Source organism: Mytilus californianus, unplaced genomic scaffold (assembly GCF_021869535.1).
Source record: "Mytilus californianus isolate M0D057914Y unplaced genomic scaffold, xbMytCali1.0.p SCAF_10, whole genome shotgun sequence".
Classification (NCBI taxonomy): Eukaryota; Metazoa; Mollusca; class Bivalvia; order Mytilida; family Mytilidae; genus Mytilus; species Mytilus californianus.
Window position 1 is genome coordinate 43,521,189 of NW_026262582.1, and position 72,089 is coordinate 43,593,277.

The following is a 72,089-nucleotide window of genomic DNA, read 5'->3' on the forward strand; positions in this document are numbered from 1 at the left end:
ATCTTCTAATACGTAATAACCCAAAATATTCGGTTGTAGAAATTTGATACACTTCTTTGAATATACTACCCTCACCATAAAAAAGTTAAAACAAAATGGATCCTTTTATGTTATATCAAAGTGTGATATTTTGACAATATATGTAGCAATTTTTTTTGTTTAACATATTCCTGAACTTAGGCAGCTGATTTAATGATTTGGAAACTTGTTAAACGACTAAGTACAAAAATACCGTTTCCTTTTTATTGCATATGAGTAGTGTTGTTTTCTCCTTTTCATAATTCACAACACCAGGACCATCTAGTCCATCTGATTCTGTTAGTAATGTTTTAATGACTTTCCCGTCATGTAGTATTATTGTCAAATTATTGGACACAGAACCTACAACAAACACGTTATTGTAATTGTCTACTGCCACATCGCGAGGATGTCTGATGGTTTTACTATTAAACATCCACACAAGTTTTCCGTTCATAAGACAACAATGTAATTTGTCATCTCTGGAGTCTGTGTAGAATATCCTGTATCTGCTAGTAGTGAGGTTAACTACATTAATAGGTGTTGTTCTAAATGTTCCCAGTTGTCTCCAGCATAGATCATGGACTTATACTCTGTCTACCTACTACATAAAGTCCTCCATTCTCTAGAGATACCCCCAAAGCATTTTTTATAAAACAGATTTTCTTCTCGACTTGGAAAGTATTGGTATTCATTATTTCGGGGAATCTTGCAGTACCGTAAGTCACAACAAAACGATAATAATCCACCATTGCAATTCAATACGGAAAATCAGAGACTGGGATATCACGCGTATGTTCCCCTGCATCGCTATACTCGATTAAATATCTCCTTGCGTAATTCGCTTATAATAAATAACTATTAGACAGCATGACGCAGTCTGTAACACACGTACTTAAATTCCATCCTTTAGTTGAAATCTTAAATGTTTTGATTAACTGCAGCTGTATGTTGGCTATGTTTCTTTGGGCTTGTACAGTGATCCCTATCTGCGCTTGATCGATTTTTGAGTCCCTGAAATTTAGCTAAGCGGTATTTTCTGAGACCTTAATTTGGCCAAAATCTTGAACTTCTTTTGACAGATTTGCAATTAGACTATTGAGATCTACTTTTAGTTCATAATCTTTAGAAGCCTTGGTGGCATCCTTTATGCTTTCCGTGTCTCTAACGACCATCTCATTACCCTGATACTTTCCAAAAAACACCTGTTTGTCAGAAGAAAATTGTTTGATATGCAATGTTTGTTCCCTTAGTTCGATAAGCTTTCCTTCTATCGATTTTAGCTTCTGAAGGATTTCCGTTGCAAAGTTAGGTTACACAGGACTTGGACTTTTTTATCTGAATGATTTCTTGATAAAAACTTAGGTACACAATATGGATGGAATTAAACAGATTTACACAATTGAAATCAAAATTAGTGTTTTTCAAAATGCTATATATCCAACCATTTTTTTCCGATAATGTATCTGGTTCAAGTTTTTGAAAATTTTTATTGTTTTGTCAAAGGGTGAAAGTTAATATTTTGTCAAAATTTTATGAAAATTAAACGAGCCGAATTAATTTTATTCAAGGTGTTTGGTACCACCTTAAAAGTAGACGGAATGACAAGATCACTATTCAACACTTTGTATGATAGAAACACTTTGTATCATAAATATATCAAAAGACATCACTCTGATGTTCATTAAGCCTGCCAGATCTTTATACTTTATATCAACAATACTAAGATATTAGGTAAGGCAATACCCTTCAATAACTTAAGCTAAACTATGTGTCATACAAAAATATCAATATGGGAACATATTGTTATTGGCTTTGAACTAATTGTCAGTAACTGCGAGTACTCTCAAATCTGTACGTACTGTCTTATTTTTTTGTTGCGATGTACAAGACCGTTCACGGCCACTTTGTGTTTTTGTTAGATGTATTTCTGTTTGTATCCATCTGATGAGTTCAGCTTTTTCGAAATAATTTCTATACTTTGTTCTTATGTTGTACTGTTACACCATTGTCCATCGCTATGGGGAGAAAATATTTATGAATCTTAAAAAATGTGTTTAGCTTTTTCTATGGGGAATACAATGTGATGAAAATAATGAATTTTGACATCTCTTATCATATTTGGATCCACATATTTTGAAAATCAAACGTTTCAGATTGTTTTGTGCTCATTGGAGTCGATTCATAATCAGGACGACCCACTGATTGATCACGTGACATCTTTTTTATTTCACATCACAATGTCCAAATAGGTGTGGAGGCTCGATGGCCAAGTGGTGTTAGTAGTCGAACTACTGTATCACTAGACTGTCAACACTGAGTTTGTGAGATAGAATCATGCACGCTCGACTAAATCGTCTTTATTGACTAGGATTTTCAGTTTTCCTACCGAAGGTTGGTGGTTCTCTCCGTGAACTCTGGCGTTTTCCACCAAAAACAATTGACTGCAACGACATAGGACAATAGTGATGATAAAGGTGTTTACACTAATCAATAAATCAATCAAGTACATGAATTACCACAAGCCTTTTTTCTATTATTTTTATCCATTCTTATATTTTCATATATAATAAGTCTCAACGTATTAAACAAGCAACGCAAGTCATTTGTTTTAAAAGCTGAACATACAGCCAAATTAAACAGGTAATCTAGGTGCAAAAGGGCAGCTTGAGGTGTCAACCGCCAATTCAAAGTCCCTATCTATTAAATTATAATCCTGGTACCTTTGATAACTATTTACACCACTGGGTCGATGCCACTGCTGGTACACGTTTCGTCCCCAGGGTATCACCAGCCCAGTAGTCAGCACTTTGCTGTTGACATGAATATCAATTATATGGTCATGTTTTGTATATTATATTTGTTGGTAAGTTTTAAGTGAACAATGACATTAAAAGCAATATGTTTTGTCAGGGAAGGGTTTCTTTATATACGTTTTAAATTGAAGTTGTTGAATTGGTGGTCTTACACCTAGAGACTAACAACAGTCTTATTTCAAGCATTTGATAGAATTCACAAGTCATATTCATCAATTATATTTTATCTGTATTATCACCTGAAGAATAAAAGTACATAAATTAGTCTGTCTTCATTTAAACTATATTATATTCAACTAAAGTATTTAACTGGTTTGAAAGTAATTGAAATGTTTCCGAAAGGTAATTGATGATGACATCATACTTTTTGCTGCAATCCATAAAAAAATAAGGATTACATGTTATCAGAAATGTTGTAGCAATATCTGCTTACCATGCTGGAACATGGCCGAGTGGTCTAAGTAGTTACTACTGTAATCACTAGCCAGTCAACACTGAGGTTGTGAGTTCGAACCCCGCTCGTACGGGTGCACTCGACTCCAATCTTAATTGGCTATGATTGTCAGTTTTCCTATCGAAGGTCGGTGGTTTTCTCCGGGCACTCCGGCTTCCTCCACCAATAAAAACTGGCCGCCACGAAATAGCCCAAAAGCGGTGCTTAAAAGTGGCGCTAAAACACCAAAAATCTAATTAAATCTTACTGGAACACCTGAGATAACCCCCAGGTTTTGGTGTGGTGTATGTTGCTGAGTCTTAAGTTTGTTGTGTTTTGTTTTATGTACTATTGGTTGTGTTTGTGTTTGTGTTTTTGGTCTTCTTCTTTCTTAGCCACATTTGGCGTTGTCAGTTTATTTTCGACTTAGGTATTTTTCGCCTCTGTCGATTTCTTAAAAAATTGTATTCAATTACAATCAATTACTACAACATTCATCACAGTATAAGAATCCATGACAAAGGAGACGATTTCGCTTTGACCTAAGCAGTTTAACATCATCCGCGTTATTTTCTAGGTCTAATTCGTCGGAAATGAAAAAGTCAGAAATATCGCAGTTATTTTTCATTTATTCTATTGATTGAAATCGTTTATTTTCGTCATAAATTACTTTTAACCTAATAACGTCGTACAACTCAGAAAACAAACGCAACAAAATAAAAATAAAAAAAACAAACCTTATAGTATTTCTGCAAGAGTAGTCAATCCAGGTGCTCTGCTTTCGCCTAGGAAATTTAGCTGTCTCTTCGTGCATAAACACTATACGGTCATGGTCGTTTGAGGTTCGTTGTTTTATTGTTATTTTTGTTCTGTATCTTGTATATGGACATTAGAAAAACAATTGATATCATGGCAACTATAGGGGATTTAGATTATTTAGATTGTGTTGATGAATGGATGGTATCAGATGAAAGTATGGTGTTTCTTTGTTTAACCACATTCAACACACCTTGAAAATAGGAATCACAAAATTCATGTAGGATTTAACTGTTTCTGAAACATTTTTTCCATTTAACTGCATTGATCAAGTTCATGCTACGCCTTAAAACATTTTCAGGTACGTTTTTTTCTGCGCTGGGATCACATCCACAATCACACGCACTTGCCTCGAACACGTTACAACCAGACAACAGAATCGGTAAGGGATGGATTTAGGAGCGTTGAATATATGCTATTTCATAATAAATGTGGACACCTTTTTTGACATTGAATGGCTAGTATAACTTCATTGTATTTTATATAGTATCTATATTCTTATTTGTACCTTAATCTATATTAATGTTTTATGTCATCATCACTTTGTTTGACTATTAAAGTTTAATTTTGTTTCAGAAGCTAAAAAGAAACAGAATGCATAATTCAGAGGATTTTCTCCCACAGCAGGACCATTTATATTATTTAAGAGTATTAAAGCTTAATTCGAGGTCTTGATCTAATGACTTATTTCTTCATTAATTGTTTGATTGATTGTTTAGCGTCTTGCAACAAATATTCTATGCATCATCAGGATGACAGGATGAATCCAAAACATTGGTTTTGTAAAAGTTAAAGAAACTGCCAATGAACAATGAGGGAATGTTTCAAATGGACAGAAATCTGTTCATATCAACATAATTATTATAGATTATTTCTAAACAAATGACTTAACTATAAATTCGTAAATAAATCCAAAAATTGCATGTTTAATAATGTTAAACAAAAATGTAGCATTGACAAAAAATCATTTGCTAGGAACATTTTACAATTTCCAACATCATATAGGAGACAAAAGAGCAACATAAATATCAGGCTGATAATTTATTACGCCAAAAGCATGTTTCATCTACCTAGGACTCAATACTCAAATATAGAATATATATCACTGTATCAAAATATATTTCAACAACAATCATGAGTAGTGATATTCATGTGTCAATAATTCCTATATACGAAACCTGGCGTTCCTACATTCCGTTGTCGTCAGCATTGTCGTCAACATTTGAGATTTAGTCTGTGGTTAATTTTCTTAAAATTCAATCACTTTATAAATTTTAAAAGCTTTATGGGATTTTATGTTATTTGAATAGAAGCTTTTTCCATGATCAAGTGTTAACATTTAGATCTTAATGTTGAAAATAAATATTTTTCAAGATAACATTTAGACACAGTCTAAGTACGCGGCCACGTCCACTTGTAATTGTAATTGTAGTATTTGTATTTTTATCCATCTGATGAGTTAAGCCTCTTTCAACTGATTTTTATAGTTCGTTCTTATGTTGTACTGTTACACAAAATAAAGGCAACAGTAGTATACCGCTGTTCGAAATTCATCAATCGATTGAGAAAAAAAAACAAATCCGGGTTACAAACTAAAACTGAGGGAAACACATCAAATATAAGAGGAGAACTACGACACAACAGAAACACAACATTAAAATGTAACACACACAGAAAGATACTATAATATAACAATGGCCATTTTCCTGACTTGGTACAGGACATTTTAAGGAAAAAATGGTGGGTTGAACCTGGTTTTGTGGCTAGCCAAACCTCCCGCTTTTATGTCAATGTTAAATATATCATTGATCTGAGCGTCACCAATACACCACTGTCCCATGTTAGGGGGAGGGTTGGGATCCCGCTAACATGTTTAACCCCACCACATTCTGTATGTATGTGCCTTTCCAAAGTCAGGAGCCTGTAATTCAGTGGTTGTCGTTTGTTTATATGTTACATATTTGTTTTTCGTTCTTTTTTCGTACAGAAATTAGGCCGTTAGTTTTCTCGTTTGAATTGTTTTACATTGTCAATTCGGGGCCTTTTATAGCTGACTGTACGGTATGGGCTTTGCTCATTGATGAAGGGCGTACAGTGACCTATAGTTGTTAATTTCTGTGTCATTTGGTCTCGTGTGGAGAGTTGTCTCATTGGCAATCATACCACATCTTCTTTTTTATAAATACCATTGTTTTAGACATCAAAATGTATGTCAAACCTTCGTAAAATTTATAAATCTAAGAAAAAGGCTTTTTCATGATCTAGAGATAGCAACTGAAGCAAAAAGGTTTTGTTTTTCTCCGAGTTATGAACTTTGACCTTTCCTTGTTATCTTCTGCATATTTTCTATACAAAATATTAACAGTTTAATATAAGTAAATGAAGTAATCCCTTTCTTAAAAAGTGCGTACGAATTTAAAAGTAATTTCAATCAAAATTTGATTAAATGGAAGTACACATGTCAGAATGTTCTCCAACTAAAACTCCCCTCACGTAATATGAATACCGGTTATAAAATCAAATGAATCACAATATGTACAATTTTTATTAAAGAACTTAAAACGATGCGCCAAACACTAAACGGTAACTGAAAGCAAGTTCGAACTATGTGTTGCTTCAGACATTATTTTTTAACGAATTTTTACACACAAAATTAGTTGTTTGGAATATTGTTCTACCAATAAAATCCCAGACACTGCTTGTACACATGTATATAACACTATCCTAACCACATACTATTTCTGCATCAAAACAAGATGGATCGTTTGATATCAACATATCCGATATATCTTAATTAAACATGATATATCGTATCGAATTTTCTTCAACGTACGAACCTTTTGCTATTTGAAGTAAAACGTTTTAATCCAATCGGTACAAAGCAGCCGTTCCTCCTTTATTGCATATAAGTAATGTTCTTTTCTCATTGTTATAGTACAACGCCTGTGGCCTATCCAGTCCATCCGATTCTGTCAGTAATGTCTTACTCTCTTTTCCGTCATGTTGTATTATTGTTAGATTATATGAAGTAGAACTTACGACGTAGACGTTATCGCTATTGTCTACTGTCGCATTGAAAGGATACATGATGTTTGTACTTTCAAACTGCCACAACTCATCCCCATTCATAAGGCAACAATGTACTTTGTTACTATTGCAGTCTGTGTAGAATATCATGTGTTTGCTGGAAGTGAGGTTAATTACTCTATTAGATGCTATTTTCAATGTTTCCAGTTGTCTCCCTGATAGATCCAGGACTTGTATTGTAGCGATTCCACTCACTACATAAAGTCTCCCATTCTGGTGAGATACTCCCCAACAACTTTTTGGAAAACTGATTTTCTTTTCGACTTGGAAGGTATCATTATTCATTATTTCTAAGAAGCTTGCAGAACCGTACGTCACAACAATACGATAAGAATCTATCACTGCAATACTACACGGAAACTGTGAGACCGGAATATCATTAATATGTTCACCTTTGTTGCTGTACTCCATTAAAGATTTGCTTGCGCTGTTCACCATTAATAAATGACCATTAGACAACATGACGCAGCCTGTTATATTCATTTCGACATTTTTTTCTTTCATTGATATTCTAAATGTTTTAATTAACTGGAGCTGTATGTTGGATATGTTTCCTGATGTAGGGATTGTGATACTTATTTGAGCTTGTTCGATTTTGGTGTCTCTGAAATCTAGATTAGGGATATTTTCTGTGACCTTGATTTGGCCAAAAGCTTGAACTTCTTTTAACAGTTTTGTGATTTGACTATTGATATCTACTTTTAATTCATAATCTTTAGAAGCATCTATGGAATCCTTGATGGATTTGGTCTCGCTAACAATCAATCTAATACCCTGATACATTCCAAGAAACACCTGTATATCAGAAGAAAATTGTTTGATGTGCAATGTTTGTTCCCTAAGTTTGGTAAGCTTTTCCTCTGCTGATTTTAGTTTCTGAAGGATTTTTGCATATTCTGATTTACAAGAACGAGAAGTTGATCCTAGTTCCAGTAGCAATTTTTCTTCTAACTTGTCTAAGTGAGTGTTTACTTTTTTTCGCATTTCAAGTATTATCTTTCTTATTTCTAACTCCTGTTTTTCAATTTCCCTTGTAGCGCAGTCACGGTTTGTTATGCACTGTTCAACGTTTCTAAGTGTTCTGTCAATTGACTCTACAAGATCAGACAATGCTGTTGATTGTCTGGCATTTTTTGAAGCAACACTTATTGATATAACATCAGCACAAGACTTGTGATTTGACGGGACACACACCATACATAATGCTTTGTCATGATTTTTACAGAACCACTCTAAGTTTTCTCCATGATGTTCACAGACCTGAGAGATCGAAACGTGTTCAATCTTGCGGTAATCTGCTATCGAAATGAACTTATGATTTCTTGTTATTTTGTTTTTTCTGTGTGCATTTTCGCAGTCTTCACATAACCCTTCTTCACAATTAGTACACCAACTTCTCGACCCCTTTGTGATGTCATCATACCCACACGGACTACATAGTATACGTAATTGAACTGATGAAGACATCGGAATTTACTGAAAGTCCAAAATAATATCAATTTATCATTATTTATATTTTTGTATATGATATGTAAATGTTTTATCTTTAAAGTCTTTCAGGAAAAATATTGTACTCCAAGGCAATGAAAAAAGGGTAGTCTATAAAAAGTGATAAAATCAAACGTATCAACAGACGGAACGAGTGGAAAACAACTGTCAAAGTCATGACTTGATACAAGATATTTTCCCAATAAAATGATAGATTAAACCATGACCCATATGTAAAACCGACAACCACATGGGTGCAGCAAATATGTGAGGGATGCAGTATTTTTCTGCTTTCTTTCTATCACGGCCTAATGTTTGAATTTTATCCTGGATAATTGATCTTTCTCGTGACTTTTGATGTTTTTCATAAGGTCTTTTTAAATCTTTACCATATAACTAGCTAGACCTTCTACTTGTATGACAGTTGTGTATATTTCCGTTAAGTTGACAAAAGTTGGTAAGAAAACCAAACTGACATACAAGGTTAATGTCATTATAATTGGAATTCTGCCGCAAAATCATACATTTTAATAGAAATAACCGAACCAGATTCTGATCATAAATAAATGCTCTATATGTCAAATGCAATTTTTGACGTTTTTACCTTTTTTGTCTGTTTGTTTTGCTCACACATTGATGTCAATATAATGGAATTCTATGCGACTGTAATACAAGTGAGAGGTTTAGCTAGCTATAAAACCAGGTTTCTACATAAGGAAATGCCTGTGCAAAGTTAGTAATATGACAGTTGTTTTCCATTCGTTAGATGTGTTTGAGCTTTTAATTTTGCCATATTATAAAGAGATTTCCGTTTTTGAATTTCTCTTGTAGTTCGGTATTTTTATTACTTTATCTTTTAACTAGAATTGAATTTCGTAGATGAAAGTGTTTCATTAAGGGAAATTGTGCAGATGACTGAAACTGAACTTTGAAAGTCTCTGTTATTTTTTTTTTTAAATTACAAAATAAATTAAAGAAATTAACTATGAGAATGTACAATTAAAGTTTACCTGTTATGTACTTGTAACCTGTTATTTGTAGAGAAACACCCTCTGAATGTTGTTCATTATCACAGTACAAAGTTGTACATGTAAAGTTACCTGATTAGATTTGACTTTTAAACCAAAACATCTTATATCGTTTGAATAGTGTCAAAACACGGACAATGATAATGTAATTACTTTAATTCGTTATTGAAGTTTTCGGTTTTCCTGTGTGTGTATATTTTAAAATGAAATCTGTTGATAGTGATTTTCCCCCATACTACAAATGTAAAATCGTAAATGATAAACAGTGTTAATTGATATATTTTCAATTATAATCTCTTTTGTGATACTCGATGCCGAAGCATTTTCAAATTCCGAAACATGATACATGATACTAACGACGGAGGTTTGCAGTAAGCGTATAGGACCCATAAAACTATTATCATACAACGAGACAAGAGTTATGTTTAATAAAGATGATCCTTGATTGTCCAAAAGAATTCTCTAATTGTATTACTGCAAAATTTCATGCCTCCATATGAATCAAGTGAAGTTATGAAGCCCTGGGGAAGTTGAATTCGACATCTCGTGTTGGGAATATAACACGCTAACTTTTTAGGCAAATAGTCCATCCTTATTCAATATTCCCTGATTTTCCAGTGCAAAGATAAATCACAGAACTCAGAGGAAAATTCAAAACGGAAAGTCCCAAATCAAATGGCAAAATCAAATGCTCAAATACATCAAACGAATGGATAACAACTGTCATATTCCTGACTTGTCACAGATATTTTCATATGTAGAAAATGGTCGATTTAACCTGGTTTTATAGCTAGCTAAAACTCTACCCTTGTATGACAGTCGCATAAAATTCCATTATATTGACAACGATGTGTGAACAAAACAAACACACACAATAGGTAAAAATGTCAAAAATTGGGGTACAGCAGTCAACATTGTGTTATAATCTTAATTACTATAAAACAAACAAATATGTAACAAAGAAACACAAAAAGGCACATAGACAAAGCACATGATCAAAAATTAACAACAAGAATACAAAAATTGACCATAACACAATGACGGGATGTATAAGAACAGAGCCACGTCATATGTAACAAAGAACACAAAAAGTCATATAGACAAAGCTTATTAGCATAAAAGAAAGACAAGAATACACAAATTTTACCATAGCACAATAGCACAATGACGGGATGAATAAGTACAGAGTCACGTCATATGTAACAAAGAAACACAAAAAGGAATATAGACAAAGCACAATAGCAAAAGCAAAAATGAAAGACAAGAATTTACCATAGCACAATAACACAATGACGGGATGTAAAAGTACAAAGCCACGTCAAATGGATATCACCAAAAATAAAATAAACAGTAAAAGTAACATCAAAAAGACCATCGTGTATTATTTGTGAAGTTGATACGGAATATTTATCTTGGTATCTTCCGATACAAACTCATTGTAAATTTAACATATTTAAACATTGATCCAGGCTCATAAAGTGTATATACTATATGGTTATATATAAAGTATATTATAATAATTGTATGGCATTCTGAACTAGATGTTATGAAGCGTAAATGTTTTCTCATATAGTTAAGAAGAGCTGGGATGATAATAGTTATCGCACTCGGACTTAGTGTGTCATTGTAAATCATCCTCTGGTCTCCGGCAAACGGGGTGATCTTACACTAACACACTGCTTCCTCATAGTATAACTAATACAGACATATGCATATTTTGAATCTTCTCTGATTATATGAAATCCTTCTGATGGTAAATGGCTATATTATAAATATAACTTTTGATTTATTCCTCTCTCTCTCTTTCTCTCTTGCAAGTTGCGAAAACATAAACAGGTTAAAATGTAAAATAACCTGTCTTAGATTATTGATTGATTGTTTTGCTATAGCTAATGAAATTAATTCATTGCTGTTATGACCATATTTTGTATATTTTGTGCAAGCAAAAAATCAGATCGTTAAAAAACAAGAAAATAAATTCGTGAATTCATTCATTTGTGCTCTGTAAAACTGTAAATTCGGATTAAAGTTTTTAATGTTTTATAAAAAATGTTTAACAAATGAAAATTATTTAATATAATTGCATCGTTTCGTACACCTTTAATCTTTTATATGACATTTAAAAGGTACGTATTATATTTGAATGTAAATATTAAGGGCATTTATCACGAGGTCTCGATAACAGGTGTCATTACTTAACTTTTATCCATGAAGTGTTTGTTTACATATTGTTACTAAATTTAATAGAGATTGTTCGTGTTATATCGAATACTGAAGATAGACACACGGCGACATAATCAATAGTACATACTGCAAAGCATTGCATATTTATAATAATAACCTTTCTTCTCATTTTGTGTTAATGTTGCTAACTTTAACGGAAGTTTACTTTAAAAAAAATATAACATGAGTAAATACATGATTATTTAACAAGTATGCGCTTTCAAAAAGCTTGTATGACCTCGTAAATCAATAACTATAACACCACAAACTGGGAAACCTATCTATTGACAGCCATTCCTGTCTCTGCTGTTTATAAAACACTAATTTGACTGAAACAATGTAGCGGATATTTTTTTCAATTTATTGTATGACCAATACTGGCGATCAACACTACATTTTTCATGTTAACAAGTATAACACGAAATAACTCAGATCCTTTCAGACTGATGTGATTCGACAAGTTACAAAAATGTACAAATTAGCCATGAACAACTATTCCTCTACGTAACTTTCCAAAAAAGATATTTTGATATCTAACTTGTCTTATTTGAATTTAGTGTGAATACCTCTAGTAGTACGGAAATCGGTATTTTGTTAAACATATATAAAGTGTAAAAGAATGTTTTCACGTGAGACTTTGTAGAACGCACGCGTTGATCATAAATGAATACTTATTCCAAAATGATATTAACTCAAAGATATTCAAAGTATCATTCCTTTTAACTAACATGATTAAGGTGTGAAATCTCATATTTTACTTTTTTATTTGATTGCACGATCATGTCCTTGAGAATGCTTTAAATAGAAACTATTTGTTTGTTACAATCTCTATGTTAGCCTGTTATAAAAAGAATACGGGAAGCTTTACAGTCAATCAAATTAGGCTTTTTGAGTAGCACCACTAATGCATGCCCAAGATTTGGCTAGCCATAAAACCAGGTTCGATCCACTTCAAAAATAGCATTAAATCAAAGAAATTCAAAGTATAAAAATAAGCACGCATCATGCAAACTTGCACGATTAAGGCCTGACATCAACTGTTTTTCTATTTACCAGATTACCCGGTCATGTCAAGATATAGCATCTGAGTCATACTTTTTTTCTTTTGCTGGGCCAAAATGGTTATTCAGAACGTAATGGCTTAAAATATACAATGTTTGTTTTCCAATCACAAAGATTTGTACAAATCTTCAGAAAATGACAAAAACAAAAATGGCTAGATGCAAACCTGGACTGTTATGTACTCCCATGCATAATATCATCCACAAAAATGACACCATTCAATAGTCTGTCTTGGTTGAAAGTTAAAAGAGAATACAAATCCTTATATGTACATCTGTTGTATATTGACTTATACTATATATATTTAACTTTTAGCTTGAAAACGGAAGGAGCTACTTGGACAAACCATACCAAACGTATGACGGAAGAAAAAGACAGACAGACAAACATATACATGGTCAGACAGATGGACGAACAGACAGACGGATGTACTGAGTTCCCTTCCTCATACTTTGTCGCGGCGACATAATAAAAGGGGCAATCAAAATAATAACGATTTAGAGTTTATCATCTTGTATGGAGTATCGAGATCTGTTCTTGATGAAGACTGTATGCTCTCTACATGTCGGTCGGTTGTTCGTATTAAAACCACATACCGATTACTATTATAAGCTAATTCGGGATATTGTTTACGTGAACGAAAGTCTTGATAAGTTTTAGATCGTGCTTGTTACTTAAAGAACATCATTATGGATTCCGGTGAACGAAGATTTTGTAAAATATTCAAGATCCAACCTTTTGATAATCTTAAATCCCAAATCTACATATTTTGCATTCGTATTAGTTATTTTAACATCTACACGATATGCTACAAGGTCAAGGGAAATATCATGAGTAAGTCCTTGCTTTATTGCAGTTGCCTTTTGAAGTATTGAAATTTCTTTTTCCGAAAAAAAGTATAAGCATATGACTTTTTTTTAATTTTAAAAATATAAACCTCGTAATAAAAGATTCTTAGGCGAAAAATGTATTCTCTCGTTTAAACATTTTTTCGCAAAATTTATGTTTGTCAAATACAATCATGGACAGAAGTGTTTGACGAAAAAAGATCAATCATATAAATGACACGTTATTTTAATAAAAACACATGACGACAAATTGTTCAATATTTCATTTCTAAAAAAATCTTTAGTGAAATAAAGATAAAACCCATCAGAATAGCTTTAAATTCTTGTTTTGTTGCTAAAAAAACACAAAATAAAACAAAAGTATCTTTAGTATGATATTTAGATATAAGAAGATGTGGAATGAGTGCCAATGAGACAACTCTCCATCCAAGTCACAATTTGTAAAAGTAAACCATTATAGGTCAAAGTACGGCCTACAACACGGAGCCTTGGCTCACACCGAACAGCAAAGCTATAAATAGCCCCAAAATGACTAGTGTAAAACCATTCAAACAAGAAAACCAACGATCTAATCTATATAAAAAACGAGAAACGAGAAACACTTATGAACCAAATCAACAAACGACAACCACTGAACATCAAATTCCTGACTTAAGACAGGTGTAAACAAATGCAGTGGGTTTAAACGTTTTAATATGCGCCAACCTTCACCCTTACCTGAAACAATAGTGTAACATCATAACATAGAAAGACACACTGTAAAATATGAATTGAAATGGCTTAACTCAATCAAAAGACATATTAACAAAAACAAGTAAACATACACTGAACGAATAAATTTGATCTATGACACAATGTAAATACAAAATTAATAAAACAAGGGGATTAGATGTAAAGCAATATCAGAAAGACTCCGTATGGTATTACATGTATATATAATTTATTATTTTTAGGGTTAATCTTCTTTCCAATTACCGTCAAAGTTTTTCTTTATTGTGAAAACAAAATACCACTCATAAAATAATGTTCAATTCTCCATTCAAATCAAAGGTCTTACTCTTAATTTCATTCTTTATCGGCACGCCCTACTATCAGTAAAAAATCAACACCGATCATCTCGATTCAAATGACAGCAAGCTCATAAACGATTCATACAGACTGACGGAGACGCTCGGTGACCGAATGCAAGAACCGAGTGCAAGAGTGATCACAGGCCTTTGAACTTAAGTTTTGAGTTCAAACCCCGCTCTCGATTGACTTCAATCTTAAATGACAAGGATTGCCAGTTTTTGGAAAGGGTATGTGGTTCTCTTTATGTAATCCGGCTTTCTTTAATTTCTGGTAGCCATGACAGATTCTAGGTCACTAAAGGTAGCCTTCAATATCAACAAACTAACTGACTATAGCTGGCCCGCCGGTAAAACATCTTTCGCGGGTCTTCTTTGAAAAATTCTCAAACGAAAACATTCTCCCGGATAAAGTATATGTTTTCCCTTGCTGGTCGTAAGATGTGCAAAGGGGTGTTTTGGACTTAAGAAAATAAATTCTCCCCTGATTCACTGGGATGAAAATTTTGTAGGCGACCGCGAGTCTCTGCCCATAGTGTCGCGGCCTGTGCAAGGGGGTGTTTTTGACTTTAGAAGGAAAACAAAAAAATACCCACTAATACACGGAATGAAAATTTCATAGGCAACCGCGGGTCTCACATTGTGTCGCGTCCTGTGCTAGGGGGTGTATTGGACTTTAGAGCTAAAAAAAAAATTCTCCACTGATATACCGGGAGGAAAATGTCATAGCCGACCGTGGGTCTCCGCACATTGTGTCGCATCCTGCACAAGGGACTGTTTTTGGACTTTAGAAGTAACAAAAATCTCCGCTGATACACTGGGTTGAAAATTTTATAGGCGACCGCAGGTCTATTGAAATCTCAGACAGTAATTGTGAGACAAGACTCCAACAATATAATAGTTAGTCAAAGAAAATGGATTATATTTTATTTAACAAAAGGTGCAACGCAATGTCAATATATGTAACCATGGTTTTTTCGTATGGAATTTTCATGAACACAGGAACCTCATTCGATGATTTGGAATCTTTTGTAAACGACTTTGTACAAAGCAACCTTCCCACCTTTATTGCAAATAAGTAATGTGTTTTTCTCTTTGTCATAGTACACAGCAGTTGGACCATGCAGATTATCCGATTCTGTCAGTAATGTCTTACCGTAATTCCCATCATGTTGTATTATTGCTAGATTATTAGAGCTACTACCTACGACGTGAACGTAAACGTTACATTGATTGTCTACTGCTACACCGATAGGTCCCCGAATATATTCGCTTTTTCAAACTGCAAAAACTCTTCTCCAATCATAAGACAACTGTGTATTTTGCTACTATTGAAGTCTGTGTAGTATATCCTGTCTCTGCTAGTAGTGATGCTTGCTACACCATCCGATGCTATTTTCAATGTTTCCAATTGTCTTCCTGATAGATCAGTGACTTGTATGGTAGCTTCTCTACTTACGACATAAAGTCTCTCACTCTCTTGAGATACCCCCAAGCACTTTTCTGCAAAGTGATTTTCTTTTCGACTTGGAAAGTATTGTTATTCATTATTTCTAAGAATTTTGCGTTAACATAAGTCACAACAATACAGGGTCTATCACTGCAATACCATGCGGCATACAAGTGACCGGAATGTTACGAATGAATTGACCTTCATCGCTGTACTCGATTAAACAGTTACTTGGGTAATTCGAAATTAATAAATGACCATCAGATAACATGATGCAGCCTCTAATATTCATTTTTTCTTCCTTTGATATTCTAAACGTTTTGATTAACTGAAGCTGTATGTTGGATATATTTCTTGGTGTAGGGACTGGGATACCTATCTGAGCTTATTCGATTTTGGGGTCTCTGAAATCTAACTGAGAGATTTTTTCAGATATCTTAATTTGGCCAAAATTTTCAACTTCTGTTGACAGTTTTGTGATTAAACTATTGAAATCTACTTTCAATTCATAATCTCTAGAAGTACTATAATATCATTGATGTCTTTGGTTTCGCTAACAATTGACTTATTACCCTGATATGTTCCAAGAAACACCTGTATGTCAGAAGAAATTTGTTTGATGTGCAATGTTTGTTCCCTAAGTTTGGTAAGCTTTTCCTCACCTGATTTAAGCTTCTCAAGGATTTTGGCATATTCTGATTTACAAGAACGAGAAGTTGATACTAATTCTGAAAGCAATGCGTCTTCTAATGTATCTAGGTGGGTGTTTATATTTGTCCGCATTTCAAGTATCATCTTTTCTATTTCTAACTCTCGTTTTTTGATTTTTTTAAGCGGATTTACGGTTTGTGATGCACTGTTTAAGGTTGTTACGTGTTTCATCAATTGACTCTACTAGGTCAGACAATGCTGGTGATTGCCTGGCATTGTTTGAGGCAACGTGTATTGTTATAACATCATAACATAACTTGTGATTTGATAAAACACAAACCATGAACAGTTCTTTGTCGTGAGTTTTACAGAACCACTCAAGATTTTCTCCATGATGCTCACAGACCTAAGAGATCGAAACATTTTCAATCTTGCGGTAATCTTCAATCGAGATAACTTTATGATTTTTCGATATTTTGTTTTTTATGTGAGCCTTTTCACAGTCTACACATAATCCTCCCTTGCAAGTAGTACACCATCTTCTCGCTTCCGTAGCTATTTCATCATACTCACACGGACCACAGCAGGATAATTGAATCGCCGATGCCATTGGAATTCCTAAAAGGTCGAAAAAAATTGTTATTATCATTATCCATATTTTTGTTGCTCAATTCCTCCTCCTGTATAAATGAATATTGATTCGTTTTCCTATGAATTTTCCCAATCTTAATAAAAATAAATCCAGGGAGAATGTATCAAAACGTTGATAGAACTTATTATGTAATTGTTCACTTTAACAAACACTAAAATAATTCGAAATTAGAAGAAGTTGGATACAAATCAAACAACTTATGCAAAAGTTCGGAGGCATTGTCATAAAAATAAGTCATTTTTTCTTTTACATATAAAATCCATTTACTATTTTTGTAATTATACCGTTGTATGTTTCTTTTACACTTTGCCTTGTATGCAATAGATGAGCTGTATTTGGCAAAACCTTACGGACGTTTTGGTTGTCAATACTCTTTAACTTCGTAGTAAAGTTTACCTTTTTTTATTCGAGCATCATTGGTGAGTACTTTTTAGACAAAAAAACGTGTCTGGCGTATACAATTCTTACCCTGATATTAATGATTTGTTTATTTGCTATCTCTACATTGGTGTCATTGCTAGTGGATGTTTCCTCCCGAGGGTTTAACAAAGCCAGTGGTCAGCACTTCTGTTTTGACATGACAACCATGATTTAAACTGTCTAATGTATGAAAAACAGAAATGGTACAATAAACAGATTATCGGGTTTTGTGTGTATAGATATCTAAAAATATCAGCCGCGTCAGTTTCTCGTTCTTTTTCTGCGTTCATTCATAAAAAAGATTAACATTGTGGCTGCTGCTGATATTCAACGTTATCGATGCCGAAAACTATATATATATATATATCCGTCTTTGATATAACTTTTCTGATAAAAATATATATATTGTTTGTCTATCATTACTTCATAATTGATGTTTTTTTAGTATGTGTTGTATTTGTACCTTTGTTGACATACTTAAACTAGTCTTCCTCATAAAACTATGAAAGCTTTAGGGAGAGGACTGTAAAACATGATGGCATAATTGCATAATTGACAATTCACAGATCATACTGACAGATTTACAACAAACTATATATGCAGTGATGCATAAAGCCTTAAACAACGACGGAACTATAAAACATCAGACAAGGACCCATTTTATAGCCATAGCGTTGAGAAGTCTCATGTGTTGCACGCCAGTAACGAATCAATGTATTCAACGCACGAAACGCACTTATTTTAGTTCATTTAAGTATGTAAATGGGTAAAGCTTGGCAATATATGATCTATGATATTAATAGAAAGTGTCATTTGTCAAACACTGACTAATGAACCCAACTGTTCGCTTCATGAATAAAACGCATTAATTTAATAATGGTTTGCTTATACATGTTATATTAAACGATACATGTTATATTAAACGTTGTTTATTTTCATGTAACGCACACAGTGGAGAAATTATATGAATAGGGCTAAGTATTTTAGAAACGTATTAATAAGTTGCCATGAGATTTTCAATGAAATTTACAGAACTGAAATGAATTCATTTGTCATTGAAAGGTATTTTGACGAGAACGGCTTGCCATACTAAATGCTTAAGATCAATTAATCGACGGCAAATTTTTAACATTTTCTATGAAATGTTTGAATATGAGCAAAGCTTGAATAGTCAAACAAGACAGTTGAATGCATTAAATTTGTAATAGTTTCATTTTTGCAATAATATGGTTGTTAAAGTAATATTTAGTGTGTGACAACGTTAAAGATATTTACCCCCATTTAAAGATAAAACCAGTAACTATAAGTGTGTTCAATTAAAATTAACCTGTTATGTGTGTTACCTGTTATTTGTCGAGACACACCCTCTCAACGTTGTTATTATCACAGTTCAAAGTCGTACTGTTAAAGTTAGATGATAAGACAAAAACTTTAATAGCGCGAATTTTCAAATCGTTTAAACAGTGTCTGAACACAAACTATGATAACTTATTTGTATGTTGTATTTTAAAACACTGCCAACAGATTGTATTAACTCCCTCTTAACAAAAGAGGGATTTTTATATGATAAATAGAGTTTATTGACATACCGTGTCTACATATCTTCTTTGGTGCTCCATACGTAAGCATTGTTTAGTTCTGAAACATTAAAAAAAAACGACAGAGCCTTGCAGTAATCGTAAAGGACCACAACGTCAAACCAATCGTGCTTAAAGAATAGTTATGCCCGATAAAGATGATTCTTGATCGTTCAAAAGGAGTCTCTAAGTTTGTTATTACAAATTATCATACGTCCATATAAGTCAAATCAAGTCATTTTGCCCTTGTGAATTTTAATCCGATATCTTGTGATTCGAATATGTCACGCTATCTTTTCTTGATTCCTGTTGACTTTCCTTATGCAAGGTGCCCTGATTTTCCAGTTACAGTTCTATTTTTAGTCTTTCCACGATGTCGAACCACTTTGTAAAACCTTCTTTTATGAAATATAGAAATTAAGATCTCGTCCTTAAAATGCTTCATATATTTTATGACTAACTTAAAGGTAAATAACTCACGTTGAAATAATTTTACAAATGTGAAGATATGATCCTTGCATGGTGGGACAAATGGAAAGTTGGTATTATAAATGAGCAGACACATAAAATTCTGTAAATATGTGAGATCGTTCTAAGGGATACAAATACTGTCTCTTTATTTGCATCTCTCTCTCTATCTATCTCTCGGTCGTTTTTTTTATTACTACTGTCCAAGTCTGAGCTACATATTAATTAGTTACCATAGGCAATCCATCTAATATCTTTAATGCATCAATGTACAGGTGGCTATATCGTTTACCATTCGACAGCATATCTTACGTACTTTTGGTATTTTACGACAGATCGTCAAATATCAAAACGAGATCTCAGGCACTCCTGAAGAGTAAGCAGATCCTGCTCCTCATGTGACACCCGTCATGTTGTTCATGTTAGTACACACCCGGTGATAAGTAAATTCGGTAGGTCACATTCGGGGAAAGGGGGACGGGATCGAAATTACGACCATTGGAACATATCTGTCGTCATCTGTGATACAAATATTTCATAACTGTCAACCAATCCGTGATGGCGTCCGTAATATTTTCGAAGGTATGGCTTCCTTGTGAGAAGCAACCCTATATCAAAGAACTCATGATAGGAAATACAAACCCTTGACTATCGTATTAACTGATAGATATATACTTCGTATGCAGGCATTGCTGGAATGTTGCTACATAGAAATTGAGTGTTCACAATTAGAAAGATGAAATCATCTCTTTTATTGTAAATTTTGATTTCAACCAACCCTCATTGTCAAGATTTAAATGTATGTCAAGATATGAGGCAGACTTAACTGTATCTGTTGTATCCTATATTTCGATGAGTATAAAATACTTATAGTATGTATACGGAGTCTTCAGAATAAGATTTTTTGCTATCAGAATCGGATTGATGTTAGAATACGTGGATGGTAGGTGTCACTTTTATAGAAAGATTACTAAATAAAGAGTCATGGGTTCGATATCAGTATATGAATGATCATTTAACAAGTATAAGCTTTTAAAAAAGCTTGCATGACAAAGCAAATAAAATAATGATTAAATCTCAAACAACCTGGAAACCTGCATATCGACTGCTAATTCCTGTCATTGCTGTTCGGCAAAAATCCTGCAATGCGACTAACAAAGAGTCTAGACCGCTTTCCTCAATATATTGTATGATCAATACTTGCAACCATAGGGGACAGTCTTGTTCTTTATTACAACATTATTGAAACAACTAAGATTTTTCAGATTATGGTGATTCAATAAGTAAAACACGTGTACAAATCGGCTCTTAACAACTTTCCCCTACGTATCTATTCGATAAAAATGAAATGGTGTCTCCCTTTTTTATTTTGATTTATTTTTGAACACCTCTCACAATACGGAATTCAATTTCTTGTCTACGAATAAGATTTGGTAGAACGCATGTGATGATTGTATTTTAATATTGCAGAAATGATATTAACGCAAAGAAACTCAAAGTCTGAAGATAAGTACCATTCCTTCCAGCTATCATGATTAATTATTTTACTGCTTGACCCGATTGCACGATCATGTCGATGAAATTGCACTACATCAGTTTTGTTACAATTCTTATGACAAATGTAGATTTTCGATTTTAGTCTGTTCGAAAATGCGAAATTTTGGTTAGGTCTAGAACCAATAATGCATGCCCAAGTCTTGAAACATTATATAATGTAGTAATGTTTTCAAACAAAATAAGTCAGATGCATTACTGTAAGTTTTTATTTATGTAAAATATATTTGTAATTTTGGTATCAAATAAAAGTTTCAGGCCTTGATATCGCGATAAAACTATTTTTGTGTGTTGATTTTGAATAATAAAATAGTGATTATAATTGAACTAAGAGGGGATGTTTTGTCTGTTACTGATAGCAGAAGTTCCTGTTTTTGTATAACCTAGCCTTCTGGAACCAGTGTGTTTTTATATACAGTAGAAGATAATATCTTGCTGTGTCCAGCAAAAGTCACAACAAGGTTTTTGTCTTGCTTGGCATAACTGTCACTTTATCTTAAGAGGTATAAAAGCTTGAAATTGCAGAATTTAACGTAGAAATACGCTAATTATTGTGGCACATACAAACAGTTAAAAAATCTTTATCTGATTGAAACTCGTAAAAGTTATGATTTCCTATCATGATTTCCTTGATAGAGGATTGCTGCTCACAAGGAAGATATTAAACCAAGAGTTCCAAATGGTGAAGTTGAAATCATCCCTACGTAAATTTTACGGACGCCATCACGAGTTGGTTGACCGTTATGGAATAACCGTTTCACAGATGATATCGGATATGTTCCTTATGTCGTAACTACAATACCCTTCCCTTTTCACGAATGTGACCTACCGAATTAGACTATGTACCGGATTTGTAATAATATGAGCAACACGACGAATGCCATATGTGGATCAGTTTCTGCTTACCCTTCTGGAGCACCTGAGATCACCTCCAGTTTTTGGTGGGGTTCGTGTTGCTTAGTCTTATGTTTTCTATGTTGTGTCATCTGTACTATTATTTGTCTGTTTGTCTTTTTATTTTTAGCCATGGCGTTGACAGTTTTTTTCGATCTATGAGTTTGACTGTCCCTCTGGTATCTTTCGTCCCTCTCTTCTATGCTGGTCCGTAATTCAAAAAAGGTCCGTATCCAAACAATATATGTCGTTCGTTAAAGTTCACTAACTTCGTGTGTTTTATATTTTCCCGGATATTCCAGTTTTCCTTTGTTGTCCAGTTCATTGACACAAGTGATTCTTGAACTTTTTTAAAAGGTACATCGTATCTTATTATCCAATCTGAAAAATTGGCATCCCATTCATAGGAACATTATTCACATTCATTCCTGCTATCTAAGTTTCACTCACCGGAGGAAAAATAAAAAAATTAACTTTTATTATTTTCATTTATGAAGAACTCTTAATCAATCATACAAATATCTAAATCAATCATTCAAATTTCTAAATCAAATTACTTCGCGTTGATCAGCGTCTATTCCTTAACATTTATTTTATGAAAACGACGGGTTTCACATGCGCAAAAGGAGCTGCTTATTTACAGATAGGCTTCAAAGAAGAAACAACGAAATATGTCCCTTCTGTGAAGCTTTCTAGGTATGGGTATGACTTAAATATATGTATTCAGCATTCTAATACGAACATTAACTTGTATTTTATGCTGTTACTGTAGACAATCGCGCTTCATAAAAAAATTGCTTCGGTAATCGCCTTGACACACCCTTTAAAATTACCAGAAAACATTCAATTTTCAAGAAAACTATATTCATCAATCAGAGAAGTGGAAAACGTGATAAGAAAAATCTCAATTTCTTCCTTTTTTCAAAAAATCATGAACTCACAGTGTTTAAAGTAAAATTTAATTGATGATTAAGTAATAAAATTTATTAGCAGTAACTATGTAAGTTTGTACGAGATAGGTCACCTGTTAATTGTAAACAACTATTTGTCCACTCGCATATTTTTAACGATGTTCATTGTCATAAATAGTTTGAAGTCATAAGTACAGAGACTCGACTCTACCCACTTGATCATAATCAGATTTAAAAGCTCGCTATAGAAAGAATTGTCGGTTGAACTTAAACAATTTCCGTCCTTGTATATATTGTAGTCAAGTACCGTTGACAGCTAAAATACACAAAGCTCAAACCATAGAAAGGAGAGGGAATTATATCTGATGATGACATATATTCCATTTCACAATTTTGATTATATTGTTTGATTAACTTAACTATTTTATGCCACCCATTGTATCCATCTATAATCTGCATAATAGCCAACAAATTTAAAATAACACGTTTAATAATTTCATGCGTCCGAAGCGCTTTTCTGGATTTACCTTCATCAGGAACGCTCAAAGCCAAACATTTGAAATCCGAGGGATGTATAAGTACCGAAACAGTGGAAGAACTATATGACAAAAATACCTAAAACAAATAGCCAAACTCATCTAAGGTCAACTTTGCCTGAGGGAGTTGAAACCTTAGTTTCTTTATAATTTCAAAATTCATAAACAGACAATTTTAGAAAGGTTTGTTATAAATCATGTCAGTACCGAAGTACTGACTACTGAGCTGACTGATAGTCCACCAGCAGAGGTATCGACCCAGTGATGTAAAAAATCTAAAATAACACAATTATACAGTTTCAATAACTCAGCATAATCAGTTTTATTAATAATCTCTTGTCCCCGCTATTTTGCAGATTCTGGAACAATTTATATATTGCTATAGGAAAATAAAGTTCCATCCATACCTTTATTCACTCTTAGCAACAAAAGTTTCGAGAGAATCAGAATATACATTTTATTTACATTTCTTCTCTAGGAGGATTTTATATTTCAAAAAGCAAGCTTTTGACTATCTTATCTAAGATCATGGCCAAATTTGGACCATCGATAGACCTCATCATGAAGTAATATCAGCTGACCCTTTGTAGGATTTAATAATTTCCTGTAAAAGTGATCTCCCTTTCATTGCTTTTTTTCGACTCCCCCCCCTTTTCCCTTGTTGTTTTTGAAGATATCACGATCTTATTTAGACAATAGGCAGATCTTATCATGAAGTAATACAAGATGACCCTGAGTAGGATTCCATCATCCGTTTTTAGATTGATATCCCTTTGAAATATTTCTTTTATTTACTTATGTCTTAAAAATTGTAACAGATAGAAACGATCATAAAATATCATTCTGTTTTGATAATATTTGTTCTTGGGCTTCGCTGGTTTAGTTTCATGCATTTACGGAGAATTAGTTGATACGTGTTCGAATATTATTCCAACTTATACAAAAGACTCATATACCCTGCTGTACTGATTGTTAGTCGTTTTAATGGAAAGAAAATGATAACAGTAATATAATTCAGTTTTTTTAATTATCGCCGTGGTCAATGAAGTGGCTGAGCTAATCGACAATGCCAAAGCCTGCGACACAATATACATATATAGTATTTACATTGTGCCACGTTTCAAGAATCACATCTGGAGACAAGAACCGCATGGGGTTCAAAAAGCAGAAAAACAAAAACGAGTATGCTTTAACGCAATATACAGCATCTGATTGATTGATTCTTTCCTTAATGTACTGTTGCAAATTATTTGATGCACATCCACAACAAAAACGTATTTACATTAAATTTAATAGCATTGATTGTTACTGTATGGGCTATAGATTCAGCCGGATGAACGGCGATACAGTTTGACTGTCAACGATAACCTATAGGATATGGGCAGACATTTTGCCCCAGAGAGTTGATGCACTGGTTCTTTAGAGTACAGAGTGCTTTATATTCTCTACCTGGGGCATCGTGTTAAACGTTCCCATTTTGACCCAACATACCTGCGAATTTAAATATCTTTCTAAACCATTTGAAATACTGGGATCAAGTAGATTGGCATCTTATATACAACATATGATTTCAGTGTTTCTTTGTTAGTGTGAATGGAGTTATAGGACAATCATATTTGATTTATTTAACAAACATAGAGATTATGCTCCTTGGGGTCTTACAAAAAATATCGACACAATAATTTGTAATGCCCCTGTATAAGGAAAGCCGTGAGTCAAGTTTCTATTTCCTATCCCAAATATTTGTACTTTGTGACATGAATGGTAATTTTTCCTTTGATCTTCGAGTAAGTTAACTTCGGTTATTTTTAGAGAAGTGCGTTAACTGAATGATTTTTAGTTATTGCACTCTCCAGTCCCGCCGTGTGTCGCTTGTCATGGGAAAAGCAAGGCATGGGAGGATCTTAGACCAGTGCTCTAACTTCTATCTCAAAAGTTGCTATTTCACTGTCTAGCTCCGCCTCCTTGGCCCAGTAAACTATGAAATCAATGACCGTAAAATGTCCTCATAAATGTAAACAAAATGCATACACAACAATATATAACAAATCAAGAAAAGGGGGGAGGGGCTTACCTTAACACTAGCCAAACTTATAAACCTAACCCTAAATTAAAAATGGTTCCCTATACATTGTACTGGAAATAAATGGTTGCTCGAGGAGAGCTACAAAAACGAATACCGTGGTCTATAAACGAAGAAGCGATATTGATAATTTGGTGGATACTTGTTTTTATCATGTCAATATAAATATTCAAAAAAATTGTCATTGGAATTTAAATCGTTTAATTTCATCCACTTAATGAAAGAATAAAACAAAATGTAATAGAAATGACTAAAAATTTTCTTACTGTTATTTTGGTTGGATACCTGTTTTTATCTTGTCGAAATTAATAATATTCTAAAAAATACATGTCATTGGATGTTTAGTAATTTTCTTCATTCTATAAAGGCCTATCTCCGTGAATTGCTTCAAATATTTGTCCCTGGATCTTACACCAATTCAACATGCAACCATTGCAATCAATTAACCAATCTTTTTCCAGTTCTTGGGAATGGAAGAATATTATTAGTTACCTTCATAATTGGTATTAGAAAATGTTTCCTTCTTATCACAACGATAAAACTCCTTTGAAACTACACGTCATTTTCAAGTTGGAGGGTAGATAAACATCGAATAAAATTTTGCACCCCCCCCCCCTCCTTTATCAATAGTTTTTGGGGAGACAAAATATTCAATAACACGTAAATGGATATCGAGCCTGAATCCCACGGCAACAATTCATTTGAATGTACTTTTATCTGACATACAAATCCCCCTGACATCTGCTGCATGTGTTAATTTTCTGGAAATCAGATATAGTATCACGCCACTATTTGATTGACATATGGAAAAGTGCAGAAACGTTTTATTGGTCAGCATTTAACCTTTGACGTGTATCATAGCTCATTTATGTTACAAATCATATATAGTCACGCCTTACTCATTAACATATTTAATCCACTCAAAGCTACGCTTTTCGTGAATTAAAAACGTAAATTCGTAAAAGGCGTGCTATATATATAACATGTTTCACTTATAATGGATAATTCTAAAGCATTTTGTTCTTTTTTTGTTCGTAGGCCAAAAAATCTAAATTCGAAACCCTTGAGTAAACTTTTAACTTGTTGATTATTTACACGATATCAAGTTTCTATCTATAATTTCATAACGGATTTCTTGGAGAACCAATTTCGATGTTTGTTTGTCCCCATAGAGACCTAAACAAGAGGTCATACATAAACTCCAACTCAAGCTTTTACATTTCTGTATTTGATATAAATTTAATATATGATTCATCTATTAGTTTACTTTACAATATTTTACTAGTTACCGGATAACTAATAAAAAGTTCGCCAATTATTCTTGTTTCAGGGCAAGTATTAAAATTACTAAACCTTCGATACATATAACTCTGTAAATAGCGTGAATAAATAACATTTCCCGAGTTAAAGCATTTCGGACGGGAATAATAATGATAGATTTAATATCATGTCTCCCATATTCAAATAACTAATATCAACATAACGCTAGCACGGAATTAAGAAGCTTGTTGATCCTTTTAAATATTTTGATTATTTGTAATCTCAGCAAACCGTTTTCTTTTGTACTTATACTCAATGGCGTCCTTTCGGGGAACGTGTTAAACAATGAAGAGTTTCATATGTATGGGCGATTTACTTTTTTTTTCTTCTTTTGTTTCCAGCGTATTAATCAATTATAAATGAAAAACTAAACAATACGGAATTACTCATAATCACCCTCCCTCTTCAAGGTTTGAAAAATAAATTGCAAGCTATGTAAAGGTTAATTTCAATCGCATTCTATTTAGTTTTATATACATTTGGGTTTAACTTCCGCGACTTTAAATATGCAATATACCCTAAATAAAATGAATATAATACAATCAAAGACGTGTTACATATGTAATCATGATGTGATGGTGTATAAAAGATACCAAGTTGACATTTAAAACAACATATAGAACAAAAACTGACAACTCCACGGCAAAAATCGAAGAGGGCAAACAGATATTCATACAAATATTTTGTTTTGTTTTGCGGAGACAAAGCAAATACTTAATAGTAAGCCTTGATTTATGATTGATTTGGCCAAGAATATAACTGCGACATTTCGAACTTGAAGTGCGCATGCTTTCGCTCAATCCATGAACCGATCGGATGAGAATTTGATAACTGGAAAAATTAACAAATCAGCATTTACCTAGTTCAGTGGTTGATTGATTGTTGTTTGTTAGACGTATATTGATATATTCATTAATTTGGAAAAATTAATTTTCAACTATTAACATTATTTGTATAAAAATACTAACAATTAATATGTGTGCTGTCCTAAACAATCGATCTCTAAACTAATGAAAACACTGGTCATATCAATTACACATAATTTGAAAAAAACGGGCATTTTATCACAACGTTTGTGAACATCTCGTTAGATATCAACGGACTTACCCGATAACGGTAATATACGTTGTGTAAGCTCTTATTGATACATCCTTGGCTTAAAAATTTTTGAATTTGAGTCCTTACTAAAAGTAAATCTGGAATACCACTTCGGACGCAAGAAAATTAAGGATGTTCTCTTGTCATGTTTTGGGATTTTTGTCAGATTTTCGGAATCCTCTGGTTTTATCCATTTAAATGCCTTGATAATTTTTGCCCATTGACCCCCATTTTTCTTTTTATAAATCTTTTACAAGTATAATTATTAGCCATCTGTAAAAGTCTTATAAAATCTTTGTTATTTTTAATGGTTTTTAGGAACTTAAACTTGTCACTGATAAAGGTATGAAAAATCAAGAGAGAACATTTTCCCGCCAAAATTTCAATGGCTTATATATTGAAAATAAGCACATTTACCTATATATTTTTTTTTGCTTTTTTGGTTCCTTTATTAATCCCCTATCAATATATACTAGTGTAACAAAAAGCTTGTTATTTTGAAACTAAGTAGCGAACCTCCTTAAGTGTTAAGTATAAGGTGTTATTTTTCATCACTAAATAGCAACTGCGCTTCGTTGGAAGTTACTAAAATGTTCATATTATTGGGGGAAATAACCGTGTGATGACCTAATAGTGAGACTAATCCGATTGTATGATTTTGTTGGTGTGTTGTGTCATTAACGTATACTCCTCACAATTCCTTGATCACTGTGCTTCAGTTATCTTTTGAGTATAACACATCCTGCATGCAATTGAACACTTGTTTCATTTTTCGGATTTTATTAACTTTTATTTTTGTCACCTGAGTTTCTCTACCGAGTAATAGATTTTCGAAATTCAAATATCAATCTAATATTTGTATACATGAGAATGTTGTGGTTGATTGTGTAAACTTTTTATGACTTTACCTACTTTTGTGGCTCAGATTTGTATACGAGCATTCTCGTAACAAACATACATTAAATGTGCACTTTTTAAAGGAATGAGCCAATTGAATGTATTTATCAGCTATTTGTGGCACATTGGGATTTGTTGTTATACGCTTAACATGTGATGATTTTGACTATAGTATTTAGATTTAAATTATTTCAACATAGCAATAAGTCACAATTTAAAGTTCCTTTGTTTCAACAGCACGGATTGGTAATTGTGGTAAAAGGTTAAATTGAAAATATATTTTCTTTTACTGACCATTTGAAGCACAATTTTTGTGCAGCAAAGTTTTTTTTTTTTATTATTGTAACGCATTACGTTATTCTGGGGATCTTAAAAGTAGAAAATAAGATATTATTTTAAAGAACGGTTTGAAAGAAGTCTATTTCTTAAATTTTATTTTTTTTTGAGATTTGTTAGTAAAATATGTAAGCTGCAGCGGTTTCAAAGTGTGTTTGCAAAATTAAAGTAATTTGATGACAGTTGTTTTTAAAGTAATCTTTGATGCACTCGTCTAGGCGAGCTGTTTCTATAGATATATTCTTTATACTTTGTTCATAAATACTTTATTTGCGTTTGAGGACACGAATTAGAAATAATATGTTTGTAGTGGATAACCTTTGTTTATATGGGAGCGTTTTAACAGGTTAAAGCAACATTACACAATTATAATACAGTAAAGTTAACAAGATTGGAATGTAGAACATAAAGTTTGGCATACTTAACATCCTTTTCTGGTTTATGTTCACTTTTACAAAAATGTCAATAAACAATGATAAATACATTATTGTAAAAGAGAGACGAAAGATACCAAAGGGATATTTAAACTCAATAGTTGAAAACACTCATAATGCAATGGCAAAAAAAAATAAAATCCAATAGTTAACATTGGATAGTAAAATAAGGAGTTGTATCTGAGTTGATAAATTCACCCAAAACAAGATAGGACCAGCTTAGTAGTGTTAGGTATTCGGAATTAGAACGTTTGATATTCAGTGCAAACAATGAAAAAAAAATTATAAAAATCCTGTACCTAAGTTCCTTTGGTTAATTTGCTCTGTAAGATCACAAAACTTAGAATTGAAAATTTGAAATTGTTATATCAAAATGATTTACAAATGTTTTACTCATTAGCAATCAAGTTGGATAGTAGTTGTTTACGTATATGTCAGCTTTTAATACAATTTATTAATTACTTACGTACTGTTTTCCTCATATAGTTGATGTGTACCATCGGTTTTGGTTTGTGACCCGGATTTGTTTCAGTTAAATCGATTTATGACTATTGAACAACGGTATACTACTATTGCCTTTATTTACTAAATGAAATATATAAAATAGAAATAACATTACTTGTGGTTCTCTTTAATTTAATTTTTTTTTCAAAACAAACAATATATAGTTTTATCGGCAATTTGTACATTTTCCTGTTGATTCTACTGCCAAATATTTTTAAGATCATGGACAGGACTTGACTCTCAAAAATATTAGGCAATGACGTCATGTATCAGTCAGCAACGTCGCATGCTCAAGTCCATCCGCATCAATTTATCAATAAAATACACGCGACTTCATGCATACAACCGAACAACTATCCCAACGTTTTGTTACTAACTATTTCATTTTACTTCATATTCTCAACAAAAAAAAAAAAATACAGTTATGACAAATTGCCGATAAACAGAATAATGGCATTTTATTTTTTTTATATTTGTATACATGAGAATATTGTCGTTGATTGTGTCAACTTTTTATGACTTTACCTACTTTTATGGCTCAGATTTGTATACGAGCATTCTCGTAACAAACATACATTAAATGTGCACTTTTAAAAGGAGTGAGCCAATTGAATGTATTTATCAACTATCTGTGGCACATTGGTGTTTTTGTTATACGCTTTACATGTGATGATTTTGACTATAGTATTTAGATTTAAATTATTTCAACATAGCACTAGTCACCTAAGCATAGTTTAAAGTTCCTTTGTTTCAACAGCACGGATTGATTATTGGTGGTAAAAGGTTAAATTGAAAATATATTTTCTTTTACTGACCATTTGAAGCACAATCTTTGTGCAGCAAAATTGTTTTTTTTTATTATCATTGTAACGCATTACGTTATTCTGGAGATCTTAAAAGTATAAAATAAGAAAGGTTTGAAAGAATCTATTTCTTTAATTTTATTTTTTTGGAGATATGTTTACTTAGTAAAATATGTAAGCTGCAGCGGTTTCAAAGTGTGTTTGCAAAATTAAAGTAATTTGATGACAGTTGTTTTGTTAAATTAAAGTAATATTTGATTAGGCAATGACGTCATGTATCAGTCAGCAACGTCGCATGCTCAAGTCCATCCGCATCAATTTATCAATGAAATGCCCGCGACTTCATGCATACAACCGAACAACTATCCCAACGTTTTGTTACTAACTATTTCATTTAACTTCATATTCTCAACCAAAAAAAAAATATAGTTATGACAAATTGCCGATAAACAGAATAATGCCATTTTATTTTTTGATACTGACTTCATCAGCTCGAATATCAGCTCACCCTAGCGGGCGCGCTTGATATTCTTGCTGACGAAGTCAGTATCAAAAACAAAATTGCCATTATTCTATATGCATCGTTTCATACACCTTAAATCTTTCAGATGACTTTTAAAAGGTACTACATGACATTGTACGTATAACTGTTAATTAAGTTAAACTTAAGGGCACTTTCCACATGATGTTCTAATAAAATGTTGAACATAATCATAACCTTTAGGCAAATATTGTCGTATTTACACCACCAGTTTCTCTCCGCGTACAGACAAACCTGTGCACCTTGAAAAGTTTTGAAGCATGGCTGGACCTGTTAGAAATAAAATTTTAACGCATTTAAAGTTTCACAGTATTGAAAACTTAACTGGATTTTGCTATTCATTTCTTTTTTCATTCCTTCAGAAGGTGCCAAAATAAACTAAGTTGGAAAAGTATTTTGAGAAGGTCCCCTTATATTATGTTGTAAATTGTATTGATTTTACATGTCATTGAACAATAGAGAGACAGTAGATATCTGCAACACAATAGATTTAAATTGTGGTGTTTATTTTTCGATCTTCTGTAGGTTTGCAGAAAATTCACATCAAAATCCAGGTAAGTTTTTAATTTTATGAAACATAAAAGGCAAATAGCAAATATAAATAAATTTAGGTCAGTCCAGTTACACCTTTAAACTTACATGTTCTAGATGCATCGGTTTTAAATTAACCGGGCAGCTTTTGAGGTATAAACATTATGAACACGGCCATTTTTTTTTGTCAATTCCCTTTGTTGAACCTAATCGGTAAAGTGTTTGTTTACATATTGTTACTAAATGTAGTCAGGATACGTCATGTAAAATCCATTATGGACACTAGGCGACATACACAGTAAAGTAAGTGAAACAGGGATTTTATTCAATAATTAGAATAACAATCTTTATGTTCATAATGCTTTACTATTGCTAAATTAATACAAATTAGTCTTAAAAATGTCAAGTATGTTATGTTAGTATATGAATTATTATCCAACAAGTAAAAGCTTTCATAAAAGCGTGCATGACGTCATGGAAAAGAAATTATTGAATTAGACCGGACACATTATATTAAAAAAAGTGTCGCGATTGCTTTGCTCCAAGTGTTTTCAAACCATCGTATGACCTATGCTCGCGGCCAAAGCTAGGTTTTTTTGTTTTGTCTTTCCACGACATAAATGGGCACCAACGTGTTGTTTACAACAAGAAACTGCTATAAGATTATTCAGATTGATCTGATCTTATGAGTTACGCAAATGTAAATATTGGCTCTTAACAACTATCCCCTACGTCACTTCCGAGAGATAAGCATGTTTTGATATCCAATTTTTGTATCTGAATTTATTTATAATTACACCGTTAGTACGAATTCAGTAATGTGTTACACTAAAAAAATAATTATAACAAAAAAACTACAAGGTTAATTTAAAAAGGGGAAATGCCATAAAAAACTTACGAAATCAAACGTTTGATTTTAACAACGAACGGAACGAATGGACAACAAACTGTCATGTTCCTGATTTTGTGCATGGATTTTCCAACGAATATTGTAGGTTAAACCGGGTTTTAATATGACAGTTGTTTAAACACCTTTAAAGTTTTATCAAAATATTTATTTGACAAAATTGAGTGAGTAATCGGATGTTTACAATAAAAATTTGGTAGAACGCATGTGTTGATTATATTTGAATGTTACAAAACAACATTCACTCAAAGTATGAAGATAAAATGGAAGTACATTTACGTCCAACTGTCACGATTAAGGGGTCAACCTTTCTATTTAACTCCTTCACCTGATTGCATGATGCGTTTTGATACAATCTGTACGATTATCGATTTTAGCATATTCCAAAAGAGAGATAATCGTAGCCACTCTGTCAATTTAATTTGGCTTTAGATGAAGGACCACAAGTATGTCCAGTCTGTGATCATTCTGAAAAGTAGTACATATTTCACACAAGATAGCTCCTATTTATAGCTGTGACTTTTGAAATATGTAGATATTTCAGTAATTTATTAATTTATTAATTGAAAATTTGAGGATTGGGGACACTGTAGAAATCTTTTTTCTGTTGATTTTGAATATAAAAAAAACGTATGAAATTGCTCTTGGAGGGATATTTAAGTGTGTACGTCTCGAGTGAGGGAGTTCGTGGGTTTTATTTCCATGGTTCTTTCGCAGGATAAGTTTTATAACTCTTTGTGGCCATATGACCCTCGATCGAAGTGAAAGAAGAGTATTACCTTTGAAAACCTTGTTAAAATGTATGCTCAACACTGAGTATGTAAGATCGAATTGCGCATTTACAAAGAATACTGATGAAATGACGAATGGATTCAGGCGGGGGGGGGGGGGGGGCACCTGCCGGCCAACTTAAATGAGGAAACAATAATCGAAATACAAAAAGGTGCGACAACACCAACTTTGAATAATGGATCTGCCCCTGGAAATACTTTTATTGTGCTTGCAAGATAGTAAATTATTGGAGAGAGAAAACATAATCACGAGACCACGAGAATCGCAATAAATACATTAGATACATTGTATGTCAAGTAAAACCATGGCATTCTACCAAGCTCTTTGGTTGGATTTTTTTTAATTTTGTAAAAACTATACCACATGTTTTCATTTTGGGACACAGAAATAAAATTTTTTTTTTAATAAAAAACCCTTTACGATGACGTCAATACGACCTAATAATTAGCCGAGATCAAATTCGTTGCATCTTTGCTAATTGATTGATCAAACATATGTTTATACAAATGGTATAATATAATTTGATAATATAAGATCTAAGATGATAAATACCCAAACTTTCAAATGTACTACATGTAGTATCTTCAAGATCTATTTATATTGTAGATGTTGTGAGTAAGACAATCAGCCTGAAAAAATAATAGACAGATGGATGCGTACCATATTTAAGTGGCGTGCAAATCGGGAAGCAAATTACTAGTGAGTTATAGCTGGAAAACAGAATTCAAGGGGAAGCGATGAATTCCTGTGAGCTATACAACAGACAAACGCCTATAAGAAGTACAACGTGTAAATACAACGAAGTAAACGCAAAAGGCGAAACACGTCTACATTTTTCAGCAAAAAAAAAAAACCTTGATGGTCAAGATTTCATAGAAAACTTATTGACAAAGGGAGTAGACATCAACGCTCGTAATAAGTGGGGTCAAACGCCACTCCACTATGCTGCCATAGCTGGTTGTTTACAAAATATTGAGACCTTGACAAAGTCACCTGGTATTGATATAAATAGCAGAGATATAAATGGATACAATGCCCTTCAGAGTCTGATTGCTGCAAATGATGGTGAAAGCACTGATTCGGATGACGATCTGGAGGACTATTTGTTTACAATGGAAAATTATCTTGATCGTGTACAGTCAACAGATGACATAAATGATATCGAAATGCCTGAAAAAACATTAAGTGTCGATCTTAGAAAGTCTTTGCAAGTTCTTGTCAACGCCGGAATTAATGTGAACAATCAGACTGTATATGGAGATGGTATCCTTCATCTCATTGCTTTGAGGAAGGAAAACCCACCATTATTAAAGTTTTTTATTTCGAATTTTCCTGACATTAGTTTAGATTTAATTAACAAAAAAAATGAAAACTTTTTGCATGTATATGTTTCCGATGAACGTTTGGAAGATATTGTGGAATTGTTTGAATGGATTGCAGAGAAGTACTCAGGATCTATTTTGAAGGCATTGCTATCCAGTAGAGATATCCGTGGGAAAACCCCATGGACTTTATTGATCGGCAATACAGGTGAATCTGCAAATTTTCGAAAAATGCTTGACTATGCCGTTTCACCTTATGTTAATGATAACCTGGGAAACACAGTTTTGCATCAAACTTGTGGTATTTTATATGGACGTTCGCACTCAGAGTTTCTAGAATATATGCTCAAAGTTGGTGCTGACATAAACGCACAAAACATGTATGGAGAACCTGTTTTATCGCTGACGTTAGATGAGGAAGTTTTTGATATTTTCGTACAGTTCAATCCTGATTTTGAAGTTAAAGATAGATGGGGTAGAAGTACGTTGATTTCTATCATGAAATACCGACCTCTTCCAGATTTCCTTAAAGCTTTGATGGAAAAAGGGACTGTAAATGTAAACACTAGAGACATATACGGCTCTACACCTCTTCATTTTGCAGCGTATCTCAATTATGAGGAACAAATAGAGCTTTTGTTAAAATATGGTGCAGATATAAATGCTCGCGATAATCTCCAAGAAAGACCCCTGGACACAGCGAAACGACACAAAAGTTTTCGTTGCTTTGCGCTATTGAAAGCGGACGATAGAACGGAACAAGGAGATACCATAATATACACTCGAATAACAATGCTTGGAGATCAGAAGTTCGAAGAGATTCTTTGTGGACTGCCAGAGACGATAATATCGTCTTGTATCAAATCACCACAAGATGTTCAGACACTACTACATTTACCTTTGAATTTAAAAGACTTCATGAACTACCTTCTTGAATCGTATTATACCAAAAGTCCAAACTACTGCTCTGAAGTAGATTCTGTTACATTCGATGTTAATAATCTTGTCACGTCGCTGTGCACTCAAATTGGAAAATATGATTCTCGATTTGAAATGTCAGTTTTTCCTTCTGGAAGCATGGCTGAAGGAACAAAAATTGGCCGTCCAGATGAATTTGATTTTATTTTATGTCTTGATAAGTTGAATGATATCACTGACATTGTTATGGCAGACAATTCTATGAAAAAAGGATTCGCTTCCCTGAAATTTAAAAATTTACCAGATGTTGACGAATACTTGCCGTTTACTGATGCTGATGGCTATTTCTTACCTATTTTATTTTTGAGGTTATTCTTTGAATATTTGAAAAGAGCACTGAATGAACCTCATTTGTGGAAGGAGGGAAATTTATACTTTAATGTTGAAAATAAAGTAAGGATAATATTCGCTAAACCAGTGTTTACTTTTGATGTATATTGGTTCGGTTCTGTTTACAAACAATTGAAAATCAGTATAGATCTTGTTCCAGCAGTTTACAAAAGAGGATGGTGGCCTAAAAATATTGATGTTGATAAAATACATCTCGTTAGTCCAGACATCAAAGCAGCCGGCTGTTTTCTAACTCTGCAAACAAAAGGGCGCCAAATTTCTCTAAACAACTCCCACTGTATAAGCCGAACATGTAACAGTGAGGACAATGACGAAGAATTAGCAAAGAAGAGATTGTTGCGCATTTCAGGAGCTCCTGCAGAGATATGCCTTATGAAGTCATTGCCAAATGATTTTCGACAAGCTTATGTCCTTGCAAAAGTTTTGAAGAACTTATGTCCTGATATTGATGTTGAAACAAAACAATACATGCTGGAGCAAATGGACCTGGAATATGCAAGACCACGTCGCACAAAACCATCTGAACTGCTTAAAAGCTATATGTTAAAAAATAGCGTGTTTTATGTGCTGGACGAATTGAAAATGAAAAACCAATTAGAAGATGGACTTGACATATCTGAGATAACTATAAAGATGTACAATTTTCTTCTTCGATTTGTTGATGGTGGAAAAATGCACATGCGTCCGTACTTTCTATCAAATGATATCAATGTCTTCGAGAAATCAAGGGAGCTATCCTTAAACAAAACATTTATTTTTCATATGCAAAGAGAATTTAGTATAAAGCTTGTGCTAGGTATACTCAATGCTCAATTTCCAAGGGAATGTTTGGCTGCTAAAATATTTAAATTTGGCAATTAAATCAGTAGCATTCTTTATTATTTATGTTATCAAACACGAAAACTTGTTGATTGTATTCAGAGCACTTATTTTGATAAGATTTCCTTACAATGACATCCGCGCACGCCTAAGTCAACAGTTAAACCTGTTCATATTGGTAGCGGAAAAGTTACCAAGACACTCCATAAAGCACCGGACATATGCATATATATAGTTGATTGAAAATAAGATGTGCACTATAACAATTACTGTATCTTCGGTGATGCTCGAGGTCAAAATATTAGAAAATCCTTAACCTGTTATTGGTATTCGTTGGGGGTGCTGATAAAACCAAAAGGACCTAAGATATGACCAAATCATGAATCAGTGAATTAAAAGAAAATAAGCATTTTTTTACCGCTGTTACCTTTGTGTATTATTATGGATTAAGTTAGTAAATAATCGGAATTAAACGCAGTTCGGAATATCACACCATAAAGATAAATCAAATTAAAAATCTTACATGATCCACAGTTTAAAGGTTATACAGTGCAACCTGTCTAATCCAATACAATACGGGGCCAGAGAATTTTGTCGGATTGTACAGGGTGTCGAAATACTCAGGTTTCATTTTTGAACAAGACACGTATGCACCACGTGGTATGCACAACAATATCAGTAAATAACTGTGTTTTTTGTTGCGCTAGCATGTGTAAACCATTTGAACAACAGATCATCTACTTCTCCATATTTCAACGAAATCGTAAATCTTTTTTATTTCTATCAAAATTATTGGCATATATCTGGTTATAAAATTCCTTCTTTATAAAATATATGACACTGTTGCACGTCCAGTTTAATACTTCTTGCAAAGTTGTTTTGGGGTTATTTTTGGAATTCTATCGGAGTCTTCAATCAAATTTAATCTTTCGTCTTAACTTAATCCTTTCTCGTCCGTTTTGGTGGAGGCAAATCAGTGCCAATTTTCAAAATTCTCTTTTTACATTTATGTGTCGTAGTCATATTATATAATACATGAAGGATTTTTACAAAGAAACAAATAAAGACTCACATTAAAAGTTGTATGTATATGTTAGAGAATGACATTGATCCTTTTCTGTAATAGTTATCCCATGAGGACGCGGTGTGTCAGTGTATTATCACCCCAACGGGTTTTAAATTTGCAATGTTGTATCGAAATGCCTTTAACAGCGACATGAAGCATAACAGTATGATTAACAATCCGTGAGTGAAAACAAAATACAGGTGAAATTGACCCTACTCATTTGGATTTCCGTCTTATTCATCAGATAATCGGTAAACCGAAGTATAATCAGACGGATAAAATTCAAAAAGATATTTAGTACAATTTTACAATTTTTAGTTTTTATTTGCGAAATACGTGTATAGAATACTTTTTACAAGCTACTGACATTTTGTTTTTATAATATTCAGTTAGTTATTTGTAACATTTTTAATTCTTTTGTTGATCAAAATTGCTCTTATGTTAAACTTGTAAAGGACAAAAACGGGGTATCTGTACTAGTTGGTCAAATTTCACTTCTACTAATTCTTTTTTGCTTTTATTAAGATTTTAGGAATATGTTCTTTGGTTCTTAAATGATTTTTATTATGTGTAAGTTGGGTTTTTCTGTTTTTTTGGTTTGTTTTTTGGCGGAGGTTAGGGTTAATCGATCTATTGATAGCTAGGACCAATATATATTCGTGTAATAGTCCCAGATGAAAGTCTGTATAATAATAAAACGAAACTTCAGTAGACTACAAAGTTTTAACAAGGAAAGTAGTCGGACTTTTCAAGGTTATTGTAGATTGAGTGTAATTATTTTGTTTTGGGTTTCTGTCTCATTATTAAAAATAAATTATACTCCTAACAATTCTTTGAATATAAAATTTTCAAAATCAAGGGCGTTCTCAGACGATACTTTAATACGATGCTGTAATTTATAACTGAACATGTTATCAGTAAAGTGTTTATTTACAAATTGTTACTAAATTTAGTTATGATACGTCATGCAAAATCCAATATGAAAGATGCACACAACCACAGGCGACAGACACAGTAGTAAGTGCAACACGGCTTTTATTCAATAATTAATAACACCATTTTCATAATGCTTTACTCTTGCTTACTTAAGCGGAATTAAGTCATAAATTTAACATGTGATGTCAGTATATGAATTGTTATCGTAGTGACCAGGCAATTTTATAGAGTAAAACTAGTATTTCCCCCAGCTAGGAATTTGTTATAAATTGATATACATGTATAAAAGATATTATTTGATTTAAGAAACTAACCTTTTGGACCATTGCTTCTTTGCTTCAAGTATATTTTATCAAATTTCTGCCCTATTTCCGAAGCATGTTGACCGGAAGTAGATGGACATGCTGCATTTTCTATTCATTAAATTTACTGGTCAACTTAAGCCAATGCTGTCCTTGGGTTCAAAGTTATTTCGAAGATCTCGGCATTTATCTCCTCACTTACGCAATAAAATTGTTGTTTTTCACGGTGTGCTTGCTTCCATTGTTTCAATAAGTATAAATACTGGAATGTTTGCTACATCTAAGAGTTGCTGCATTGAGCCGGCTTGCATCAAGCCACCCTCAAACCTTCCAGACTGCATCAGTCTACTTGGGCGAAACACGTTTTTTGTGTACAAACACTCCAGTGTCCTTGACCTATAAGGTATGTAATTATTGTTAGATAAATGTGAGGGACCGTCTCAAGAGACATAAGTATTACTTTGCCGGCGCTAGTTTAAAATAAGGTCCGTTTAGTTAAAAATAAAAAATTACTATTGATATAAGGATTAGGTTGGGAGGAATTATATTCATAAATGAAATTTGTGAATAAATAAAGTTTTACATATTTAATAGACCCTTTTTAAGAAAGGCTATTTGTCAGAACAGTTGTCTGTTGTATTTTTGTTATTTTACATTGTTGAATTTATATGCAATTTATTGAACTTTACTAATGTTATTGGTATAATAAATATTATATTGGGAAAATTCTTGTTTAATTACATTTGTTAAACATTAAAAAGCAAGACCTATATAGGTAGAATGTATCCTGCTGATCGAACCTAAGCGAAATACTAACCACTACATGTCCCAGGAGGCATATGTTATGGCATTGTTGATTTGTCGTTGACCCCCTCCTGCTACAGTTATTCAACAGGTTGAAGTTTTTAAAAAAGCTTGCTTGAAATCGTAAATGAAAACGTTATATCACAAAAATACTGAACTCCGAGGAAAATTCAAAACGGAAAGTCCCTAATCAAATGGCAAAATCAAAAGCACAAACACATCAAACGAATGGACAACAACTGTCATATTCCTGACTTGGTACGGGCATTTTCTTATGTAGAAAATAAGTCATTATTAAATCAGATCGAACACTTATATATATTTTCAAACAGTTGTCACAATTGCTTTACTCAAAAATATTTTCAAACCATTTCATGACTTATACTAGGAGTGAAAACCAGCTTTTTTATTTCTCTAAGTATGATATTTGTTTACGGGAACCATCGTTTTGTTTACCTCAAGAAACAGCTATAAGATTCTTCAGGTTAATGTGATTTGATGAAAAAAACAAATTCACATATTGGCTTTTCACATTTATCCCCTACGTAAATTTTGCGAGATAAAAATGTTTTGATATCTCACTTTTGTATTTGAATTGCTTTTTTTTATCTCTAAGGGGTCACTGTAGAACCATTTTTAATTTTGATTTTGAATTAAAAAAAATATGTTTGAAATAGAACTCAAATGACATATTTTGTATGTTCCGGGTATCAGGAGTTCCAATTGTATACAACTTGTAAATCAAGTTCGAACTATGAAGCCAACAACTAGTATGCAATATGGGAAATAGATAATTGAGAGGGAAGTGATACATTATTGTGGGCTTTTCAGCTGCTGGAAATAATACCCTTTTGTGAGGTTTCTTAAATGAGAAATGGCTACAAGAAGTGAATTTAGCAAATACAACGAAGTAAACACAAAAGGTGAAACACCTCTACATTTAGCAGCCAAAAATAAAACCCATGACGGGAAAGTTTACATTGAGAACTTAATGCCAAAGGACGTAGACGTCAACGCCCGTAATAAGTGGGGTCAAACACCATTCCAATATACTGCCATAGCTGGTTGTTTACAAAATATTGAGATTATGACAAAGTATTCTGGTATTGATGTCAATAGCAAAGATATAAATGGATACAATGCCCTTCAGTGTCTCATTGCTGCAAATGATGGTGAAAGTAACAATTCGGATGACAATTTGCCTGCAATGAATAATTACCTTCAAGATCTAATTTCATCCGATAACGCTGACAAATTCGAAATGCCACTTCGTATGAAAAGAACATTTAGTATCGATCTAAGAAAGTCTTTGTAAGCTCTCGTCAAAGCCGGAATCAATACGAACAATCATACTGCATTTGGAGACGGTATCCTACATTTCATTGCTACGAGGGAGGAACACCATTATTGAAGTTTTTCTTTCAAATTATCCAGACACAAATTTAAATTTGATTAACAAAAAGAATGAAAACCTTTTGCATGTTTATCTTACCCACGAACTTTTAGACGAGATTATCGAATTGTTTGAATGCATTTCAGAAAATGATTAATCTAGTTTGAGCGCATTGTTATCCAGTAGAGATGTTTTGGGAAGAACACCATGGAATTTACTGATTGGCGGAGGAGGTGACTATACATCTGCCGAAAATCTTGAAATAATCCTTAGCTATGGTGTGTCTCCTAAGGTCAAGGATACACTTGGAAATACAGTATTGCATCAAATTTGTGGTGTTTCACATGGAGATGCTTATGGAGATGTATTGGAATATCTGCTGGAAAGTGGTGCTGACATAAACGCACAAAACATGTACGGGGAATCTGTTTTATACCTGACGTTAAGTGAGCCCATTTTTAAGATTTTTTGTAAGTTTAATGCAGACTGCAAAATGTACGATAAATGGGATCGAATTGCGTTGATTTCTAAAACGAAGTATAGACCTTTACCAGATTTATTCAGTGCTTTCCTTGTAAAGGGGACAGTAAATGTGAATACCAATGACATGTATGGATCTACGCCTCTGAATTTTGCAGCTTATCACAATTATGAGGAACAAATAGAGATATTGTTAAAATATATAATAAAGATATAAACGCTCGCGATAATCTCCAAGAAAGACCTCTGGACACAACAAAGATATACAATAGTTTGCGTTGTATTGCACTATTAAAAGCATCATACAGAACGGCTATAGAACACATCATGACATTCATTCGAAAACAATGCTTAGAGACAAGACGTTCGAAGAGACTCTTCGTGGACTACCGGAGACGATAATATCGTCTTGTATCAAATCACCACAAGATATTCAGACACTACTACAACTACCCTTGAATTTTAAAAGACTTCATGAACTACCTTCTTGATTCGTATCATACCAGAAATCCAAAATATTCCTTTGAAGTAGAATCTGTCACATTCGATGTTAATAATCTTGCAGGCAAATTCAAAAATACGATTCTAGATTTGAAATGTCAGTTTTTCCATCTGGAAGCATGGCTGAAGGCACAAAAATTGGCCGTACAGATGAATTTTATTTTATTTTATGTCTTGATAAGTTGAATAATATCAATGACATTATAATGACAGACCCTCTTTTGAAAACTGGATTCGCTTCTCTGAAATTTAAAACTACACAAGTTTTTGACCAGTATCTTCCATTCACTGATGCTGACGGCTATTTCCTGCCTATTTTGTTTCTGAGCTTATTCTACGATTATTTGAAAAAGAGCACTGAATGAATCTCATCTGTGGAAGGACGAAAATTTATACTATAATGTTGAAAATAGGATGTACAAAAATCAGGACAAACCAGTGTTTAATTTTGACGTGTATTGGTCGGGTTCTGTTTATAAACAATTGAGAATCAATATAGATCTTGTTCCAGCAGTTTACAGACGAGGATGGTGGCCTATGGAACGTCGGAACTGTCTTATAGTGTAAATATTTAATGTGTTTTGTCGCTTTGCCTTTACGTCCTCTCATTTCTTCTTAATGTTATGTGCAGGTGCCTTTATTTCCTGACACTGCATCTCAATGTTATGTCAAATTTATTATTTGTTTGGTCAAACAATTGTATGATATGTCATTGCTAAAGTTTGCCACCCGTCTCAACACGCCTTGTCAGGGACAGAGGAAATCGTAAGTCTTAGGAAGGTTATTCAGAATTATATACACGACTGTTTTGGGAAATGAACCATCCTGGATGCAGGAATCCTTAGCTGCTACATAAATCGTGGGAGACGTCATTGCATTGGTAGAATTAAACTGGTACACGTTTCTCGCTAGAATATCCTACTGGGACGGTGAGGTTGCAGTCGGGAGAAACAATGGGAACTTTGAACTAACGGCTGTTAGTAACTGCGAGTACTCTCCGATCTGTACTTAGTGTGGTTTTTTCGTTGGGACGTACAAGTACTGGGCCAGGTCAACTCTATGTTTTTGTTAGATGTATTTCTATGTGTATCTAACTCATGAGTTAAGCCTTTTTCAACTAGTTGTTATACTTTGTGCTTATGGTGTACTGTTACACCACTGTCCCATGTTATGGTTCGGCTCCAATTAAAATGTTTAACCCCGCCACATTCTGTATGTAACTGTCCCAAGGCAGGAGCCCATAATACAGTGGTTGTCGTTTGTTGTTGTGTTATTTATTTGTATTTAGTTCATTTTTTGGTACATAAATTAGACCGCTAGTTTTTTTGGTTTGAATTGTTTTACATTGGTCATTTTGGGGCCTTTTAATAGCTGAATGTGCGGTACGGGCTTTGCTAATTGGTGGAGACCGTACGGTGACCTATCGTTTTTAATTTCTGCGTCATGTGGTCTCTTGTGAGGAGTTGTCCAATTGGCGTTCATACCACATCTTCTTTTTTATATTGTATTGTTCCTTTCGGTTGCATTTCTTGGAAACTAGAGTGTCTGTATATTTGTAAAAACTAATTATTTCAACAAGTAAAGTGAACGAAATTTTACAAGCATGGGTGTATAACGCACACTCTTAAAGCAGAACAACATAATTTCCCCTGAAAACATCAATCAATATCTAAAAATACTACATTTCCAATACTAAATCAACAACCCGATGCACACATATTTACAGCGAAGCAGTCCACAGCTTTTTAGAAAGCTCAAACTTGTAATTTTCTTAATTTTCAAAGCGTATATCATTGATGCGTTTTGTTTTAATCTGTGTCAAAAAAACGTTTACCAGAACGTAATAGGTGTTTGCACATAACGTAATAGGTGTTTGCACATAAAGTAATAGATGTTTGGTCATAATGTAATAGGCATTTGCACATAACGTAATATGTGTTTGCACATAACGTTTTAGGTGTTTGCACAAAATGTAATAGGCATTTGCACATAACATAATAGGTGTTTGCACATAACGTAAACGATGCTTGCACAAAACGTATAAGCTGTTTGCACATAACGTTATAAGTGTTTGCACATAATGCATTTGGTGTTTGAACATAATGTAAAAGGCATTTACACATGACGTAATGAATGCTAACAGAGAGTATCAATTGTTCGGCAAAACGCATATGAACTTTACCATGACGTATTATGTTTTTCACTGGAGGTACATATGTATAAACACAACATAAAGCCGTTAGACATTAATATCATGATGTTTTCAAAATGTTTAGAACATTCAGAATAACAATCATATTTGAGACAAGCCGCTATTATTAACTGACTTACGTAAAGGAAGAATAGACACAACATAGAGAAAATATGAAAGAATTTAAAGGTGGTTGATCATAAAGTTTGGAGGTATTCATAGAATATATAGTAGTTACAGCAAAATGTAATGCCTATTGCACACAACAAAGTTGAGCAATGACATGTCATACAATTGTTTGACCAAACAAATAATAAATTTGACAGAACATTGAGATGCAGTGTCAGGAAATAAAGGCACCTGCACATAACATAAAGAAGAAATGACAGGACGTAAAGGCAAAGCGACAAAACACATTAAATATTTACACTATAAGACAGTTCCGGCGTTCCATAGTGGCCACTAAATTTTGATGTTGATACAATACATTTCGATAGTACAGACATGAAAGCAGCTGGCTGTTGCCTAATTCTGCAAACATTATCCCCCAGGTTTGCTATGAATGATTCCGACTGTATGAGCCGAACATGTAACATCGATGATAATGACGACGAACAAGCGAAGAGGAGTGTGTTGCAGATTTCAGCTGCTCCGACAAAGATATGCTGTTTAAAATCCTTGCCAAATATATTTCGAAAGGCTTATGTCCTTGCAAAGGTTTAAATTAACATATTTCCTGATATTTATATTGATGTTGAAACGAAACAATACAGGCTGAAGCAAGACTTCGAATATGCAAAACCACGTCGCACAAAACCATCCAAACTGTCTTAAAGTTACGTGTTAAAATATAGTGTATTTTATGTACTGGATGGACTGTAAGTGACGAACCAATCAAAAGATGACATTGATGTATCTGATATAACTATAAAGATGTTCAATGTTCTTCTTCAATTTGTTGATGGTGGACAAATAAGCATGCGTCCGTACTTCCTGTCAAGTGATGATATCAATGCCTTCGGCGAATTAAAGGAGTTATCCTTAAACAAAAAAAATATTTTTTATCTTTGAAAAGAGAATTTAGCATTAAGCTTGTGTTAGGTATATTGAATGAACAATTTACAAGGGAATGTTTGGCTGCCAAAATGTTTAAATTTGGCAAATAAAATCAATAGCATTCTTTATTATTTACGTATTCAAAAACGAAAACTTGCTACTGGTGTTCAAAGCAATTTTTTGCAAAAATAATCCTTGCGATGACACCTGCGCACAAAAAAAGTGTAAAACCTGTTTATTTTGGTAGCGGAAAAGTTACCAAGACACTTCATAAAGCACAGGGCATATACATATATAGTTGATTGACAATAAACTTTCTGCACGGACACCTATCACATTTTAAGGACAATTATAGGAAATATGTACCGACGTTCGGTACAAATATACTATTTCAGAATCTAATGCGTTCTAGTATACAGTATGTTTTCAAAAGCATACACAAAAATGCTGGATAACTAACCCCCCCAAAAAAAAAAATTCAACCAATGATGGGATTTATTTTTCATTTTGGCCGGAGGAGCAACGAAATCACACATACACTTCAGATTCTTAAGAACATTAACGATACCAAATGTACTGCACCAGCTGTGCATTTCGACAATTAGTGTCTCTTCAGTGATGATCAAGATCAAAATATTTGAAAATTCTCAACCTGTTATAAGAATTCGTTGAAGTACACGACGGATGCCAAATGTGGGGAAGGATCTGTTTACCCTTCCGGAGCACATTAGATCACCCCCAATTTGTTATGGGTACGTGTTGCATAGGTCTTAGTTTTCTATGTTGTGTTTTGTGTGCTATTGTATGTCTTTTTCTTTTTTAGCCATGGCGTTCTCAGGTTATTTTTGATTTTTGAGTTTAAATGTCGCTCTGGTATCTTTTGCCACTTATTTTAGCAGTTACTTATAGAACTACAAAGTTTAAAGAAAATAAATATTTATGGTAACTGCTGTGCTTTTGGTTGGCCACTGAATCCATGCATACGAAATCATGAACAATACTAAAAAAAAATGAGTAATTGCTGTTCAACGCCCAGCGGCAAATAGAAAATACATACACACACACACACACATACACACAGAAGAAAATAACCCTGCCGTGGAACAGACTGGTCGTGCATAAACAGAAGTTCTATCTGACATTTGTCACTTATTACAACATGTACAAACGAGTGTAGATTTTTTCTTACCTTTGAGGGTTTTAGAATAATATAATAATCTTGATGGAAAATGAGTTGAAGGTATAATAAATCCTGTCAGACATGTACAATGTACAATCTTTTGTATACACCAAATATAGTTGACATATTGCTTATAATATCTGACAAACTAACAAACTGACAAAACCACAAACCGCTATCATTGACAAATTAACAATGAAACGGAGGTCATATAAAATCTACAAACTAGATATGTACACCTTACAATTATTCCATACTATTAACAAATAACCATGAAAATAAGGTCATGATCAGATGAAACCTCTCTGGCTGACATGTAAATCTTAGAATCATTCATTACACCAAATATAGTGGCCCTATTTTTTGAAGTATTTGAGAACTAGTCCAAACAAAAAAAATCAGCATTATCCAACGGGACATGAAATTGTGATCAAGGTCAAATGAAACATTCCAGCTTAACAATGTACACCTAAAAATCATTCCATGGACCACATATAGTTGACCTATTACTTGTAGTATCCGAGATACGAACGTGACCACGCAAACGTGTACACCTTGCAATCTTTCTTGACACTAAATTTATTTGAATTATTACCTATAAAATCTGCAAAATTAATCTAATCACATAACTGATGCATGAAAGTTTACCAATAAACCATGAAAACGAGGATCAGAACAGATGTACTGTGTTAGACAAACTTCAGCAATTGACAATCTTTAAATACATCAACTACAGTTGACCTACTACTTCTTAAATCAGAAAACAGACTTTATCACATCAACTAAAAATGAAACGCGGAACAATGAAAGCAGGTTAATATATGGTGAATCCTGTTTCATGTACATGTTCACTTTGTAATATTCTGCATAAAAGATATATTTTTTTATAATATTCATATTATTTGATTTATTTAAAGAGCCTGAGCGGGTCTTAACTGTATTACTCAACATAGGCAAGTCCATCAACAGACGGGTGCTTTGTGATAAACTCGGCAATGTAGGGTCCACTAACAGTCATAGATCCAGGTCAAATATATAGACAGTTTACGTGTATTTGCAAAGCATTGATTTTCTTGTAAAACGAAGTGAAAACACATAAAAATGTTCCACATTTTGAAAAATATGGAGACATGAAAGTATAACAATGTATATCTATGAAGACGGTCGTTTGGTAACATGCAAATGCATAAATCCGTATTTTTCTCGAAGATTTTACTAAATGCAATTTAAATGTAATAAAAGGAAACTTACATTCCATACAATGTTTTATGTATTGTCATTTCTATTTTTCATTCCACTGTATTCAGTTTTTTAAAGGAGATACATGTGATATGGTGATAAGAATTGGCATACTCCCTTTTTGTGTGGTTGTCTTATTTTTTTTCCATTTTATAATCTAGTTTGATGTTCTATTTTGATGTCTATTTTTTGTGTGCTTTTAAAATATATATTGTTATTACATATGTTTTAATTATGTAAGCTGATGAAAATATTTTGACCTAGTATCAGTTCATAACCATATATATATAACACATAGCTGAGAGCGTGATAGAGCAGATTGGTACCCATCGAAAAAGCATTGTCAAACTTGGCTTCGCCTCGGTTGATAATGTTTTCTTGGGGTAACAAGCTGCTCTTTTACCCTCTCAGCTATGTGTTATTTATATATTGTTCATGGACTGATACTAGGTCAAAATATCTTCATCAGCTTACATTATTTGAATTCTGGTGCATAATTGTCTCATCCGTAATCATATCACATGTTCTAATTCATTTCAAAAACATGATGTCATAAATAATATGTTCGACTTTGATGACATTAACATATAATTAATCGAACTAAAAAATGTACAAGTAATCTTTCCTGAATAAAGTTCCTTTACACGTTAATTTACTCCATCAGTAATGAATGGTTGATATGTAAAATTGATTTGCGAGTCGTATTACTCCGAAGCATACATCCTGATCTATGTTTTAGATAGGAGCACTTTTATTGTAGACAACACAAATGTTCAACATTATATTAATTCCTTATTATTTTAAATTAATTTTCATCAGCTGATAACACAAATATGGCCACAAGATCTTAAGCCCGGAAGTGTTTGCGCTTAATCGATTTATGACTATTGATCAGCGGAATACTACTGTTGCCTTTATTTGCATGAAATTCTCGCGAATTAAAATGGAAGCAATTTCTTGAGTGTAAAGCGTTAAAGTACTTATACATTTGAAATTTGAAACAAATGAATACAATACATTTCTCTCAGTCTACTGCAAATATTCTGATCCATACAGAAACTTTTGGTCTCTTGAAGACATAGCATTTACCAGTGTGGCCATTGTTTAACAAGACATCGACAACTTTTGTACCTCACAATAAAAAAAAACCAAAATGGATCCTGCTATGTTAAATTAAAGATGAAAATATTGCGGAACACATGAAACACATGTAGATAAAATTTCCTAACGACAGGAAATTAGTTTATGCTTTGTAAGTTTTAAACAATTTTGTACAAATAAATATCTCCATTGCCATTCCATGTGATCAGTTTTCTACTATCAATGTCAATGTACACATCATGGGGAACATTCAGTCCATTTGATTCAGTCATTAATGTCTTACTGTCTTTTCCATCATGTTGTATTAACGTTAGAATATGAGACGCACAACGTACAACGTAAACGTTATTGTAAATGTCTACTGCTAAACTTAGAGGTGTACGAATATTTGTACTGTCAAACTGCCATAACTCTTCTCCAGTAATAAGACAACAACGTATATTGCCTGTTTCGTAATCTGTGTAGAATATCCTGTCTCTGCTAACAGCGACGTCAATTGTAGTATTAGATGACAGTTCTATAGTTTCTAGTTGTCTTCCTGATAGATCCATGACTTGTATTGTTTTGTATCCAACTACTACATAAAGTTTCCCATTTGTTTGAGATAACCATGTAGCACATGCCTGGAGACTAATTTTCTTTTCGACTTTGAAAGTAAAGTTATTCATTATTTCTAAGAATTGTGCGGTTCCGTAAGTCACAACAATACGACAAGGATCTATTACTGCAATACAACACGGTTTGTCAGAGACTTGAATGTCGCGCACATGTTTACCGTCATCACTATACTCGATCAAATATTTCTTTGCGAAGTTCGCCATTAATAAATGACCATTGAATAACATGACGCAGCTTGTTATATCTATTTTGATATTCTTATCTTTCATTGATATTTTGAAACTTTTCACTAGCTGAAGCTGTATGTCGGATATTTCCCCTGATGTTGGGACAGTGATCCCTACCTGATCTTGATTGATATTGGAGTTTCTGAAATCTAACTGAGGGGAATTTTCTGTGACCTGAACTTGACCAAAATCTTGAAGCTCTTTGGATAGTTTTTTCATTAGACAATCGAAATCTACTTTTATTTCATAATTTTTGGAGGCTCTGACGACTTTCTCAATTGAATTCGTCTCGTTAATGACCAACCTTTTACCCTGAACCGTTCCAAGAAACACCTGTATGTCAGAAGAAAATTGCAATGTTTGTTCCCTAAGTTTGGTAAGTTTTTTCTCTGCTGATTTAAGCTTTTGCAGGATTTTCGTATATTCTGATTTACAAGAACAAGAAGTTAATTCTAGCTCCCGTAATAATTTTTTTTCTATCATGTCTAGGTGGGCGATTATTCTTGTCCGCGTTTCAAATACCATGTTTTTTATTTCAATTTTTTGTTTTTCAGTTCCTTTTGCAGCAGATTCGCGGTTTTTTATGCACATTTTTAAGTTGCTAAGTGTTCCATCAATTGACTCTACAAGGTCAGAAAATGCTGTCGATTGCCTGGCATTTTTTGAGGCAAAATGTATTGATATAACATCAGAACATGACTTATGATTTGATTGGACACAAACCATGCAGAGAGCTTTTTCGTGGGGTTTACAGAACCATTCAAGGGTTTCTGCATGAAGATCACATACCTCAGAGATAGAAACGTTTTCAATCTTGCGGTAATCTTTAATCGAGATAACTTCATGGTCACTCAATATTTTGTTTTCTATGTCAGCGTTTTCACAGTTCTCACATAAACCTTCTTTACAAGTAGTACACCATCTTCTCGCTTCCGTAATTCTGTCATCATATCCACATGGACCACAGCAGGGTAATTGAATTGCGGATGCCATTGGAATTCCTAAAATGGCAAAACAAAATGTTTCTCAATATCAATATTATTATTTTTGTTGCTCAATTTCTCCTCCTGTATATGTAATTGGTAGGTTAAAATAATTAAGATTTGAATGATATGACCACCAAATGAATTTCTGATGATAACTCAATGTTATGATTCAATTGGTGACATTACATTTTCCCAAACTTAGTTAAAACTATATTTCGGGAATTTGTGTTAAAACTTTGATAACACTTTATAAGTACTGGATCAATTTAACAAGGACTTTAGAAATGGAAATAGAGAGTTTTTGTATTAGTGCCTGAAAAATCAATCAGATTATGCAAGCATTCGGTTGTATTGTCATAAGAATAAGTCACTTTTTATAAGAAATTTTTTGTTTCATATAAAATACATTATATACCATTGTATGTTTCTTCCGCAGATGTCTTGATGGCAAATAAAATTGGACTCTCATTTTTCCATGCGCCTCTATCACCCGCGCAACTCTTGTGTCAATATTTTGAGTGTAGGCAGAATTGATCACCAACGTCACAAGTTTTGAGGAAAGGTTCCAGTGATGTTAGAGCAAACATATTAACCTTACCTTCGTTAGGACAACCATGTGTACAATTGTCTTACGGAGAGAATAAACATAATTAGTACAAAAACAGAGATTCGGGTTTTCAAATATCAGCCGTTTGATACAATGTCTAGTTTTTGTTCGCAGCTGCGCTAACTCACCAAAAATGTCACATTGTGGCTATTTCTAATGTCAGAATTCAGAAATTGATTCCAGTTAACAACAATATCCGATGAACATGGATCCACATAATTTTGTCCAGCTATTATGGCGGGGCAATATTCATTTAACCATCTAAACGTTGCGTATATATCACAGAGACAAGGACATAGATCCCCTTTTTCAATGTTTTCGATATATTACCAGACTAATGTAACTTTGGTATAGATATATATATAAACATATATTCTTTTTTTATGGTCAGTAACTTGTTTGCTGTTACTGTAAACGTCAGCATATAATAGAATGACGACCTCACGTATATCAACAATAAGAAGAATAAGGAATAATTCCTCAAACACTGTTGGACAAATCCACTAATATAAAACCCAAACCTAGCTAAGGTAAACTGATCGAATAATTAAGTCATAACTTACTGTAATTGATAACGTCATAAAATTTTCAACAGTTTCTTTCTTTTTTCACAGAAAATCAGTGTTTAACATGCTTAAAGTACAATTCAGTTTGTGACTAGTTGTAAGAAAATGAAAATAAAGTAACAATTTGATCTTACGTGAAAAGGTACCTGTTAATTGTAAAGAGCTATTTATCCATATATATATTACAAACGACGTTTGTTATTCGATATAGTTCGTAGTCATAGGTACACATGGTATAGTGATTCGACGAGAATAAGATTTAAAAGCCCGATATATATGTTGAAATCATTACAATAGTGTCGTTGAACACAAACAATGCAAGAGGCCTAAGATCTTGATTGTGTTATCAGTATAGAGAATAATGACCAAATACTATAATGAATAAAACATAATTAGCCAAAATACAAAGACTAAAAAATAATTGGGTGCTAAAGGATAAAGAATAACTTTAGAAATATGTAACACGATGCTGATAACAGAAATGAATGATGTACAAAATTAAGAAATCAAATATGTTATTGCCAAAAAAATAATGATTAAATCATTTACTGAATAAACGTGATTTATAAGATATATAAACATCCAAAAATTTAAAGAATACAAATATTAAGGACCCCCATAAGCCCTCATGTAATATAACTATATTGCTATATTATTGAAAATATTTAATTCTGGTATATGTTGTATATTTATTATTGTCGACAGACTGTAACAAGTCTTCCTCATAGGAAAATGAAAGCTTAATGGGGGTTGGGACTTTATATTTGAAAACGACTAAATTCACAATGTATAATGTATAAACATGATAAATACGCATTAACTTCTAGTCACAATAGGAACGTTAGATCCGATGCATCGTTGAAAAAAGGCCACGATCTCTTTACACTAATGATTCCGTACTTTTTTTTAGAGTTCCAGTTGCAGGGCAAAATGACCGTCAAACATGCTTGATATTCAAGAAGTTGTCAAAATCTAGGTCGACCATCTTTGCAATCCTTTCCTTTTAAATGTAATAATTTTATCTAGAATATGCACGAAATATTACGTTGTATGAACATTAACACATCTCAAATCTATAGGATAATTTGTCCCCGCTACTCAGTCATGGGCTATCGACCTCAAACTTTGGTTAAGGTTACGTGTTCAAGTGATTACATGAGCATGTCGTTATGGCAGTGCACCTAATGCTATACTTATTTACAATGTTAATATTTTCGGGAAAAGGACAAAATGAGAAGTCATGTATTGTTAGTGATAAAACTAGATCATGAGATGCTGTTTAATTTCCAATGAGCCAGCTGTCCACCAAAACCAGTCGACATTGATCCAGACAATCAGAGAACATTGTGCAACATTAAAAAATTATCAAAACTGACACCATATACTATGAAAGAAGCAGCATTGGCAAAATGTGTGCTTCACCTGAGAGTATGTTATTGAAACTTAATTGCAATACTCATAGAAGAAGACCCTAAAATATTACTGAACGAATAACAATGAGATGAAGAACAACGATGAAGAGTTGCTGTTGTATTTTCTTAACTATGTTGAAGTCCTTCCTTCAATCCCAAAGTGATTAAAAATTGTTATAGAGTTGTCTTTCTTTGTCTGTTGTTTATTGTAATTCACAAATACCAACTTGAAGATTAAAATACTACAGACTTTCTATATTTTATACTCATTTGTGTAGAGGTTCCATCCTCTGTTTTTCATTTATAACCTTTACCACTTATACAAAAAACAATCATTCTAATTAAACATACATTTTATTACACCAACTTGTATTTACATTTTCATGACTAGAATATACATTTTTACTTTGTGGCATTACTTTGGCTACAGAGTATTCTATAATATTTTGTTGAGGCGCCAAGGTGACTATTGTTACAGGTAGGTCGTACCTTTAAGTATTCGTTAATGAGTCGTATCGGACAGTAGTTCTTTCTGTTCCCAGGTATCAATAAAGTAACGGACATTCCCTTTTGGTCAGTTTTTGACCACATTACTCCTAGCTCCAGAACTTTTTTCTTAATTAAAATATCAGCAATTGTTAAGTTGAAGCCATTTATAACAGACTTAGTTTTTGAAGTAGTAATTTCCCATACCCTTAGCAAACCAAAGAAGGCAACTGAAAAAACTGCTGAAAATAAAGCAGCTTCATATTTATTCTTACATACTTTATCTTAACAACGTATCATATCTGATAACAATTGCACTGTAATTGGTGCTCTAATGTCATTACGTTTCCCTCCTTGAATACTTTTTATTCCTTCTAATGCCTTGCCAATTATAAAGAATTTTGTAGTATCCTGTATGCCTTGTATTTTATGCTGATATGAAACTCCTGATATATAAGATGATATGGTACCCCCAGAAAGACCTTGTACTGACAAAAAAGCTATAAAATTTAGCAAATCATTGACTGGCACTGGCCAATGCTGTTTCAATTTGTAAGATGATCTAAAGTTACAAAGTTTTGACAGAGCCAAATTGTATGAATTTTGTGTATTTTTGGACACACCTTGATTGACCATATAATCCGCCACCTAACTTAAATGTTCCAGATCTGTGTTGGAATTTTGGTTGGCCACTGGTCTGCTACTGGAGCTAGGCTTTTGAACTTCCCCCACTGAGAACGAGAAAGACAATCAGCAATTTGGTTTTGTTTTGAGGGAATATAAATCGCCTTAACTGACGTATTGTTTTTAAATTCATTAAAACCGTTTATCTTACTAAAGTCATAACTCTACTTGATTTGCTAGTTTTCATATTAATGATTTTAACAACCGCCTGATTAACAACATGAAAAATATTTTTTTTGTTAACAAAATATGATTTCCAGGACATAAGTGCTGCTACAACTGGAAACAACTCTAGCAATGTCATATCTCTGGTGATTCCAGCTTCAACACAATGTATTGGTCATATGCCTTGGGCCCACTGACCCGCAAAATAGATCCCATACACACCTTTGGACCCCCTGCACTATCCGTGAACAACTCTAATTTTTCGTTTGAAACCCATACATTGTCGGTTATTACAGTGATACCATTATATTGTTTTAAAAAGTCTACCCAAACTTCTAAATCTGCTTTCATCTGCTTGTTTCCTCGAATTTTGAAATATGATTTTCATACCACCATTGTTGAATTTATGAGTCTGCGGCAGAAGGTGCTGCCTGGAGCAACCACCTTACAGGCAAAATTCAGGAGCTCAAGAAGAGATTGCATGTCTCTTAGTTATTTTAGAACTGTCTAAGGTATCTCTGATTTTTTGTGAGAGTTTGACAAGTTTTTCATTTGGAAGCCGCATGAATAAATTGTTTGTATCAAATTCTATACGCAAAAAAAATATTAATGTAGTAGGCAAAGTAGTCTTGTCACTAGCAAGAGGAATACCTATTTTATCGCATACCTCTTGGAATATCTTCAAAGTAATGCCAAATTTTGATGTTTGGCTTGACTCGACAAAGAGAAAATCGTCTAAATAATGGAGGATATTATCATTTCCACTTTTTTGCTGTATTATCCAATGCAAAGCTTTTGCAAATTTCTCCCAAAGGGCACAATTTATTGAGGCTCCAATTGGCAGCAATTTATTAAGATAATATTCACCCTGAAATTTTATCCCCAACAAGTCAAAATCCTGCGGGGCTATTGGCAATAAGCGAAAAGCCGCTTTTACATCACACTGACTTACACGGGCAAATGTTTTGTGTCTATTAATTAAACATGCTGCTTCGTCCACTGAACTTTACTGCACTGAACAATGATCTTTATCAATAAAATCATTAATTGAATTATTCTCAGGATAGGATAAATGTTGAATAGTCTAAAATCCCCATCCTTTTTTGGCACTAGCCCCATTGGTGATACCTGAAGTGTGGGAAAAGGCGGGTATCTGAAAGGACCAGCAATGCGACCAAGTTTAACTTCCTTCATTAATTTTTCTTTAAAAATGTTGGGTAGCTGTATTGCACTTTTTACTTTGGAACTCTCCCTTGGTTCCCTAGTGCCAAAATATTTTAATGAAAAACCATATTTGAAACCAAATATAATTTTATGTGCTACATTGTTATGTGGGCAAAGTTCTAAATAATTTTTCAAGACAGATACTTTAACAGGAGTCTTTCCTAATGATGAAAAAAAATAATACTTTTTGTTACTTCTTCCTTGGGCCCGGTTATTACATTGGGCCTTTCTGTGTTTGCTACTGCATATTTCACATACATGTTTAAATCTACAACGAGGGAAGTAGGGACAGTCTTTTCCATTATTATAGTATTTACATGACATATTTGCACTACCACTAGTTACCTGTGATTGCTGACGTGTTCTCGTGTAAGTGTTTGAAAGTGTAGTTGAATTTGAGTTATAAGACCAGATTTTGTGTATTTGTTCTATAACCCTGTGATTGCACTGACACACATTGTTTTGTACTGTGGGAGATGTGATGTGTAATAGCAAATATTCACCGTGTATGTTTCCCCAAGATAAATTTGGATTCTTTTCTATTTTTAGCCTAAATTGCTCATCATAGGTGGCCCAGTTTTCTGACCTCGTTGCCGCTTATCTTATATCCCGCATATATTTTAACAATTCCTGTGCCCGAATACTGTATTTTTCAATGTAAATACTCATAAAAACCATGAATGCTGAAGTCCATTTATTTATGGACAAATAAACACCCGACGATCTTTTTTCAATGCAAATTTTCCTCCTTTTTAATTTCAAATCGCCCTCGTCAACCTCCTTCATTTCTTTGTGCGTTCTCAAAAGATAATGTAGCTCAATAAACTTTCCCTCCCAAATCTTTTCCTTAATTTTAAAAGGCACGTGTTCCCCACTGTGTCATGAATGCTAGCCTCTTGTGTCGGGGTGAAATCAATTGAATTATTTGCCATTTCAAATTTTTGTGTGACGGGTCGTGCCTAAAAGGGGAGAATGCCTGTGCATCCTCCTCCGACTCATTACCTGATGATATTTCAGCATTTCCTTCTGGTCCTTGTGTCTCCACGTGATCCACCTCCTGTCTTTTCCTTTCCATTCGTTTGCGTCCAACTCCGTCCTTCTTTTGAGTGACGTCTACGTTCCGTACTCCCTGTCCTTCTTTCTTGCTGGTCGTCTTCCTCTTCTTTCCAATGGCCCTTGATGGCGATCCCCTGGCATTTATTTTGTTCGGCATCTTTTAGTTTTTAAATAATTAAACTATTTTTTGCAGCACCTGCTTTGTTGTCGACAGCAAATTAACAAGTGCCCGATACGGGAATTCCAAAATTCAAATTCCATGTGAGAGCGCCATCTATGTCCATGCCATATATGGCAATGAGCTAAAGGCTGCAACACCCACACACCCACACAAATATTTGATTGAATTTAACAAGCTTATTGAAAATATAAAATTTTGATAATCTCTAATAGTTTTGCTTTATTAAAGTTGAATCAAAATTGATATTCCTCCGGAGAAACCTCCCTCCCCAGGATATCTCACGCTTTTGGATAACAAACCAGAAAACAGTTCAAGAGCGAAAACCAGCAGCCTAATTGAGAACTATAACACTTAACCAAATATATTCATGTTTCAAATTCTGTTTGAAATTAGGATTTATATTTTGTTTCAAAACAGTCAAAAACAAAATTAGTGCATACTCAACCGACTTTTATATAATGTTGCAATGTTAGATTAAAAATTACTTTGATTTTTTAATTGAATGATTTCTTGATAAAAATCTATATAAATAATATGAATGTAATTGAACATATCTACAATCGAAATCTTTCAGATCATGTTAAGAGAAAACGGAATGTCAAGGTAACTATTCAACACTTTGTATGCGAGAAACACTTAGTATCATAAATATATCAAAAGACACCACTCTGATGTTCATAAAGCCTGCTAGATCTGATTTTATATTTGACATCATTTATAGGTTGTACTTTGTAAATACAGCTGTTTCTCAAACCACGCCTCTTTTGGGGAGATATATAATATTCATAGATATGTTAATTTGTTAACGTACTGGTTCCCATTTATGATCTCTGTGTTTCATTTCATAGAGACATCACTTGGGAATGTAACCAGTATAGAAAAACATGGTAGCGCCTAAATTTTAATTCTTAGGAGGTCCAAAAATGGAGGTAAGGGTAGTATAGAATTTTAGTATAAGTTTAAACTCTTAGAAGTTCAGGGCATATAAATGTTGAAAATATGCCGCACAGCCCTATATGTTGACCTTTGAATAAAGTAGTAGTGCATATAAGCTTTCCGTTCTAGGATATTATTTTTCACGAAACTTCATAGTAAAAGTGCCACAGTTTTAGCCGCAAAGGGAGTTCCTATGGGAAATTGCATTGTCTATATTTACAGAATTGCAACCTATAAAAATTAGAACATACAGAATTTCACAAAATCTTGTTTATCTCAGAGATTTTGAAGAATTTAACTCAATTATGAAGTTTTATAAATATTTCATGAAGATTGAGAAAATCCTGGGCCTAAACTATGATGAGTCAGCATAAATTCACAGTTTACAGTATACATTGTTTACTTAAAGCCCTGAATTAAAAATAAATTCATAATATATGCCTGTTTGTAATTTAAATTGTTTAGAAGTGCTTATATTTACTCTTCGCAGTCATTGCAACTCATTGATCCTTCTCAAATGTTTTTGGGGGGTGTTTTTCTCCTGTGTATAACCCAAAAGTAAGCCGTAACACCTAAATGTGCTTTTTTGTGACTGCGGCATAAAAAGTACAAGCTAGAATTACAAAAAGACCTCAATAAAACTTACAATAGTGTGTTCTATCCTAAATATGTACCAAATATTCCACATTGCTAGAAACAGGGAAAAAATTTAGGAAATGTGAGGCTCTAGGGGCAAAAAACAGAGAAAAATGCCTCCACCTGGGTCATAAAACAGATAATTTAACTTCTAAATGCTATGATTTTATTATTTTAAAAGTCTTTTGTAAAGAAAACAATAACTGTGCTAGGAAGTTATGCAAAAATCAGATGTAAGCAGTCAATTCTATCAAACTTTAAGTGAATTTAGGCACCAGACTGATATCTTCATAAATACAACTTTTGCAAATATGGCTTTGTTTAAACACTTCTAGTTCATATATTAACTAACTTATGTTAGATATATGGTTAGGGATGATACTGTTGTAACATGAATTCTAAACTGACCATTTGAGGCAGAAATTGTGAACTTTCATTTACAAATAGGCATACAGTAAGATGTGGACTGGAGACACAGGCAGGATTGGATATTTTGTATAATCTTGAATGTTGGAATGATTAACTACTAAACATTACATTTATAGTATTTTAAAATGCTTTCAATTTGTTATCAGAATAGTTTCAAACAGGTCAGAAAACATGCACATAGGGTAAGCTGGCAATAATTAAAGTCTTGTTTTCAAATTCTTTTAAAAATTGAAACAGGGGTAGGGGTATAAAATGTACTGTAAAAGGAAACTTAGAGTATATGCAGTGATTTCTTTGAGGCTATAATTCTGATAAATAAGTATTGTTGTGAGAAAAAGTGTTTTTAGAGAGTTTTCTATTTGAATAAATGTTTGTATAGGTTGCACTTTGTATATACAGCTGTTTCTCAAACCACGCCTCTTTTGGGGAGATATGTTAATTTGTTAACGTACTGGTTCCCATTTATGATCTCTGTGTTTCATTTCATAGAGACATCACTTGGGAATGTAACCAGTATAAAAAAACATGGTAGCGCCTAAATTTTAATTCTTAGGAGGTCCAAAAATGGAGGTAAGGGTAGTATAGAATTTTAGTATAAGTTTAAACTCTTAGAAGTTCAGGGCATATATATGTTGAAAATATGCCGTACAGCCCTATATTTTGACCTTTGAATAAAATAGTAGTGCATATAAACTTTCCGTTCTAGAATATTATTTTTCACGAAACTTCATAGTAAAAGTGCCACAGTTTTAGCCGCAAAGGGAGTTCCTATTGGAAATTGCATTGTCTATATTTACAGAATTGCAACCTATAGTTAGATATGAGCTAAGGCATTACTCTTCAAAAACTTAAGCTAAACTATGTGTCATACAAACATATCATTATGGCTTCTGCTGTTGTCTGCTCTTTGGTCGGGTTGTTGTCTCTTTGACATATTCCCCATTTCCATTCTCAATTTTACATATTGTTATTGATTTTGAACTTCCTGTTAGTTCTGCGAGTACTCTCAGATCTGTACGTACTGTCTTATTTTTTGTTGGGATGTACAAGACCGTCCACGTCCAGTTTGTGTTTTTGTTGGATGGATTTCTGTTTGTATCCATCTGATTAGTTAAGCTTTTTCCAAATAATTTTTAGTTTGTTCTTATGTTGTAATGTTACACCATTTTCCAAGGTTATGGGGAGCAAATATTTATGAATCTTAAAAAAAGTGTTTCGCTTTTTTTTTATTGGGAATACAATGTGATGAAAATTATGGATTTTGACACCTTCTTATCATGTTTGGATCCACATATTTTGAAAATTAAACGTTTCAGATGGTGTTTGTGCTCATTGGAGTAGATTCATAATCGGGACGACCCATTGATTGATCACGTGACTTTTTATTTTATTTCACATCCCAATGTCCAAATAGGTGTGGAGGCTCGATGGCCGAGTGGTATTAGTAGTCGAACTACTGTATCACTAGACTGTCAACACTGAGTTTGTGAGTTAGAATCCGGCAAGCTCGACTACAATCTGTATTGTCTACGATTGTCAGTTTTTCCACCGAAGGTTGGTGGTTCTCTCCGTGAACTCTGGCGTCTTCCACCAAAAACAACTGACTGCAACGAAAAAGCACACTAGTGATGATAAAGGTGTTTACACCAATGAATAATCAATCAAGTACATGAATAACCATTTTTTCTCTTATTTTTATCCATTTTCATATTTTTATATATAATAAGTCTCAACGTATTAAAAAGCAATGCAAGTCATTTTTTCAAAAGCTGAAAATACAGTTAAATTTGTCGGGAAATCTTGGTATAAAAAGGCAGCTTGAGGTGTAGACTGCCAATTCAAAATCCCTATCTATTCTATCCTGAGATCACCCCCAGTTTTTGGTGGGGTTCATGTTGCTTAGTCTTTAGTTTTCTATGTTGTGTCTAGTGTACTATTATTTGTCTGTTTGTCCTTTTATTTTTTAGCCATGGCGTTGTCAGTTTTTTTTCGATCTATGAGTGTGACTGTCCATCTGGTATCTTTCGCCCCTCTTTTTCAAGCAATGTTTTCAATTTCCAAAGCTTTTTGAATATTCAACCTTCAGATTAACTTCATAGAAACTAGATCTATCCTGAAATGTACACGTAACTTCTTTTTGCATGCCAATTTTCAACCAATGTTAAAAGTCTTAAACGTATGCAGTTACCTCAGCGTGATCCTTCTCGTAAATATCCGGCGGTCGCAATACGTAAGTGGGAAGGGGAAAAACAAATTCGCAGAGATTCAACAAACGTAAACATCGCTCCGTCATCGAAATAAACTATATCTTATTGTACATGTTATACAGTCACGTGCTTACCCGAATATTAATGTTTCTTTGTTGATTTTTTACAAAGATGACAATCGGTAAACTTCGGCTTCAAAACACGAGAGAAATATTTTTTGACGATTATTCGAAATGGATGCGTTAAAAAGGATAAAATCGTGCACAGAAGACTTAGTTTATGATAAGTGCATGCACTGGTTCAAGGATTGAGTTAATATTATATTTAACCAGTCACTCGTTTCATATAACTTTAATTTAAGTAAGCAATGACATTATAGTAAAATTGTTTGTCGGGGAAGGGCTTCTTCGCATACGTTCTAAATTTAAGTTGGTGATTATGTGGTCTGACACCTAGAGACAAACAACAGTCTGATTTCAGGCATTTGATAAATTGCTCTAGTCTTATTCATCAATTCTATTTTATCTGTAGTATCAACTGAAAAATAAAATATATGAAGTAGTCTGTTTTTATTTAAACTACATGTATCATACTTTTTGCTGCAATCCATAAAATTAGGATTACATGTAATCGGAAATGTTGTAGCATTATCTGCTTACCATTCTAAAACACATGAGATTACCCTCAGGTTTTAATTGGGTATGTTTTGCATGAATCTTTAGTTTGTTGTGTTTTATTTTATGTACTATTGTTTTTCTTTTTTTACTATTTTTCGACTTATGTATCTTTTGCCTTTGTCGATTACTTGAAAGATTGTATTCAATTACAATCAATTACTACAACATTTAACTGCAACAGTCATCACAGTATTAGAATCCATCACAAACGAGACGATTTCGCTTTGACCTTAGCAGTTTAACATCATCCGCGGAATTTCCTTGGTCTAATGCTTCGGAAATGATTGTACAAAGTCAGAAATTTCGCAGTAATTTTTCATTTGTTCTGTTGATTGAAATTGTTTATTTTCGTCATATATAACTTTTTACTTAAAAACGTCTTACAACTCAGTTAACAAAAGTAACAAAATAATAGTCAAAATCAAGCCTTATAGTATTTCTGTAGGGGTAGTCGAGCCATGTTCTCCGCTTTTGTCTCGGACATTTAGCTGTCTCTTCGTGTAGAAACACTTTACGGTTATGGTCGTTTGAGGCTCATTATTTGATTGTTACTTTTCTTCTGTATCTGATATACAGATATTTGAAAAACAATCCATATCATGGCAACTATAGTGGATTAAGATTGTGTAAATGAGTGGACGGTATCAAAAGGAAATATGGTGTTTCTTTGATTTACCACCTTCAACAGACATTGAAAATAGGAATCACAAAATTCATGTCGGATTTAATTGTTTCTGAAACATTTTCTCCATTTAACTTGCATTGATTAAGTTCATGCCATGCCTTAACACATTTTCATGTACGTTCCTTTCTGCACTGGAATCAAATCCACAATATCTTGCACTTACCTCGAGTTCGCTACCACCGGACAACAGAATAGGTAAGGAAGGGGTAGGAGCGTTGAGCATATGAGATTTCACAATAAATTTGGAAACCTTTTTTAACATGGGAGTTTCAACGTTTCATTTACACGCAAAACAAATCTGATTATATGTGTTGATTTGATTGCGAAAAGACAATTTTAAATTATCGTATTTTAGACATTGAATGACTAGTATATCTTTATTGTACTTTATATAGTATCTATTCTTTTATTTGAACCTTAATCTATGTATATGTTTTAATTCATAATCACTCTGTATGACTTCTAAAGTTTGATTTCGTTTCAAAAGCTACAAAGAAACAGAAGGCAAATTTCAAGGGATTTTCTCCCATAGCAAGATATTAATATATTAATTAAGAGTATCTAAGCCAAATTTGAGCTTTTGATCTAATGAATGATTTCTTTCTTTATTGAATTGTTCGATTTGACTTGCAACAAATATTCTATGCATTACCAGAATGACAGGATGAATTCAAAATATCGGTTTTGCAAAAGTTAAAAGAAACTGCTAGTGGACAATGAGGGAACGTTCCAAATGGACATAAATCTTTTCATATCAACGATATTATTATAGATTATTTCTAAACAAATGACTTAACTATAAATGCGTTAATAAGTCAAAAAATTGCTTGTTTAAAAATGTTTATCAAAAATGTAGCATTGACAAAAAATCATTTACTAGGAACATTTTACAATTTCCAACATCATATAGGAGGCAAAAGATCAACATGAATATCAGGCTGATAATTTATTACGCCAAAAGCATGTTTTATCTACCTAGGACTCAATACTCAAATATAGTATGTATCACTGTATCAAAATATATGTCAACAACAATCATGAATATCGATATTCATGTGTCAACAATTCCTTTATACGAAACCTGACGTTCCTACATTCCGTTTTTGTCAGCATTGTCGTCAACATTTGAGATTTAGTCTGTGGGTAATTTTCTTAAACTTCAATAACTTTATAAAAGCTTTATGGGATTTTATGTTATTTGAATAGAAGCTTTTTCATGATCTAGAGATAGCAACTGAAGCAAAAATGTTTTGTTTCTCTCCGAGTTATAAATTTGACTTTTCCTTGTTATCTTCCGCATATTTGATACAAAATATTAACAGTTTAATATAAGTACATGAGATAATCCCTTTCTAAAAAAAGTGCGTAAGAATTTAAAAGTAATTTCAATCAAAATTTGATTAAATGGAAGTACAAATGTCATAATGTTCTCCAACTAAAACTCCCCTCACGTTATATGAATACCAGTTTTAAAATCAAATGAATCACAATATGTACAATTTTTGACCAAAGAACTTAAAACGATGCGCCAAACACTAAACTTTAACTGAAAGTAAGTTAGAACTATGTGTTGCTTCAGACATTATATTTTGACCTTTTTTGCACACAAAATAAGTCATTTGGAATATTGTTCCACCAATAAAATCACAGATACTGCTTGTACACATGTATATAACACTATCCTAACCACATATTATTTTTGCACCAACACAAGATGAATCTTTTGATATAAAAATATCCGATATATCTTAATTAGACATGATATATCGTATCGAATTTTCTTCAACGTACGATTCTTATGCTATTTGAAGTAAAACGTTTTAAACCACTCTGTACAAAGCAGCCGTTCCTCCTTTATTGCATATGAGTAATGTTCTTTTCTTATTGTTATAGTACAACGCCTGTGGCCTATACAGTCCATCCGATTCTTTCAGTAATGTCTTACTCTCTTTTCCGTCATGTTGTATTATTGTTAGATTATATGAAGTAGAACTTACGACGTAGACGTTATCTACTGTCGCATTGAAATGATACATGATGTTTGTACTTTCAAACTGCCACAACTCATCCCCATTCATAAGGCAACAATGTACTTTGTTACTATTGCAGTCTGTGTAGAATATCATGTGTTTGCTAGAAGTGAGGTTAATTACTCTATTAGATGCTATTTTCAATGTTTCCAGTTGTCTCCCTGATAGATCCAGGACTTGTATTGTAGCTATTCCACTCACTACATAAAGTCTCCCATTCTGATGAGATACTCCCCAACAACTTTTTGGAAAACTGATTTTCTTTTCGACATGGAAGGTATCATTATTCATTATTTCTAAGAAGCTTGCAGAACCGTACGTCACAACAATACGATAAGAATCTATCACTGCAATACTACACGGAAACTGTGAGACCGGAATATCATTAATATATCACCTTTGTTGCTGTACTCCATTAAAGATTTGCTTGCGCTGTTCGCCATTAATAAATGACCATTAGACAACATGACGCAGCCTGTTATATTCATTTCGACATTTTTTTCTTTCATTGATATTCTAAATGTTTTAATTAACTGAAGCTGTATGTTGGATATGTTTCCTGATGAAGGGATTGTGATACTTATTTGAGCTTGTTCGATTTTGGTTTTTCTGAAATCTAGATTTTAGGGATATTTTCTGTGACCTTGATTTGGCCAAAAGCTTGAACTTCTTTTGACAGTTTTGTGATTTGACTATTGATATCTACTTTTAATTCATAATCTTTAGAAGCATCTATGGAATCCTTGATGGATTTGGTCTCGCTAACGATCAATCTAATACCCTGATACATTCCAAGAAACACCTGTATATCAGAAGAAATTGTTTGATGTGCAATGTTTGTTCCCTAAGTTTGGTAAGCTTTTCCTCTGCTGATTTTAGTTTCTGAAGGATTTTTGCATATTCTGATTTACAAGAACGAGAAGTTGATCCTAGTTCCAAGAGCATTTTTTCTTCTAACTTGTCTAAGTGAGTGTTTACTTTTTTTCGCACTTCAAGTATTATCTTTCTTATTTCTAACTCCTGTTTTTCAATTTCCCTTGTAGCGCAGTCACGGTTTGTTATGCACTGTTCAATGTTTCTAAGTATTCTGTCAATTGACTCTACAAGATCAGACAATGCTGTTGATTGTCTAGCATTTTTTGATGCAACACTTATTGATATAACATCAGCACAAGACTTGTGATTTGACGGGACACACACCATACATAATGCTTTGTCATGATTTTTACAGAACCACTCTAAGTTTTCTCCATGATGTTCACAGACCTGAGAGATCGAAACGTGTTCAATCTTGCGGTAATCTGCTATCGAAATGAACTTATGATTTCTTGTTATTTTATTTTTTCTGTGTGCATTTTCGCAGTCTTCACATAACCCTTCTTCACAATTAGTACACCAACTTCTCGACCCCTTTGTGATGTCATCATACCCACACGGACTACATAGTATACGTACTTGAACTGATGAAGACATCTACTGAATTTACTGAAAGTCCAAAATAATATCAAGTTATCATTATTTATATTTTTGTATATGATATGTAAATGTGTTATCTTTAAAGTATTTCAGGAAAAATATCGTACTCCAAGGCAATGAAAAAAGGGTAGTCTATAAAAAGTGATATAATTAAACGTATCAACAGACGGAACGAGTGGAAAACAACTGTCAAAGTCATGACTTGATACAAGATATTTTCATAAATAAAATGGTAGATTAAACCATGACCCATATTTAAAACCGACAATCACATGGGTGCAGCAAATATGTGAGGGATGCAGTATTTTTCTGCTTTCTTTCTATTACGGCCTAGTGTTTGAATTTTATCCTGGATAATTGATCTTTCTCGTGACTTTTGATTTTTTTCATAAGGTCTTTTTAAATCTTTACCATATAAATAGCTAGACCTTCTACTTGTATGACAGTTGTGTATATTTCCGTTAAGTTGACAAAAGTTGGTAAGAAAACGAAACTGACATACAAGGTTAATGTCATAATAATTGGAATTCTGCCGCAAAATCATACATTTTAATAGAAATAACCGAACCAGATTATGATCATAAATAAATGCTCTATATGTCAAATGCAATTTTTGACGTTTTTACCTTTTATGTCTGTTTATTTTGCTCACACATTGGTGTCAATATAATGGAATTATATGCGACTGTAATACAAGTGAGAGGTTTAGCTAGCTATAAAACCAGGTTTCTACATAAGAAAAGTTAGTAATGTGACAGTTGGTTTCCATTCGTTAGATGTGTTTGAGCTTTTAATTTTGCCATATTTTAAAGAGATTTCCGTTTTGAATTTCCCTTGTAGTTCGGTATTTTTATTACTTTATCTTTTAACTAGAATTGAATTTCGTAGATGAAAGTGTTTCATTAAGGGAAATTGTGCAGATGACTGAAACTGAACTATGAAAGTCTCTGTTATTTTTTTTTTAAATTACAAAATAAATTACAGAAATTATCTATGAGAATGTACAACTAAAGTTTACCTGTTATGTACTTGTAACCTGTTATTTGTAGAGAAACACCCTCTGAATGTTGTTCATTATCACAGTACAAAGTTGTACAGGTAAAGTTACTTGATTAAATTTGACTTTTAAACCAAAATATCTTATATTGTTTAAATAGTGTCAAAACACGGACAATGATAATGTAACTACTTTAACTCATTATTGAAGTTTTCGGTTTTCCTGTGTGTGTATATTTTAAAATGCAATCTATTGACAGTGATTTACCCCCATACTGCAAATGTAAAATCGTAAATGATAAACAGTGTTAATTAATATATTTTCAATTATAATCTCTTTGTGATACTCGATGCCGAAGCATTTTCAAATTCCGAAACATGATACATGATACTAACGACGGAGGTTTGCAGTAAGCGTATATGACCCATAAAACAAGCTAATCATACAACGAGACTAGAGTTATGTTTGATAAAGATGATCCTTGATCGTCCAAAAGAATTCTCTAATTGTGTTACTGCAAAATTTCATGCCTCCATATGAATCAAGTGAAGCTATGAAGCCATGGGGAAGTTAAATTCGACACCTCGTGTTGGGAATATAACATGCTAACTTTTTAGGCAAATAGTCCATCCTTATTCAATATTCCCTGATTTTCCAGTGAAAAGTAAAATCACATAGATACAAAACTTCGAGGAAAATTCAAAACGGAAAGTCCCTAATCAAATGGCAAAATCAAATGCTCAAATACATTAAACGAATGGATAACAACTGTCATATTCCTGACTTGTCACAGATATTTTCTTATGTAGAAAATGGTCGATTAAACCTGGTTTTATAGCTAGCTAAACCCCTACCCTTGTATGACAGTCGCATAAAATTCCATTATATTGACAACGATGTGTGAACAAAACAAACAGACACCATAGGTAAAAATGTCAAAAATTGGGATTCAGCAGTCAACATTGTGTTATAATCTTAATTACTATAAAACAAACAAATATGTAACAAAGAAACACAAAAAGGCACATAGACAAAGCACATTATCAAAAATTAACAACAAGAATACAAAAATTTGCCATAACACAATGACGGGATGTATAAGTACAGAGCCATGTCATATGTAACAATGAACATAAGAAGTCATATAGACAAAGCTTATTAGCATAAAAGAAAGATAAGAATACACAAATTTTACCATAAATTAATTAAATAGCACAATAGCACAATGACGGGATGATGAGTACAGAGTCACGTCATATGTAACAAAGAAACACAAAAAGGCATATAGACAAAGCACATTAGCAAAAGCAAAAATGAAAGACAAGAATTTACCATAGCACAATAACACAATGACGGGATGTAAAAGTACAAAGCCACGTCAAATGGATATTACCAAAAATAAAATAAACAGTAAAAGTAATATCAAAAAGACCATCGTGTATTATTTGTGAAGTTGATACGGAATATTTATGTTGGTATCTTCCGATACAAACTCACTGTAAATTTAAAATATTTAAACATTGATCCGGGCTCATAAAGGGTACATACTATATTGTTGTATATAAAGTATATTATAATAATTGTATGGCATTCTGAACTAGATGTTATGAAGCGTAAATGTTTTCTCATATAGTTTAGAAGAGCTGGGATGATAATAGTTATCCCACTCGGACTTGGTGTGTCAGTGTAAATCACCCTCTGGTCTCCTGCAAACGGGGTGATCTTACACTAACACATTGCTTCCGCATAGTATAACTAATACAGACATATGCATGGTATGAATATTCTCTGATTATATGAAATCCTTCTGATGGTAAATGGCTATATTATAAATATAACTTCTGATTTATCCCTCTCTCTCTCTTTCTCTCCTGCAAGTTGCGAAAACATAAACAGGTTGAAAAGTAAAATGACCTGTCTTAAATTATTGATTGATTGTTTTGCTATAGCTAATGAAAATTATTCATTGCTGTTATGAACATGTTTTGTATATTTTGTGCAAGCAAAAAATCAGATTGTTAAAAAACAATGTCCAGAAAATAAATTCGTGAATTTATTCATTTGTGCTCTGTAAAACTGTAAATTTGGATTAAAGTTTTTAATGTTTTATGAAAAATGTTTTACAAATGAAAATTATTTAATATAATTGCATCGTTTCGTACACCTTTAATCTTTTATATATGACATTTAAAAGGTACGTATTATAGTTGAATGTAAATATTAAGGGCATTTATCACGAGGTTTAGATAACAGGTGTCATTACTTAACTTTTATCCATGAAGTGTTTGTTTACATATTGTTACTCAATTTAATCGATATTGTTCGTTTTATATCGAATACTGTAGATACACACACGGCGACATAATCAATAGTACATACGGCAAAGCATTGCATATTTATAATAATAACTTTCTTCTCATTTTGTGTTAATGTTGCTTTAACGGAAGTTTACTTAAAAAAAAATATATAACATGCGTACATACATGATTATTTATCAAGTATACGCTTTCAAAAAGCTTGTATGACCTCGTAAATCAATAACTTTAATACCACAAACTGGGAAACCTACCTATTGACAGCCGTTCCTGTCTCTGCTGTTCATAAAACACTAATTTGACTAAATCAATGTATCGGATATTTTTTTCAATTTATTGTATGACCAATACTGGCGATCAACACTACATTTTTCATGTTAACAAGTATAACACGAAATAACTCAGATCCTTTCAGACTGATGTGATTCTACAAGTTAAACAAATGTACAAATTAGCCATAAACAACTATTCCTCTACGTAACTATCCTAAAAGGATATTTTGATATCTAACTTTTCTTATTTGAATTTAGTGTGAATACCTCTAACATTACAGAAATCGATATTTTGTTAAACATATATAAAGTGTAAAAGAATTTTTTCACGTGAGACCTTGTAGAACGCTCGTGTTGATCATAAATGAATATTCCAAAATGATATTAACTCAAAGATATTCAAAGTATCATTCCTTTTAACTAACACGATTAAGGTGTGAAATCTAGAGCTCATATTTACTTTTTTATCCGATTGCACGATCATGTCCTTGAGAATGCTATAAATAGAAACTATTTGTTTGTTACAATCTCTATGTAAGCCTGTTCTAAAAAGAATACGGGAAGCTTTACAGTCAATCAAATTAGACTCTTTGAGTAGCACCACTAATACATGCCCAAGGTTTGGCTAGCCATAAAACCAGGTTCAACCCACTTCAAAAATATCATTAACTCAAAGAAATTCAAAGCATAAAAAAAAGTACGTATCATTCCAACTTGCACGATTAAGGCCTGACATCAACGTTTTTACTATTGACTCGATTGCCCGATCATGTCAAGATATAGCAAAACGTAATTGCTTAAAATATACAATGTTTGTTTTCCAATCACAAAAGGGTTGTTATAACGTTTATAGCTGTAAAACTGTAGGAAGAGTTAGCCAAACAAATTTTATACCCTTTCTGCATAATTTATTATACTAAACAAAGTTGAACATCCTGTCATTCGTGAGAACAAAAATAAACTTACTAATCTATAGGTATATGTACTAGCAGCCAGCATACTATCAAAGTTCTAGATCGAAAACTATAGGAGGAGTGAGTCGGGACAAACCATGTACTTCATGCATAATTTTTTCAAAAACAAAACTGATGTCAACTTTTTTCCTTTGCTGGGCCAAAATGGTTGATGATTGCTTGCTCCCTTTATTTAGAACGTAATGGCTTCAATATACAATGTTTGTTTTCCAATCACAAAGATTTGTACAAATCTTCAGAAAATGATAAAAACAAAAATGACTAGATGCAAACCTGGAC

The 72,089-nt window shown here is 33.1% G+C and overlaps 2 protein-coding genes and 1 long non-coding RNA gene across 4 annotated transcripts; 1 reads left to right on the plus strand and 2 right to left on the minus strand.

Moving 5' to 3' along the window:
- Window positions 1–15,791: 15,791 nt before the first annotated feature.
- LOC127718188 (uncharacterized) lies at window positions 15,792–40,736 on the minus strand. Of its 2 annotated transcripts, XR_007989625.1 has the most exons (6): window positions 40,032–40,736; window positions 34,798–34,874; window positions 32,193–32,285; window positions 19,649–30,752; window positions 18,108–18,239; window positions 15,792–17,605 (listed from the first exon to the last, which is right to left on the minus strand). It is a non-coding gene; the product is annotated as an uncharacterized LOC127718188 (long non-coding RNA). The 2 variants fall into 2 exon arrangements; XR_007989624.1 differs by having other exon boundaries at window positions 19,649–32,285.
- LOC127718187 (uncharacterized) lies at window positions 34,872–37,772 on the plus strand. Its single transcript, XM_052224155.1, has one exon. The coding sequence runs from the start codon at window positions 34,983–34,985 to the stop codon at window positions 37,755–37,757; it is 2,775 nt and encodes a 924-aa protein (XP_052080115.1). The 5' UTR covers window positions 34,872–34,982; the 3' UTR covers window positions 37,758–37,772.
- A 9,018-nt stretch (window positions 40,737–49,754) lies between the features above and the next one.
- LOC127718193 (uncharacterized) lies at window positions 49,755–53,156 on the minus strand. The gene is made up of 2 exons (XM_052224161.1): window positions 53,103–53,156; window positions 49,755–51,810 (listed from the first exon to the last, which is right to left on the minus strand). The coding sequence occupies exon 2, from the start codon at window positions 51,800–51,802 to the stop codon at window positions 50,123–50,125; it is 1,680 nt and encodes a 559-aa protein (XP_052080121.1). The 5' UTR covers window positions 51,803–51,810; window positions 53,103–53,156; the 3' UTR covers window positions 49,755–50,122.
- Between the last annotated feature and the right edge of the window lie 18,933 nt (window positions 53,157–72,089).

Coding starts and splice junctions, on each gene's coding strand:
- LOC127718187 (XM_052224155.1), top strand. CDS start 34,983: ATGAATTCCTGTGAGCTATACAACAGACAAACGCCTATAAGAAGTACA.
- LOC127718193 (XM_052224161.1), bottom strand. CDS start 51,802: ATGGCATCCGCAATTCAATTACCCTGCTGTGGTCCATGTGGATATGAT.